Below are 72,089 nucleotides of genomic sequence, written 5' to 3'. Positions count from 1 at the left end.
AGAGATGTAGGAGTTGAGGTCTCTAGGGGACAGTCCCACAGAGCACAAACACTCAGGTAATGTCTAGTGTGCAAAAGCTAGATGGCAACAACCTTAAACACTTAAGGGATATGGGGGGCGGTCAGCTGGGTCCCCAGTGACTAGAAACCCTAGCCCGTAAGTCGCCCTGGGTGTCCGTTGATATATCCATGCTTTATCTCTCAAGCTACTTATAATGTAACTGATTTCAGTACTCAAGAATGGTGATCCTTCCCTTCCCCCCCCAGTCTGGGTGATCCAGCTTTGGGCTTAGCTCTCCAGTGTGTGTGTGCTGGACTAAGACAAGAAAGCTCCTCGGTAGACCTACCATTGCTTGGAAGCAGGCCATGGTCAACCATGCATAAGCCGCCTGGGGCTCAAAACCCAAATGTCCAATGCAAGGAACAATTCAGCCATCCATGATGTATGACCCCTAGATACAGGGTCTGTGTTCCAGAGAGAATCATAAGCTCCCGACTTCTTTCTTAGTGACAACACTTCAGAGTGCCACTGGTCACTGGTGAGGGGTAGGGATGGGGATGGGGGGATCCTTGATTGACTCTCCAGAATAAGAGGTGAGCCCGGGCAAGGGGACCCTGGGAAGGAATGAGGACTGTCCTCTAGGCATGCCTGGGGGGGGGGGTTCTACTGTCTCTCCTCATGCTCTCCACTGTTCCCACACCCTCAGCAGACTCCCTTTACCCATGTCTTGGTGCTGCCCTTCCCCCACCCACCCGCCTGGCTCCTCACCTGAGCAAGGAAGAAGTATCTGTAGATGTAGACGGAGGCAAAGACAAGGCCCATAAGCAGCACAACCATGCCCATTGATAGGTAGCACACACCACCCACAGAGCCCCCTTTCCTGGAGCGGTGGCGAGGGGGGCGTTCCTCCTGTGAACAGAAGTGCTGTGGTCAGTGAGGTGCCCAGAGGGCCCCACTCTCCTGAATTCCTCATCTCCTAAGTGGGATCACCCCTCCGTCTGGGCTGAGCGCTGGGGTGGGGGTGAGGGCAGAAGGGCAACACAGATTTCTGAAAGGCAAGGAGCCTTGACAAAGTCTCCGGACCCCCTCCCAGCTAGAAAGAAATTGAGACTTGCCTGAAAGGCCTAAGACAATCAGCCTGGACTAAACACACACACTTTGAATTGCCTGAATGCCAATCCTGTTACTGGACCAGCTTAACCACTCCAGTGGTTCTCAACCTGTGGTTCTCCACCCCTCTGGCAAGTCTCTTCCCCCCCCCCAAATATGCATTACAATTCATAACAGCAGCAAAATTACAGTTATGAAGGAGCAATGAAAATAATTTTATGGTTGGGGGGATCATCCCAACATGAGGAACAGTTAGTAGTTTATTGGAAGGTTGACAACCATTGTGTTAGTTATTCAAACATAAACTAAGGCACATCAGACGGCCTGCGCGATTGGATTAGTCCAAGGAGTTCATGGGAAGGAGAATGAATCTGGTAGGCTAGGTGCCACTGTCCTAGGTAACAGGGAGCCAAGAAAGCAGAGCTAGAGAGTGACAAGATGCAACCCAACTGGAGGCAAAGGATGGACTGGGATGAGGACAGGGGGTGATGGGGGGCATGTATTAGCTAGTTTTCTTATTGCTATGAACCCTGATAAGAAACCACCAGAGGAGAGTCTGTCTAAGTTCACGGTCCATCACGGTGTGGACTTGCACAGTATATGCTCGCATCTGGGAAATCAAGTGGCAGACAGATGAATGCTGGCACTCAACTAGCTTCCTCCACTTTCCCTTTTATTCAGCCTGAGACTTCAGCCCATAGGTTAGTGCTACCCATATTCGGGGTGGCTGGGTCTTTCCCGGCTCCATTAAATGCCTCTGGGAGAGCCTCCACACACACACATGCAAAGGTATGTATATTAATGCCCTAAGTGTGTCTTAATCTAATTGGGCTGACAAGTGAAATTAGCCAATCACAGGCGGGTGTAGACGGTTCTGAACTCTACCAAGGTGGCCACTGACTGAGAGAGGCCTAGAGGATGTGGGCAAAGGTGCTTATCTCTAACCAAGTAGCCCTTGGCTTGCAGTCCCCTGTACTAAACTGTCCCTCTGTTGTGTCAGGCAGGCTGTCATAAGCAGAGTCTACAAGACGGAACCTGAAGCTCCTGGAAGTCTCACTAGGAAAGAAACACGACTGTCTGGGAGGCCACAAGTCCCATGAAAGAAACTCCTTCAGGAGCCAGACTTGGGCTCGGCATGCAGGGCTCTCAGACCCATCTCTAGACCACACATGTCTGTGCTGGTGGGTGGTCTGTGTATGAGTATAAACTCAACAGGACTACTTGGCCTGGAACGGACTTGTGGGCCACCTCTTAACTATCTCTTTGCATGACCTTTCTCCCCCTACAGCAGCCCAGGCTGGCCCTCATTTATTCTTGGTGATGCTACAGGTATCACCAGGTTTGTTTCTGCCTCTACCACTTACCCTGTCATTTTTTTACACTGCTCAGACATGGCCAAGAGAGGTCAAAGGTCAGTATCCACAGAACTCCCTTCCCAGTCTTGGGAAGATGAAGCTGATTGGGGAATGGAGTTTCTCCATTGGCCTTAAATAAACAGGTTTTGATTGGCCCCTCCTCCACTGACCCCCTCTACACAGTGTGGGATTATGTTATTTCTCTTTTTTTTTTCTAGAGGTGTTGGGTGGGTGAAGACATGGCTCTGTCTAATTACTTAGGACAAGCCTTTATCTTAACACAGCAAAGGGGTCCTGGGATGTCCACCAGAGGGTCTGATTCCCCAGTTTGGTACTCTCCAACCCAACCTCTAGGAAAAGGACAGAAAACGTCTTGGGTTCCCACATTCACAGTGGGGACCCTCCCACAAGATCAAACCTTGGCCACCCTGCACCCTTAAGGAAACTGGTTTAGGACAGCTGCTGACCAGAGGGGCAAGGGGCTGCAATGGCTTTGCAATTGCACTTTGCAATGGTCCTATGGGGTGACATCAACATCTACACTCCCTCAGCATCTCCCATGAACAAGCCACCCGGGGTTCTTATAAACAAGACAGCCAAAGGCGCTGTACTAGCCTGCTCCTGTGATCATAAGGCGTCTAGTGGCCTGGCATGGTGGCACGAAGAATTTGGGAGGCAGAAGCAGAGGCAGGTGGATCTCTGTGATCTGAGGCCAGCCTGGTTTACAAATGATTTCCAGGCTAGCCAGAGTTGTTACACAGACAAACCCTGTCTTGAAAAACAAACAAAAATGGTGGCTAGCTTAGAGGCAGGAAGGATTGCCCTTTGGCACAATACATTCCAAGACCACACTGTATCTAGAGGGTTGGTAGGGACACAGGGTCCAGAGCAGGGGTGGCCAGGGATCGCCAATAGGACATCCATCTTGGGGTTATCTGAGGTGACCAGCCTTCAGGGATTAAGAGAGACAGTGAACCTGAAAGCTCTTTGTTGAGGATACAGTATGGGATAAAAATAGTAGATCTATGGGCCGGGCCTTTCCTTTTAGGGCCGCCACTGTGGCCAGCTGTTGAGGCTGCACAGTGGCTAATCTTTCTCCTCTTGTGTTTCTGGAAAATCGGAAAAGCTAGCTTGGGAAAGCTAGCAAGGGAAATAAAATAGGATTGGGGGAGGGGCACAGGCGAACTACAAGTGAGAGCCTGCTACCCACATAAAAATCACAGATGAGCCGAGGCTGTCCAGTCTTACATCTGTGGCCAACTTGCTAGCCTGGGAAGCTCGGGCCAGTCCAGGTCTGCATGGACTGAGGGAGGGGATGGGCGCAGAGGCTTCCTGAAGGGAGGCAGGGAAGGTCAGTGAGGATCTAGCAGGCAGGAGTTGAGGCTGCAATGGCCCCAGGTGAAGGAAGAATGGTCATGCTCTGGCCAGGACCCTTGACTGGAAAGACTGGGAATCCCCCTCACCTTTCCCAGCTGGGATGGTAACTCCACACATTCAGGAGTCAGAACAAGGAGGGAGATCAAAACATTCCACTCTAAAGATATTTCTTTGATGGATTCCCAGTTGGTTATTAGACAAAGTACAGCCCTCTGCAGATGTGGGCTGGCTCTGAAAGCTGCTCTTTTTATGAAAGGAATTGTCATCCATCTGCACCAGAGGAGTACCCAGAGGTACTTGTCCCTCAGATCCCATGCCTGTCTGGGGAAGATCTTCCGGCAACAGAGCAGCAGGGACTGACCTCAGACACACAGCTTGCCCTGCGTGGTCTTCCCACAAGTAACCGTTACCTGGGAAACATGCTCTGCAGATGTTCACCTTGCCCCATGACTTGCATGGCCACCGACAGCTGCCTCAGCAGCTATGGTCAGCTATGGTCTTTTCTTTAAGCCTTCGGTTTTGTTTATGGCTCCTATTTTGATGCATATATGAAATTTAGTTTGTTTCTCCTGTGAATCCGTTTCCTGTCTGTTTAGTTCGTTTCATGATCTAAAATTACCAAGTCCTTCAGAGGGAAAAAGGAAAGCATAAATCTTTCCTATGCTAACAATGGCCCTTGTTCACCTCTTCTGACACAAAGCTGGGGCCTCCAGCTTTGCTGCCCATCCACCACTTGGGCCTGTTGAGCCGAACCGTCGGAGACATAGGACGGAGAAGTATGGCTGGAAGTGAGGGCTGACAAGGAAACCTAGGACGTCCATGAATGAAGACAAAAACCCCCAGCACTGCTTTGGCCTGCTGGACACAATCAACGCCAAGGATTAAATTCCAACCCTGGAAGCTGAGGTTACCTCAGTCTGTGATCTCACACAAGCTGAGACCTTTGGGGTATGAGGACCATGGGGGAGCAGTGGCCAGTCAGCCTTCCTGAGGGCATAACTTCCACTCTAGCTGCTTCCCCCTCTTGTCCTGATCCCCCTCCTGCCCTAGAATAGTTATCAACAGCCAGGCATTGGGGGACTTCCCTTTAGAAAGTGGGAAGATGGTGCATACTGTTTCCAAGGCAACAAGCCCTCTGAGCAAAATGCCTCTCCCGAATATACACCCTCAAGTTAGGGATGTGACCTGAGAGGGACCTGGGCCTCAGCCTTCAGGCTTTCTTGGTCCTTTCAACAGTGCTTGTGAGATAATTAGCAAGGCCTGGGGCAAAATGGATAGGGAACCACCAACTGAAACACAAGTAGGCTGAGACACAGTTCAAAGAACTCTACCGCCCCTCAGTAACAATGCCAAAATCTAAGTGGACTATGTTACAATTGCAGGCTACTTGGTGGGAGGCAGAGGAGAGCAGATACAGACTTTGCAAGCACCAATGAAAGTCTGAGAACTTTGAAGTGGTCCCCACCCCAATTCTGTTCTTGGCATTTTTTTTTTTTTTTTTTCTTTCCTAGGCTGCAGGCTGCAGTTCACAGAGGATGCCAAAGGGTGTGTGTGAGACAGACCTACAGACAGACCAAGGCCTTGCTGGGGGGTGGGAGGGAGGCAAATGCCTATTCTCCCCGAGCAATAGTGCATAGATATCACCTGAGCATCTGCCAAGGCTCAGAGATTTTCTATTAGTGACCTCCTACCCCTACCCACTCCAGCCTGAGGCTTCTGGGGTGGTTTCAGCTATGAGAATCACTGTGCTCGGCTGGACCCAGAATTCTCTCTTCTCCTCCATCCTGACAGGCCAGGCTTCTCCAGAAAACAAAGGCCCAGAAAGGGTCTGAAGCAGAAAGACACAAGGCTGAAGGCTGGAAAAGCCTTCACTCACAAAAGAAAGAACCAGGGACTCCCAGGACAGAGGGTAAAGCCCAGCTGTGTGACTGAGCTTTTAATCATAAACATTTTTCCCCCCCTTGGGAACAGAAACTCCCCCTCACAAGCAGTCTGCTGACAGCCTTGAACAGTAGAGCCAGGGGAAAACAGAAAGGAGAGGGAGCCAGCAGAGGGAGAGGGGGGTGCAGAAAAACCCGGCAGAGCAACTCCTGGAAGTTCCCACTGTACTAACATGGGGAAGGACATCGGGCTGGGCTGCCTCTTTGAAGGTCATTACGGCCCAGCTCTCCCAGCCAGGAAGACCAGGTCTCCTAGCTGGCAAGGAACAGACAGACCTTCTCCTTACTGGTCCTCCTGCCAAAAGCCTAAAGACAGAGGCACAGGGACACTGACAGACACACGGACACACACACACACACAGTGAAATCTGACCCACAGGTATGTGGGCTGAGGGAGGGGGAGTTACTCAAGGGCCATTAATCAAAGACAAATGCCAATGAGAAAATTACAGGGCTGCGAAGATTGCTGAATTGAATGTGTTTTCTTCTTTGCAGCCCCCAGCCCTGTGGCTTGTCCATGTGCACACATGTGTGCTCAGTCAGTCGGTGGGAGAGGGATGAGAATGGACCTGGGGAGGGGGGGGAGTGGCCACTTGGGTCCATGCTGCAGTTGGGGCAGGCGGTCTCGAACACATGCTCCAATGACCAGCTTCCCACTCAGGTCCATGCCACAGCTGTAGGTTCCTCATTATTGACGTCTAACTGTCATGGGAGATGCTGGGTAGTTGTAGGCCCGGCGGGCTCCCCAACCCCACCCCTTCTCCAGCCAGCCGAGGCCCTTCCTTGTAGCCTCATGTCTGGGGACAAATCTTGCTCCAGTATTTGCTCACAAGGAGGGGCAGGCCCTGTGGGGAGGCTCCCTGCTGCAGCCTTCCCTCACCACCCTCCTCCCTCCACACACACCACGCCTGGACACAGGCTGACAGCAGCCCAAAGGCCCTGGCTCTCCCATCTGTTTCAGTGGTCTTTCTTGGGATCACAGGTTTTGAGCCAGAACACCAAGGTGGGGCTCCAGGGTCACTGACAATTAGAGAGTCCTTCTTCTAAGCTGTCTCATGTCTCGTCATCAGTATGGAACAAAATCTAAAAGCCTTGCCTTGATAAAGGGCACTCAGGCCTCTACATCCACCAACCAGTCCCTCTAGACCCACGGCTCACATCTCAGGGCCCTGCCAATGGCTCACGCTGTCTTAAACTACACATGGGCCTCTGCCTGCTCTTAACTGCCAAGCCAGTAACTGAGCAAGGGGAAACATGCCTGCTGGCATTGTAGAACAAGAAGAAGCCTGCAGGAGTGCGCTGTCTTTCAAGGTCCTAGCTGCAGCTGAGACAGACAAAGCCAACACTCAACATCAACGGCTCCATGACACCAGCTCAGAGACTGGGCAAGCCATAAGCGAGTTAACCAATAAACAGTTCTGTCTGAAAATGTAGGTATTTTAATCCCTCCTCCCTCCTGACTGTCCAGCCTGCTTCCCTACGATCCCACCAGGCCAATCGTGATAGAGGAGGCTGCTCTGCAGGCTCTAGGCCATTACTAACAGCACACAGGGCAGGGCAAGGTTGATATTTCCATTTCCCGCTGGTTGAGGGCAAGGTGGGCTGCTGAGCTTGGGGAGTCTAATAAAAGCAGGAAGCTGGACACTGGTTGTCTCTCAACAAACGTGCTGCCTATTTGGAAATGGTTACCAAGAGGGGCTGCTGAAACAGTACTGAAAATTTGTCTTCGTGGGGGAGATTTGAATCCACCAAAAAATGATATGAAGAGCAATTTCAGGGATACAGGCAAGCCTCCCCCTCCCCCAATGATAAAGAAAAGATCATTTCATAGGAAGAAGGCATTAAAGGGTGAGCACTTGGCCCACAGAGACAACCATTGGTGGTCTTTAGACAGCTGTTGCCAGGGACGTTTTGCTTGGATAAGGCCTCTTTTGTTTCTGGGACACTTTACTTCCCCTCACTTAGCCTCTGATCACTTACACTATGTAAAAACCAACTACAATGAGGCTCATATTTTCTGTACGGCTTCTTGATTATTAAGGTGTCTTTTGTGTTAATCAGTATATTGCCATGTTATTACACAGACTTATATAACTAACTCTTCCGAGGTTTATAAGAAAACTTGTAATTTCTTCACACTGGGCTCAGCCATCCTATCCAGCACCATCAGCAGGCTGCCCTAGTACATGCCCTGTGTAGAATCCTCGGGGACTTCCTTCTCAAGGGGTGATAATGACATTCTCTGGTTGCTCAACATAGTCCTCCTTCCTTAGATCTGTGGCTTTTAGGTACTTGGGTTCCAGTCCCAGGTCTTAACTGGGTACCTGAGACCAGACAATCTACCACTTACCAGTTCCTGGGGCCCCTTACCAAGGCTGGCAGGAAAGGAGGAGGGCCCCTCCCTGAAGTAATAAAAGAGGCTTAAGAGCCCCAGGGCCAACCCTTGCATTGCAAACCAGTTCAAGTATCTAAAGACTCTATCCAGTCTTCAGATGAAGGAGCTGCTCATGTGGGGGTGCCCAGGGACCCTTCAACCCCGGCCTGGGTGGCCACGGAATTCTTGTTGGTATATGAACTGCGGGATGCTGCAGTGACTAAAACAAGGGCTCCGGTACTGCCCAGGTCCCTGGCATTCTTCGGAGTCATAGTCTGCTAGACTGGCCCACTTCTGCATGACCCTCTCTTCTAGATCATTCTCTAGTATTGGCTCGCTAGGGCAAGACTGAAACAGAGCTTCCAAACTTGGTTTGCGGAGGAGGAAGTGCTGGGGCATTCTTAGTTCTGCCTGGGGTGGCCCAGGACCGCTTGGGGGCGTGTGACAAGAAAACACCCTTATTGAAGCAAAATGAAGCTCGGCTGGGTCAGCTTTTTCTTTCCCTGTACTCCCGGTCGGTGATTGCCTCCCGAGTCCTCCCCCACAAAACACTCCACACAGCACAGTTTTCCACGGCGGAAATGACTTGCTTGGGTCGCTCAGCCAGGGGAAGGCGGAGTACACCGAGGCCACTCCGCCCGCACAAAGCCAGCTGAGTGACTAGGGATGCCAGGGGCACCGGGGCAGTGGGCATCCCACGCAGCAGAAAGTAACTGCAGCTGGAGGCTGGATAAGGAAGCTGGACCCGCAGTTGTGAAATCGGAGAAGGTTCATCACTTTAAGGTCTGCCACGTCCACGCCATCCTTCACCCACCACAGCCCCCCATTTGGGGACCAAACCAATGTCACCCCCCTTTTGTTACTAAGCAGAGTTTCCCATCTAATTCCCCAACTAATCAGGCCCCATCACCCTGCTATGGGGAAACTACGTTCAACCCTCCTCCCATCCCCCACCCAGGGACTGGCTTCCCGGCCCCTCCCCCTTGATTAGAACCAGACGCAAACCCTCATCAACATTCCCCAAACTTTCATGGGCCTGCCACCTCCCTTTATCTTGGAACTGGGCACCTAGGGGTCTCCACATTTGGAAGAGACTCTGTGTGCGTCCCCACTTTAGGACAGCTTTGCTTTCGATGCCGCTTTGGGGTAGGACCCAAGACCCTTTTCTAGCTAGGGATGGACCAGCCTTTTCAGACCTCTCTCCCCGACTCCGCTCGTAGCTCCGGGGTCCCACTGGTTCTCGCTGCCACTGGGGTGTGCCTAGATCCCTCGACACCCCCACCACCCCCATCGAGAACCGGTGCCTCTCACCCTCGCCGGCGTCAGCAGGATCTCCGCGGCCGGGGCAGATGCCGAGGCCGGGCCAGAGGCTGCTGCCTTTTCGGCCTTATCGGCCTTGATGCCCACCACTGCGGGCTGGAAACTGATCTTCACCATGGCTGCGCTGACCCGCGCCTGCTCCCTGTAGCCTCTGCCTGTGCAACCTCGATCAGTGCGGCTGCTGCCTCTTACTGCGCTGCAGGCACCGGAAGTTTAGATGGCTCCGGAGTCCTAGCCTCTAACCCCGCCCCGAACGCGCCCCGCCCTCCACGGAAGGAATTGACGCCTGCGCCGAGCTGCACCTCCCAGCGCTGTAGCTGAAGGTTGAGGTTCCTTTCCACCTCTCGCTCACAGTCATTCAGGCGTCGCGCGGGAGCTCGGTCCCCTGCTTTCTCCCTGCCCATGACCTAACATGTCGTTCAACACGGCGTTGCCTGGCAACGTGCTTCTAACAAACTGCATCTCCCAGCTCCTCGACTTTGCCTCCTCTTTGGAGATACTGACACCCCCTCCCCCATCTGCTCCTGGGCTTTCCTCTTCCAACATGTTCAACATGTTTTAGGCTGGAAAGGGCTTCAAGTCCAAGAGCCTAACTGCTTGCCTCTATCCTGTATGCTGTATTCATCCCCTCCCCCTCCATTCTCCACCATGCCTCTTTATCCTTCATCCTGCGAAACCTTCAGGGAGAGGGGGGTGGGGGAACTTGTGGTGCACAGGACCAGTGATACCTTGCAGGAGCTGAGTCGTGACTGGAAGATAATGAGAATTACTGGGGCTAGATCACAGGTTTGGGGTTCCATTCACGCAAAGTATCAGCGGTACTGGGTACTGGGGAGAAGCCAAGGCTTGGGTTGCGGGTCTCTTGACAACGAAGCCCTGGATCTTTTCTCACTGTCCCTCCTCCAGGCTGTGATAGCACCCAGCATGTGGCACTTGGTGTCCGTTCTGCCGTGGTGCTGATAATGGAAGGTAGGACATTGTGCCAGCTCATTATTGAGGACAGCCTTAAGCCTTTGATGCCAGGTGCTAGACCAGTAGACCTTGGTTTAGATCTTGCATGAGCCAGGCAGTCCAGGAGACAGACAGCTCAAGAAGGTAGAACATGTAAATGATGTTAAGCTACTGGCACTGGAGGAACTGAGAGGGAGCTCTCCATACAGGAAAGGCAAACACGGAACCAGACTCAGTGTCTGCTCCAGTGAGGACTAAACATTACCCTTTCCATGAAGGAAGTGGTCCAGTGTAAACAACCTGCCACCATGGTACTGGCTGGTCACCCCGGGAATGGTTCTCAGTGTTAGCCACGGCTGCTGGCAGATCTGGCACTCAGCCACAGCTGCAGCCAGATTGCTTTGGTGAGTGGAGTCCATGTGGCCGAGTCCCCGCATAACCCCATCTCAACCACCATGGCCACTTTGTTCATGGTGGGGATGGCTGGAGAAAGAAGCTGACCTTCCACAGGATGGATCATCCTAGCTATCAGATTACTGAGCTCCTTCTCAGTTGAAGTCACACTTTGATGAGCATGATGTGGGACACGAGCATCTTCACATCCACTGCCCATCTGAGAGATCTATCCACACATTTCTTCCCCAGATGTCTCTCTCACCAATGTTCCAACCATGCTCTTTCTAAGTCCTGGCCATGTGGCCAATCCATTGGCACATCTGGCAGTTTCTCTTCCCAAACAAAATGGATGACCATGTGTACTGCCTGACATTCTGCCCACCGTGAAGGTCCCCTTCCCCCGGTGTCTTTCAGAGTTGTCCCAGAAGGAGATGGCAATGATGCCACTTTTAGTGCCTGTCTTTAGTGGAGAACAGTCAGTAAACAAGACGACACTCTCCCTTGGTCTCTGTCACAGGACACCACTGTAATTTAGCAAGTTCGCCCTCTGGAGTCCACTCCAAGATGAAATTCACTAATTCCCAGTGCCTTCCTTTTGCTCTGTGTGGCTCTGAATTGCTTAGGGCTGGTTTAATGAAATACCTGACCAAGAGACAGGAGAACATTAACAGACACACAGACCATCATCCTTCTTTCTGTCACAGCTTGAGATCCAAGAACAACCACTATGCTCATTTCCTATATGAGCCTTGATTATTAAAAACAAACACTTCATACACACGCGTCTCATGGTATGTGACTTTTGTGCGTGTTTGGATCCTGAACACTAGGATTGTGGGAGTCTTTCCTGTGGTGGGAACCAGTAGCCAGGTCGTTCATGTTGTGTAATACTCTAGTGTGTCCCACAATTTGTTTCTCAATTCCAGAATTGGGAGCTGTTTTGATGTTATCTAGATAGAAGCTACCACAAAAAAAAAAAAAAAAAAAAAAAAAAGCTATCACAGACAGCTGTCACAACTGGCCCCAGTCACTGATGAACACTCACTGTGGGGCACCTCCCTGGGAAGTGAGTCTCACTTTGTGACAGATGACTTGAGTTCCAGAAGTGCCTAGGCCTGGGTGATAGAGCAGACCACTCGCACTTTTCACCGCCATCACGCCACACACTGGATCCAGGGCTGCTCCACAGAGCTAGCGTGCCCCTGCACTAGCTGGAGGAAAGGCTTTAGGGAAGGGGATATGGTGGCTGCCTGGAGATGGAAGATCAGATCTGGGCCCCCACCACTTCCTCACACAGGGGCCTCCTCACGAAGTTTCTTAATCTCCCCAGAAGGCTGGTCTGCAGCAGTGATAGAGGACAGTTACCCCAGTTGCTCTGGCTGGCACATACCATCAGTACTAAGCTAGAAAGATCACAGGCAAACAGTTCCCTCCACAGTGGTGACTATGATGTAACATTTCTTGGAATCGTTTTCATTTTACTCTATTAATAAGTGAGTGGAGGGGCTATGTACTTGGCGCGATACACGTGGAATAAACTGTGTGAATTGCGCAGAGGCCAAAGGTTGACCCTGGGTGTCTTCCGCTATTGCTTGCCCCTATTCCCTTAAGATGGGGTCTCTCACTGAACCTGAAACTGCTGGCTAGTGAGTTTCCAGGAGTCACCTGACTCTGTCCCCTCCTCCAACCATGTGCTCTGGGGATTTTAAACTCAGCTCCTCAAGCTTTTACATAGCAAGAACTCTACCCACTGAGCCATCTTAGTTCAGTAAGAAATTTTATAACCTAAGGTTTTTGTTTGTTTATTAGGTTGGTTGGGTTGTTTTCTTTCCTCCCTTCCTTCCTTCCTTCCTTCCTTTTGTTTTTTGTTTTGTTTTGGTTTGAGTTTTCAAGACAGAGTTTCTCTGTAGCTTGGAGGCAGTCCTGGAACTCCATCTGTAGACTAGACTGGCCTCAGACTCACAGAGATCTGCCTGCCTCTACTTCCTGGGTGCTGAGATTAAATATGTGTGCCACCACCACTGGCTTGTTTTTGTTTTTTGAGACAGGGTCTCTCTGTGTAGATCTGGCTGTCCTGGAACTCTCTCTGTAGACCAGGCCACCCCTTGAACTTACAGAGAATAACCTAAGTTTTTAAAAGGCACAACATTCCACCACCGGTTTATAATACAAATGGGTGGGAAAGATACCACATTCTTGTAAGGTAAGATAATAAAATCGCTGGTTCTCCCTCAAAGTAAAGCAGATGTGATGAAAGCCCTAAAGGATTTGGGGGGACAGATAACAAGGAGAGAATGGAAATTCTGTCTTAAAAAGCCAGGCGCTACAATTGCCAGCAACTGTAAGAGAAAAGGAAGTGTGATGGCTATTCTCGGTTGTCAGATTGATCACATCTGAAATAACTAAAACCCAAGCATCTGGGATGCCTGTGAGGGATTCAGTTTTTTAATTAAATCATTGGAAGACAGAAGACCCACTTTTAACCCCGATTCTGGGCCACACTGTCTGCTGGCAGCCTATATATAAAGGGTATGGAGGAAGGAAGCTTGCTCTCTTTGCAGGCTTGTCCTCACTCTAGCTGGAAAGTCCATTCCTTTGCTGGCATTAGAGCCTATTTCTATGGGATTCTGGTGTGTGCTGAAGACCAGCTGAGACAGCCAGCCTCATGGACTGAACAACTGCTGGGTTTTCAGACCAGTAGACAGCCATTGTTGGAGTAGCTGAACCCCATTCTGTAAGTCATTCTAATCATTCCCTTTTATAAGTGTATACACACACACACACACACACACATATGTATTATACAAGTATATATGTACACACATATATTTATATCAGTTCTGTTCCCCTAGAGAACCCTGGCTAATGCAGAAGTAAGATGGCTGGAGAAGCTGACGCAACCAAAGTAACAATGTGAGAAGGAAATGTTAACGAGATAAAACACACACTGGGGACTTTCCAAGTTTACCACAACTCCTGATGGACGCTTGAAATATTTACATATTTGAATGTATCATGAATGATAGCCTTGCATTCTGTGGGAACATGGCGAATACAGTGTAGATGTATTTTAAAGGCTCATGTGCTGGGGACCTGGTCCTTATTGTGGGTATGTTAGGAGGTAGGGCCTGGTGGAGGTATTTCAGTCCTAATTGGGGTCATTGCTCTTGGAGGAACTGAGGTATTTCTTATGGGATTCTCATCCTTTCTTGTGGGAAGGCTGTTAGGGAAGCTAGAACCTAGCTCTACTCAGTCTCTCTGGATTTGGGTTTACAAGCTGCTTAGGTGTCCAGGAGCAACGTCAGCACCATGCTCTTGATCCTTTAAAAGCATGAGTTCAATATGCCTCCTTCAGTCATTGTTGGCCTGCCTGACGTATTTTGTTATAATAATAAAAGACTAATCCAATGGAAAACTGGAAGAACTCATAAGTATATTGGAGGCAGGGTACTTTTGAAAGAATCAACAAGAGAGATAGTCTCTAGAAAATATAATTAACAATGGGAGAAAATGTCAATACAAAAAGAATGATTTTAAACTATAGGTAGGGTAGATGTACAAGTTATAAGAGCCCTTTACATACAGTCCTCTCTGATAAACATTGTAAAGTGAGTGATTTTTTTTTCAGAAAACTATAAATGGCCAAAATGGACTAGAGAAGAAGCAGAAATTCAGAATGGCCTATAATCGAGAAAACTATTGAAAAATGTTCTCAGGCAATTATCTCTCCCAAAATGGCTCTGAACAGGCAAGCCATCCAGTTGGATACCTCTCTCAAATGGAAGGAACAGCAAATTCTACTGGTGTGTCAATTAATTTTAGGTAAAGATACATTCTGACACAGGAATCTTGAGAAACACAAAAGGAAACAACACAGTCCTCAGAACAGGGAGGGGCATCAGCAGATCTCCTCCAAAAAACAGCTAACGCTCCACATTTGAAAGTCTCAGTGGGGAGAATATTATGATAAAAGCCACAATGGCCCTGCTTATTATTTTCCAATTAATTTAAAATATTTGGAGACAGGTTGCATTGCACAGACTGTCTTCAAACTTGCTACATAGCACATAGAATTGCTATGAACACATGACATTTAATTTTTTTAAACTATTTTCTGTATATGCATGTTTTGCCTGCTTAAGTCTGCATACCATGTCTATGCAGTGCCTGAAGAGGCCAGAAGATGGTGTTGTATCCCCTGGAACTGGAGTTACAGACCATTAGGAGCCATTCTGTGGGTGTGGGTGCTGGGAATTGAATCCTTAACCTCTGGAAGAGCAGTCAGTGCTCTCTCCTCCTCCTTTTGTGTGTGTGTGTGTGTGTGTGTGTGTGTGAGAGAGAGAGAGAGAGAGAGAGAGAGAGAGAGGTGGATGTCTGTGAGTTCGAGGCCAGCCTGATCAACAGAGCCAGTGCTCTTAACCATTGACTTCTCCAGCCCAAACCCTGAACTTTTGCTCCTCTTGCCTCTCTACCACTTGAACTTCAGGATGTCAGGCATGTGCTACAACACCCTACAGTGTCATGCTAGGGATCAAACTCAGGACTCCTGCATATTAGGCAAACACTACCATATGAGTCCTCCTCAGCCCTCTCCAACAGTGTTAACTCTCTCCCCATCAGCGTGTGCTTGTACACTGTTTTTAATGGAATTGGGTCTGTGTGTGTGTGTGTGTATGTGGTGTCTGTGTCTCTGTGTGAGTGTGTGTCTGTGTGTGGGGGGTTATTTTGATCTCAGCCAAAAGAGGGCACTTAGCAATATTTAGACATTTACAGTTGTACCATTGATGGGTAGAGGCCAAGGACATTGCTGAGCATTCCATAATGTGCAGGACAGTCCCCAGAGCAAAGAGTCATAGAGTCTAAAATGTCAATAGCTCCAAGGCCAAGGTACCTGGGTCAATATCTTGGTCCTTTCCTCTGTAAGATGTCTCAGCATCGGCTGCATCTCTGCCCTACCCGGCTCGGTGCTTGGCAGGCACCTCTTCCCCTGCTGCACACTCTGGAGCCTGAGAACTGGTTACCTAACACAGTGGAAAACTGGATGTCACTCACTCATGAAATTTAACAGGGAGAGAATAACCTACTGTAGCCCAGTGGGTTCACTTTTACCATATACACCCCTGAAGGCAGAGAAGCTTCTGTGGCCACAGTAAGGGAAAAGGCAGAAGACAGAGTGGAGAAGCCTGAGGGCTGTCTCCATGCTGCATAGCTGCCCATGTGAAGATGGATCCAGCAGGTGAGGGGTGGAGACACAGTTGTCCAAGTGTGGCCAGAGGCTATTCACTGACTCCTGAGAAACTGGGGAGACCGTCACAGGCTTTTAAATAAATATTCCATGTCCACCTTCAGAAATCTTTCTCCTGCATGCTTTCTCCTGCACGCTTTTTGAGCATGACTGTAATTTAAGATGTGCACTTGTTAGTCATGGTGAGGTACCTGTAGTTCCATCACTCCAGAGACTGAGGCAGGAGGATTATTTGACCTGGGGCTCAGGTATGAGCTCTAAATCTGCATCTATGTAGTGGGGCCTCCCAGGAGCAGGGACCCCAGGTCCCTAAGGAGGGGTATTAAATTGAAAGATCAGAAACAGAGCAGCTCAAAGCATGCCCTTCGGTTTGACAAATTAAACCGTGCTTTGTTGTAATCCTAGATAGTTGGGAGACTGAGGCAGAAGGATGAAGAGTTCAAGGCCTGCCTGTCTTACAGGGTAAGTCCAAAGCTAGCCTGGAAAATTAGTGAGAGCCTATCATGCACAAGCCTCAGGTGTCACAAAACAAACAAACACCCCTATCTGTGATATTACTTTTTTTTTTCTTTTAAAGACAGGGTTTCTCTGTATAACAAACAACCTTAGCTGTCCTGATTTACTTTGTAGACCAGACTGGCCTAGCCCTGAACTCACACAAATCTTCTTTCCTCTACCTCCTGAGTGCTGGGATTAAAAAAAAAAAAATGTGCCCCACCATGCCCAACTGCAGTTTGCTATTTTTTTAATTAAAAAATATTTGAAGTACCAAATATTTACAGATTATATGTATTTACTTACTTAAAAACAATTTTGGGATTTATTGATTTTTTTTTCTGTATTCTACAATTATTTCAGTTCTTTCTAAAAATCTAATTTTCTCTTTCTTTGTTCTATTCCATTTTCCTAACTTAAAAAGTTGCTTGGGGTAGGGGGAGTGAATTAAAAAAATATATACACACACACACACAGAAAAACCATGTTCACCAGGTCTCTGTTTACAGTCTGAAGAAAACATTTCGTATTTCACAAAGTAGTAGTATTAGCATTAAACAAAATAATAAAGACCATTTAGAGATGGATCAGTAGGTAAAAGTCCCTGCTGCCAAGCCCACTGACCAGAGTTCAATCCCCAGAACCCACAATAGTGGAGGGAGAGAATCGACTGCCACTAGTTGTCACTCTGTGCCCTCCTCATAACAAACAAACAAACTTAGACTATTTTACAAGGAAAGGAGCATTGAGAAGTAAACAGCATAGAACCTGGAGGCTTAAATAACTTTCTCTGTTGATGTCTGGGCAGCTACCAGTTTTCATTAATGTAAACAATGTTGCTATGACCTCCTTAGCCTTCACTCGGGGGCAAACCTTCCTATGCCCTCCACTCCACTCCTGTAGTGCTGTTAATTATTTTCTATTTAAAACATTAAAAAAAAAACCCTGCAATTTTTAGATATTGCTCAAAAGACAAAATTATCACCCACAAGTATGGAAATTTAAAATTTTGAGGCAAGTGGTGGTTTTGTTTTTTGTTTCTTATTTTGTTTTGTTTGTCTCCTTAATTGAAGCCAGAGGATTCAGTTTTAAACTAAAAATAATACTTAAAATGGAGACAATTTCTTTTTCTGTGGATCAATTAAATAAATGCACAGAAACAGACTTTTCTGACTGTGTGGAAAGTCAGCTTAAATTGCTAAAGGTTGATGGGAGGAAGAGTCCACAAATGGGCACACAAGAGTCTGGCCCCCCCCCCTGGAGTGTGGTCTAAGCAGGGCAGCCCCCTCCTCTTGCCTCTGGGGGCGCCACTCTCCCAGGCCTTTCTGCTGCTGCTGCCACACTGTGGGTCCTCAGTGCTGATGTGAAGTACGCACCCCTCGCCTCCTCCTTCATCATCCTCCCGTGTGTCTGCTTAAGAACCTCAGGTTGGGCCCTTTGAGAGCACCCTTGGAGCTCTGATACACCCCCCACCCATCCCAACCTCCAGCCTACCCCCCCCACCCTGTGCCCTACCCCACCTACGGTCCTGCCGCGCTGGTTGAGCACTGGGACAGAGGGTGGAGCCAACAGTCCACCCTACTTCGGAGACCTCTCTGGAGCAACTCCGAACAAAGGAGACCTGACTATCCACGTGGGACCACCTGTAATTTCCACCGGCTTGGTCCCTGACCCCGCCTCCAGTCCTCTGCTGGAGTCCCAGGCCCCTCCCAGAGATCCGCCTATCTCAGCGGGTCCACTTGGAGTTCCTGCAGGCAAGATCCTTGACCCCCAAATCCGGGCCCCTGCAAAAGAACGAGGTCTCAGCTGGAGAGCGCCAGTTTCCAGTGAGATCCCACTACCCTGCAAAACCTTCTCAAGTTCCAGCCCAGCCCTCGTCCTCTTCTGCCGGCTATTGGCCAGAGGTGAGTCTGGGCCCAATCGGGGCTGCCTGTCCCCTTCAACCTCTTTACCCCCCTCCCCCGCCTGAACTCCCTGGATTGGCCCCTGATCCTGCTGCTCCTGTCTCCGGTCCCCTTTGAGAGCACCCTTGGAGCTCTGATACACCCCCACCCATCCCAACCTCCAGCCTACCCCCCACCCTGTGCCCTACCCCACCTACGGTCCTGCCGCTCTGGTTGAGCACTGGGACAGAGGGTGGAGCCAACAGTCCACCCTACTTCGGAGACCTCTCTGGAGCAACTCCGAACAAAGGAGACCTGACTATCCACGTGGGACCACCTGTAATTTCCACCGGCTTGGTCCCTGACCCCGCCTCCAGTCCTCTGCTGGAGTCCCAGGCCCCTCCCAGAGATCCGCCTATCTCTGCGGGTCCACTTGGAGTTCCTGCAGGCAAGATCCTTGACCCCCAAATCCGGGCCCTGCCAAAGAACGAGGTCTCAGCTGGAGAGCGCCAGTTTCCAGTGAGATCCCACTACCCTGCAAAACCTTCTCAAGTTCCAGTCCAGCCCTCGTTCTCTTCTCCCGGCTATTGGCCAGAGAGACCCCCCCACCCAAAAAAAACCACACACACAACAAAAAAACAAAAACCCAAAAAACAACCAAACAAACCCAAAAAGAAAAAACAAAAAAAGAGAAGGAAAAAACACCACCACCACAAAAAAAAAAAAAAAAAAAAAAAAAAAACAAAAAAACACACCACAAAAAAAAAAAAAAAACAACACCCCCAACAACAAAAAAAAACCAAAACAACAAAAAAAAAAACAAACAACAAAAAAAAAGAAAAAAAAAAAATTTAACAAAAAAAACCCCAAAAAAAAAAAAAGAAGGCCCCCAAAAAAAAAAAAAAAAAATTCCCTAAAAAAAAAGAGAAAAAAACAAACAAAAAAGTGGAAGAAATGAACAAATTCCTTAAGGAAAGTACAGAAAGCCAAGAAAAAACAATTAACCAGGTGAAGGAAACGGTTCAAGATTTGAAAACCGAAATTGAGAAAATAAAGGCAACACAAATGGAAGGAAAGCTGGAAATTGAAAAGCTGGGCAAAAAATCGGAAACCACGGACACAAGCATAACCAATAGAATTCAAGAGATGGAAGAGAGAGATCTCAGGCGCAGAAGATAAACTAGAAGAAATAGATTCATCGACCAAAGAAAACCATAAATCCAACAAATCCTTAACACACAATATCCAGGAAATGTGGGACACCATGAAAAGGCCAAACCTAAGAATAATAGGCATAGAGGAAGGTGAGGAAGCCCAGCTCAAAGGTGCTGAAAACATATTCAACAAAATCATCGAGGAAAACTTTCCAAATCTGAAGAAGGACATGCCCATGAAAGTACAAGAAGCATACCGAACCCCAAATAGGCTGGACCAAAGAAAAAAGACCCCTCGACATATAATAATCAAAACACCTAGCATACAGAATAAAGAAAAAATATTAAGAGCAGCGAAGGAAAAAGGACAGGTAACATATAAAGGCAGACCTATCAAAATTACACCTGACTTCTCCATGGAAACCCCTCAAGGCCAGAAGGTCCTGGATAGATGTTCTAAAAGTATTAAGAGAACACGGATGCCAGCCTAGGCTACTATATCCAGCAAAACTCTCAGTCAATATAGATGGAGAGAACAAGATATTCAATGACAAAACCAGATTTTCCCAATATGTATCTACAAATCCAGCCCTACAGAAAGTATTGGAAGGAAAATTCCAACCCAAGGAAGGTAACTACGCCCACAAAAATGTAGGCAACAGATAATCCAACTACACCAGAAACCTAGGGTGAAGCAGAACAAATATATTCACAATACCACTGCCAACAACAAACCTAAATCAAACAACCATCAACAATCAATGGTCCTTACTCACCCTCAACATTAATGGTCTTAACTCACCTATAAAAAGACACAGATTAACAGAATGGATACGAAGACAGAATCCATCCTTCTGCTGCATACAAGAAACACATCTTAGCTCCAAAGATAGACATTACCTCAGGGTAAAGGGTTGGGAAAAGATTTTCCAATCAAATGGAAATAAGAAGCAAGCAGGCGTAGCTATCCTAATATCTAACAAGCTAGACTTCAAACCAAAACTAGTCAAAAGAGATGAAGATGGTCATTTCATATTCATCTCAGGAGAAATCCATCAACACAAAGTCTCAATTCTGAACATCTATGCCCCTAATACAAAGCCACCCACATTCGTAAAAGAAACACTACTAAAACTCAAAGCTCATATAAAACCTCACACACTTATAGTGGGAGACTTCAATACACCACTCTCAACACTAGACAGGACCACAAATCAGAAACTCAACAAAGAAACAAAAGAATTAACAGAAGTTATGTCTCAACTGGGGCTAACAGACATCTATAGAACATTCCATCCAAAGACAAAAGAATATACCTTCTTCTCTGCTCCACATGGAACCTTCTCTAAAATCGACCACATACTAGGAGACATAACAAACCTCAACAGATACAAGAGAATAGAAATAGTCCCCTGTATCTTATCGGACCACCATGCTTTAAAATTGGAATTCAACAACAATACAAATAGCAGAAAACCTGCAAACTCATGGAAACTGAACAATGTGCAATTGCACCACTCCTGGGTCAAAGAAGAAATAAAGAAAGAAATTAAAGACTTTCTAATATTCAACGAGAATGAGGATACAACATACCCGAACTTATGGGACACCTTGAAAGCAGTGCTACGAGGGAAGTTCATTGCACTAAGTGCCCATATGAAGAAAACAGAGGATAGTCACATAAATGAATTAACAGCGCAACTGAAAACCTTAGAACAGAGAGAAGCGAATTCACCCGCAGGAGCAGACGCCAGGAAATAATCAACTTGAGGGCTGAAATCAACAAAATAGAAACCAGGAAAACAATACAAAAAATCAATGCAACAAAGAGTTGGTTTTTTGAGAAAATCAACAAGATTGATAAACCTTTATCCAAATTAACGAAAAAGCAGAGACAGAACATGCAAATTAACAAAATCAGAAATGAAATGGGGAACATAACAACAGACACAGAGGAAATCCAGACAATTTTCAGGTCATACTTCGAAAATCTGTATTCCACAAAAATTGAAAATTCAAAGGAAATGGACAAGTTTCTGGATAACTATCACTTACCAAAATTAAATCAAGAACAGACAAACAACTTAAATAGACCTATAACCCGAAATGAAATAGAAGCAGTCATCGAAAGCCTTCCAACGAAAAAAAGTCCAGGGCCAGATGGATTCAGTGCAGAATTCTACCAGACATTCAAGGAAGAACTAATACCACTACTCCTCAAACTGTTCCACAAGATAGAAACAGAAGGTTTATTGCCAATCTCTTTTTATGAGGCCACAATAACTTTGGTACCCAAACCTCACAAAGACACAACTAAGAAAGAAAACTACAGACCAATATCCCTGATGAACATCGATGCAAAAATACTCAATAAAATAATGGCAAACCGAATTCAAAAATACATCAGAGAAATCATCCACCATGATCAAGTAGGCTTCATACCTGGATTGCAGGGATGGTTTAACATACGAAAATCTATCAACGTGATCCACCATATAAACAAACTGAAAAAGAAAAACCATATGATTATCTCCCCTAGATGCAGAAAAAGCCTTCGATAAAATTCAACACCCTTTCATGATAAAGGTATTAGAGAGGTCAGGGATAACAGGAACATACCTAAACATAATAAGAGCAATATACAGCAAACCAACTGCCAACATCAAACTGAATGGAGAGAAACTTAAGCCAATTCCTCTAAAATCAGGAACAAGACAAGGCTGTCCTCTCTCTCCATATCTCTTCAATATCGTACTAGAAGTTCTAGCTAATGCTATAAGACAACAAAAGGAGATCAAGGGCATCCAAATTGGAAAGGAAGAAGTCAAACTGTCTCTATTTGCAGATGATATGATAGTTTACATAAGCGACCCAATAAACTCTACCAGGGAACTCCTACAGCTGATAAACACCTTCAGCAAACTAGCAGGATACAAGATAAACTCAAAAAAATCAGTAGCCCTATTTTTTTCAGACGACAAAGAGGCAGAGAAAGAAATCAGAGAAACATCACCCTTTACAATAGCCACAAGCAACATAAAGTATCTTGGTGTAACGCTTACCAAACAAGTAAAAGATCTATATAATAAGAACTTTGTGACTCTAAAGAAAGAAATTAAAGAAGATACCAGAAAATGGAAAGACCTCCCATGCTCTTGGATAGGTAGGATAAACATAGTAAAAATGGCAATCTTACCAAAAGCAATCTACAGATTCAATGCAATCCCCATTAAAATCCCACCACAATTCTTCACCGACCTTGAAAGGATAATAATTAACTTTATATGGAAAAACAAAAGACCCAGGATAGCCAAAACAACCCTATACAATAAAAGAACATCAGGAGGCATCACCATTCCTGACTTTAAGCTCTACTACAGAGCTATAGTTCTGAAAACAGCCTGGTATTGGCATAAAAATAGACAGGTAGACCAATGGAATCGAATTGAAAATCCTGATATTAATCCATGCACCTATGAACACCTGATTTTCGACAAAACAGCTAAAATGATACAATGGGGCAAAGACAGCATCTTCAACAAATGGTGCTGGCACAATTGGATGAGGGTGTGTAGAAGACTGCAGATAGACCCATGTCTGTCGCCATGCACAAAACTCAAGTCCAAATGGATCAAAGACCTCAACATCAATCCAGCCACATTGAACCTCTTAGAAGAGAAAGTAGGAGGTACCCTTGAACAAATTGGTATAGGAGACCGCTTCTTGAACATAACTCCAGGGGCACAGACACTGAAAGAAACAATTAATAAATGGGACCTCTTCAAACTTAGAAGCTTCTGTAAGGCAAAGGACACAGTTGACAAGACCAAACGGCAGCCCACTGACTGGGAAAAGATTTTCACTAATCCTATATCCGACAAAGGGCTGATCTCCAAAATATACAAAGAACTCAAGAAACTAGTCAACAAAACACCAAATAACCCTATTAAAAAATGGGGTACAGAACTGAAGAAAGAATTCTCAATGGAGGAAATCAAAAAGGCTGAAAGACACTTAAGAAAATGCTCCACATCCTTAGCTATCAGGGAAATGCAAATCAAAACAACTTTGAGATACCATCTTACCCCTGCCAGAATGGCTAAAAATAGAAACACCAGTGATGACTTATGTTGGAGAGGATGTGGAGAAAGTGGAACACTCCTCCACTGCTGGTGGGAGTGCAAACTCATACAGCCACTTTGGAGATCAGTATGGCGGTTCCTCAGGAAAATGGGAATTAGTTTACCACAGGACCCGGCAATCCCCCTCTTAGGCATATACCCAAAGGATTCACATCAATGCAACAAAGACATCTGTTCAACTATGTTCATAGCAGCACTATTTGTAATAGCAAGAACCTGGAAGCAACCTAGATGCCCTTCAATTGAAGAATGGTTAATGAAGATGTGGCACATCTACACAATGGAATACTACTCTGCAGAAAAAAATAATGGTATCTTGAAATTCGCAGGCAAGTGGATGGCACTTGAAGAAACCATCCTGAATGAGGTAACCCAGTCACAAAAAGAGGAACACAGTATGTACTCACTCATATATGGATTTTAGACCTAGATCAAATGATCACCAGCCTATAATTCACATCACCAGAGGAACTAGGATACAAGTTGTATTCTAAGAGATTCATATAAAGTCCCTCACAGAACTGGGAAGGGACAAGTCCCCCAGACCTCAGGTATAGTGGGGGAGGACAGCTAATGGAGAGAGAAGTAGGAGAAAATGAGAGGGAGGAGAGGAAGGCATGTGTGACTAGGAGGATTGAGCCTGGTTAGGAATGGAAAATAGGAAAGAGAGAGAGAGACAGAGACAGAGAGAGAGAACATAAAAGAGGGAGCCAATATTGGTTTGAAGATAAAGTTGAACACAAAGAAAGGTCGAGGGAACTACAAGACTGCTCCCAACTAACAATCTCAGCTTCCGTGGAAAGGCTATCATAAATGCCCTTCCCGGAGAGTGAGATCAACAACTAACTTCTCCATGGAGTCCTCAACTAATGCCTGTTGAAAACAGGAGCAAACACCCATACATAAACACTGAGTCAAACTAGAACCCAGAAGCAGATGGAGAGGACAAGACCATGCGGTAGAAGTACATAGAGACAGCTTACCTGAACAAGGAGGAGCTAAGGGCCACTAGACTGATAGCTGGGAAGCCAACAGAGGTCTGACTCGGACTCCCCTGAATATGGGTCTCAGCCAGAAGGTCTGAGCAGTCTAAGAGACCTCAGACAGTGGAGCCAGGATGTATCCCTGGTGCACAAAAGGACTTTGCAAACATATCCCCCATGGAGGGATAACTGCCTTATTCTAGAGATAGGAGAGAAGCCCTAGTCCCTACTTCACAGGACCTGTCAGATCTACATGACCCCAACTGGATGGCATTCCCCTACATATTGTATTGTGGTGGGGGGTTGGGAGGGGAGGGTGTTTAGAGTGCATGGGAGAGGGTAGAGAGGGCAAAAGGGAGGGAAGGAGGGAGGGGAGGGCTTGGGGGAGGGAGGGAGGGAGGGAGAGGGAACTGGGATCGACATGTAAAATAATAATAAAAAAAAAAAAAAAAAAAAAACTCCAAAATTTAAGTTGAAGAACAAGTTACTGGGGAAAAGTATTTCTATTTTTGTTTCCACAGAAAATGAAAAGATGTGGATTCCTTCCAGACTAATGTGGTTTGATCACACCAGACCGCCTGAAACAGAGTACAAGCTGATCCTACATTCCAAACAGCTGGACAAAACAGCCCTACAGACTACAGCTAGGATATCTGAATCTTCTTCGAATCCCCCAAGACAGCGCCCCTTACCAGCAGGAAAAAAAAAAAAAACAACCCCAAAACACCAAAAATTGTATAAAAAATTTAAAAAAAAATTAAAAAAAAAATATAAAATAAAAATTAAAAATTAAATAAAAAATATAAAAAAAAAAAAAAAAATAAAATAAAAGAATTGGATATTTAAAAAAAAAAAAAAAAAAAATTTAAAAAAAAAAAAAAAAAAAAAAAAGAACCTCAGGTTGGGTTCAGGCTTTCTCTACGACCACATTTTAAGTAGGGACATCTGTCATAACCCTTTTCTAGGACATTCAGAGGTCCTGGGCATTAGGGCATCAGTGTAGGATGGAAAGAGAGAACTGCCCAGTGAAGACATTGCGTCACTCCCAAGGATAACTTCTGTCAGCAGCCACTCTTCACAGCTGCCGGGCTTTCTTTACATGCCCATGCCCACTAAGTTAAAATAAACTGTGTGTGTGGGGGGGTAAACTACAAGTTTTTCTCCCTCCCCTCATTTCTTCCTTTTCCAAGCCTTCCTGGCTTTTTGTTTTGTTTGTTTTGTTTTGTGACACAGAATCAGACTATGTAACCCAGGCTACCTCAAACCCACAATCTTCCTGTCTCATCCTGTTGAGCACTGGGAATCCAGGGCCGGGCTGTTTCTTGATCTGCTTTGCTCACATAACAAAATGTTCTGAACACTTTCTGTGTCATCAAACACAGATCCTATCTTAATGATCACTCAAGCTTCCGTCTTTTGATATGCTGTGTTTTACTGACTTGAAGAGTGCCTCTGTTCTCCCAAATTCTTTCTCTGACAAGCAGAGCAGCAGTGGCAATATCTATGAACATGCCACAGTCTTTTCTTCCTAGTCCGCTGTTTTCCTAAGGTTTGAATCCCAGCCCGCTGTTTTCCTAAGGTTTGAATCCTAGCCTGCTGTTTTCCTAAGGTTTGGATCCTAGCCTGCTGTTTCCCTATGGTTTGAATTGCTGTTCATGGGCCAACTGCTTTTGAAGGGTGGGTTTTAAATTAGTGAAAGGGGAAAGGCCCAACCAAAGAAACACACCCCGTGCACCGCCAAAGAAACACACTTTGGCCCTGCAACCAGAACCAAAGAAATGCACCCTAACCCCGAAACTAGTGCCAAAGAAACATACTTTGCCCCTGGAATCAGAGCCAGTAAGAGAAGTACACCCTGGCCCTAAAATTAGAGCCAAAAGGCTAAGAAGGACCAGTGAAAGAGACACACTTTGGCCCTGGAAACCAGAGCCAAATCTGATCCTAAACCTGTGCAGAAAACCAACCAATCCCCCGAGCATGAGATCTAGCCAGTCTGAGCTGAGGGACTGAAATCTGACCAATCCCTGCCCTGGGAATCTCCCTGGGAAAACTCCACCGCCTAAGAAGCTCTATATAAACCCTGTGGCTGTTCAGCTTGTGGCTGTTTGGGCCTGCCACTCTTCTGGTTCCTTCTCTTGCAATAGAGCTCTTGAATGAGGTTTGAGTGAAACTTTCTTTGGCTTTTGCCGGAAAAAAGATGCAGAGACGACCCTGAGCTGAGCGGACAAAGCAAAGTTGTTACACTCCACTCTCGGGACTGGAGCCGAACTGTAACAGCTTCGCCAGGGAAACCCTCTCCTCCTGCCTGAGCAGAGCTGATAGACTGGAGAAGCTTTTCCCTGAAGCAGGGCTGTAAGCTGCTGCTATGCTTACTGTGACCTGTGGTATTCCTTGGCTCCTGAGTGCCAGAAGCCCTGTCCATCCCATCCAATCTGTCAAAATACCTTCAATTAGCATCTCCAAGATGGAGAAGCGTCCTTTTCATGATAAGGAGTGTCACAAGATGGAAATTAAAGTTTTATTATATAGGTCCTGGGGTGTCCCATGCCCATCCAGATGCCAAATGTGTATACACAGAATGAGGCCAGAGGGTACATGGGAGAGGTAGCCTAGACTTTCCCAGGCTCCAGGAGAGCCACTGGGTAGTTTGAAGCAAGCTGACAGAAAACCCTGTCCTGCCAGTGCTGATATCTTGAAATCTGGCTGGCCTTGAGGCTGAGCATGTGAGTTCAGGGTGAGAAAGAGAGAGGTGGAAAAAAAAAAAATAAGATGATGGCTAATCAGAAAGCAGATGGCAATGTAGCGAATGTTTCAGAGATGCTTGATACAGGACACATCTTGCAAAATATCTGAGTGGTGTTGATGGCATGTTCTTCAGAAGCATTGTCTTGCCACCCTCGCCTCCACTAAAGTGTTCCCCTCCTCCACACTTGCTCCTGTCTCCACCTTCCATATTTCAGGGAGCTGATGCTGATCTAGCAGTTGAGACCCAAACCTTGACATCATCATTCTTGCTGCCTCTGTCTCACTCTCCACTGTTTCCTGGACTCTGCTCTTACATCTATCACATCTTGGTCTTACTACATCACCTCTTTTGGACCATCTCTGCCCTTGTAAAACAACCCCACACCCAAAGCCCATCGGGGATTTTGGTCACTGACACAAAAATAATTAATACAGTCTATTAAGCTTTATAGCTCTTGGTAAATCTTTGTGGTTGTATTTATTATATCATCATTACTATGGTCTTTTGTAATTTCCCAGGGCACCTGGACAGTGCAGACACACTTGTGGACAAGGGACTTGGAGGCAGGGCGGCAGCAAGAGACCTGCCTGACAGCCTCTTAGAGCTTCTGGGCAGCACTCGGGTACCCATGAGATTTGCCTGAGATTATTGGGGATCACCCCCCTTGTGGCTCTTCTGGGACCTGGCTTCTGCTACACTTAAATTCCACTTTGTTTCCCTTCTCCTTGCTTAGATGCTTGACTCATATTCTTCAAGGGAAGGGAGATGATTCTCAAGGCTTTGTATTCAGAAAAATGCAAACACAACTTGAAAGATGAATGTTAAAATGGCCACTTTGAAGCCAAATCTCCTCTTAAATATGTGGAAATTTCTTCATGCAATCCATCCATCCATCCATCCATCCACAGGCCTGGTGCATCTAGCCGAACAGGGTTGTGCCATTCTTATGTGAACAGTCAAAAGCACCTTAGCCTAAGTACTGATATTTTGACTTCAGACTCCATTTTACCTGCAGGGTGAAATAAAATTCATGTTCCCAAGCCCTAGGGGAGCTGAGAACTTTGCAAAGGCTGATCAACCTCCTCCTTAAGCCATAGAAATAGTCGTTATGCATCTTTAGTTCTCTAGAAACATCATGGCTGTTCCTAACTGCAGAAAGACAAATGAATCTGATTGGCTGGAGTGAAAGGCTTGCATTGTATATCAATCAACAATGATGGAACACTCCAAGGAAGCCCCTAATCTCCAACCTGATTGGTGAAAATTGTAACTTAACTTGGCAACAAATGCTTGTGAATTTTATGCTTATCAACCCTACTTCTGCCCCTGCTTGGGGCTGTCCAGGAGAAACAAGGCTCCAGAGTCCTTGTCGTGCAGTCCTGATGGGGTCAACGCTTTCCCCAGGGGTCCCACTCCCTGATGAGACCCCCTACAGAGACCAGCTAACTCCTCTCCCTGTGTTGCTCCTAAGGAGCAGTAGAAGAACCCCTCCCAATCCTCACACCATTGTATGTGCACTCTCTCTCTCTCTCTGTCTCTCTCTCTCTCTCTCTCTCTCTCTCTGTGTGCGCGCGTGTGCGCCCGCACACACACACACACACACACACACACACACACACACACACACATGCATCCTTTTTTCATTCCCTTTCTGTCCCTAGTGAAGTGTTCCGGAACCCCACCCACAATTAAGATGGGGCTTCTCACATCAGCTAAGGTATGCCAGATGACCTCTCACAGGCATGGCCAGAGGACCCAAGAGCTCAGGCACTCCCTGAGATAATCATGGAGAAATTTGTATTTCAGATATAAAAAAATAATTTATAGTATAAAAGTCTTTTTGTTGTTTGCTTAGTTTGTTCTTTGAGACAGGGTTTCCTCTGTGTAACAGCCCTGGCTGTTCTGGAACTCACTTTGTAGACCATGCTGGCCTTGAATTCACAGAACTCTGTCTGCCTCTGTTCCCAAGTGCGAATACATCGTTTTGAACTGGACACCAGTATTAAACCTGGCTTCTGCCCAGAGACTATTTGGAGCATCAGGGATGCTGGTGCTCTTAATTTCTTCCTTCTCTCCTCCTCTTCCCCTCCCCCTTCTTCCTGTGTGTATGTGAAGGTCAGAGGTCAACCTTTGGTATTGTTTTGTGACAGTTTTTCACTTGGCCTGGGACTTGCCAATTGGATTGGGCTGCCCATTCAAGCTCAGGGATCCTGTCTCTGCCTCCCTAGCCATTACACTTGGCTTTATGTGTGGATTATGCTGATTGGATTAATGTCTTCATGCTTGCATAGCCAGCATTTTCCTAACTCTATCTCTACAGTGTTGATCTTCCTGGGTGAGAATGCGGCCACTATCACAATTTTTGAGCCAAATTCGAAGCAAGCATTATTAAATACTGGCCAGGACAATGGACATTTGCCAGGTCTACACCCAGAATTCCCAGGAAATGGTTGCCAAATACATTAGTCAGGTGCTAACAAAGGCAAAATCCACAAGATTGCCTTCATCCAATTGAGGACAAGCATACATCCTGACGTGCTTCCTGCCTACATGTGACCAAGCACATCCTGTGTAGTTGGGACAACCAAACATGTGTACAGAATTGAAAAACACAGGGCTTGTCATCTTAAAGGAACTACAGCCCCCAGCATTCTAGGTGTTATTTGTCCTTGGGCAAGCAGGACTTACAAGTTAACAGACTTTTTTTTTTTTTTTTCCCTAGATCTCTTAAGTGTGGTAATTGAAACCTAAAACATAATTATCTTTGGCCCTCACACCAGCCCTTCTTTTAAATTTTAAATTATTTTATTTAACTAGTCTATGCTGTAACTTTCCTTAAATGACCAAGGTTTTCTGAAGCCCACAGGGTTTTCAATCTTGAGCTTTCTTCCCTCACAAGCAGGCTTGCTTTGGTAACAGCCCACATGTCAGCTGAGTTTTCCTAACAGAATGTTGGCTTGTGCTCTCCTGGTGTCCAGCATTGTTAATCTTACCATCTGCTTTGGAACTAGTCTCCTTCAGCAGTAAAGGGTAAATTCTCCATTGGGGATCTAGTGAGCATTCAATGATTTTGGTTTTTTTTTTTTTTTTTTTAATCCAGAAAGGACTTGACGTTCCTGCTGGAACCTACGCCCACCAAAGACATAAGAAAGCATCCGTTATTTCAGCTAATTTCATGTACCTCTGGTGCCTTTCAAACTGTTTTAGAGGATCTCTTTGCTTTGCATGTTCCTTCAAGTGCCCCCCGGAGGCATCCTTTTTTGATCTGGCCAGTTACAGCTGGTTCTAAGCTACTACCATCCACACTGTCTGTCTCCTTTCTGGAAGGCCTCCCAGTCACACCCTGTCCCCCAGGGGCCTCCCACAAGCTTGACATTTCCTGCTAGTTTCTATCGTGCTCACTCTCTCCTGCCTTGTTTTAGTTGCATCCCTGGAGGTCACCTTTACACACCAACCCTCAGTCCTAAGGGTCCTCTCCCCTGTCCCATACATCACAAAGGCTGTTCCAGATGCATTTTCTAAAGGTTGCTTTTTGTAAACTCAGTTTGGTGGTGGTGATGGTGGGGTCTCTAGCCCTCTAATAATTTAATCTGGAATCTGATTTCCATTAAAGTTTTTGTTACTGTTTGCATCTTCAGACAGGGTTGTTGCTTGTTTCTGTCAACTTGACACAAATGTAGAGGTGCCTGGCATTGTGCTTTAAATAACAGTGTCCCCCATTGGCTCAGATATTTGATCACTTGATCCCCAGTTGGTGGTAGGTTTAGGAGTGTGTAGTCTTACTGGAGGAAGTTCATCGCTGCCAGTGGGCTTTGAGGTTTCAAAGTCATGTACTGTTTCCAGTTCACCGTCTCTGCCCCGTGTTCCTGGTTGGAGGTGTAAGCTCTCAGCTTGCTGGTTCAGCCGCCATGCCTATCTGCTGCCAGCATGCTTCTCTGCTGTGATGGTGACTCTTAGCCCTCTGGAACTGTAAAATAAATCCTTTCTTCTGTAAGTGGCCTTGGTCATTATGTTTTATCACAGCAATAGAAAAATTGACACCCTAGGAAGAAGACATCCTAGTTGAGGGATTGCCTCCATCAGACTGGCCTCGATCATGTCTGCAGGGCTTCTTAACTGATAATTGTTAATTGGTGGAAGAGTGACATCATTGGGTGCTTGGATCTAGGCTGTTGAAGAAAGGTGGCTGAGCAAGCCAGGGGAAGCAAGCCAGTGAATTCCTCCAGGCTCTCAGTTTCTGCTGATTCAGTGAGCCCCTGCTCTGATTTCCATTGATGAGGATTGTAAGATGAAATAGCCTTTCTTCTCCAAGTTGTTTTGGTCAGTGTTGTATCACACAACAAAAGCCAAGTGGGACAGCCACTATGTAGCTGAGGATGTCCTTGAACTTCTGATCCTCCTGTCTCCATCTTTGCCCTCGTATGTTGTTTCTTTATATTTAGAAGGCAACTGTTGCACACAGAATAGAACTGAGTATGGCTTTACTGCCTAGACAGGGAGTCTTAACCTGCTTTTTATTTGAGTAAATATAGCTGTGGCGGAGTATTCGGCTAGCATCTTGCTGGCTGATTTATATGCTGCCATCCATCTTTACCTCCTATTTATGAGCTATACTGTGGCCTTTGATCTTATGTTGTCTCTGGTGTTTTTTGTTTTGTTTTTTTGTTTGTTTGTTTTGTTTTTTTGGGTTTTTGAGTGGTCAATTCAGGGAGTCAGTGAAGTTAAGCACCTTCTGATAACACAAGGATTTTACCATGGTATGACAGATGCCTTTCCTTATCTGTTATAAATTGCTTCCTAGAATGTTATGACTCTCACAATATATTATGATTATTGATTTGAACAGCCAATTGCCTGCAAGAGAATTAATGAAAGATAAAATAGCCTTTGATGTTTGCCATCCATTTGTCTTCTGGCTCTCTTGGTTCCTTCCTGTTTCCATCTGGGTCTTCTCTGGCTCCTGAGCTTCTGTGGCAGCCACCCTGAGCCAACTACAGGCTACCAATTCATTCAGCTGAGGTTTATCCAGAAATGTCTTTATTTTTCCTTCATTTAAAAACTGGTGTGTTAGGAGTAAGTATTATTTCTAGTGGGGATATGTAGATGCTTGTGAGGATGTGTGAGCATATGCGTGTGCATGCATGTAGAAGTAGAAAACAACTGTGGAACTCGTGTGTGTGTGTGTGTGTGTGTGTGTGTGTGTGTGTGTGTGTGTGTGGTGCCTGCAGAGGCTACAAGAGGGTATTGAGATCCTTGGAGCTAGAGTAACAGGTAGCTTTGAGTCATACATTGTGGGTGTGGGGAACTGAATCCAGGTCCTCTGGAAGAACAGCCAGTGTTGGTCATTTTTTGGAGACAAGAGTCTCCCACTACCATGGAAATCACCTAGTAGGCTGGACTGGGTGGTCATGAGCCCCAGCGTCTGTCTGTTTCTGCCTCCCTAGCATTGAGATTACATGTGTGTACTGCCATACCCAGCTTTTTTATTATGTGGGCCCTGGGGATTGAACTCAGGTTCTCATGGTTGCAAGGAAAGCTTTTTACCCACTGAACCACCCTCCAAGCCCCAGAATTCTTATTTCTACCTCAATTATAATTTAGCAGCATTATGCTAAGGGAATACTTTATCATTGTTCATTTCTCAATGAATTATATTTAGTCAATAAAAAGTGCAAACTTCCTTTTAAAATTCATTTATTTTTTTATTTTACATGTTGATCCCCTCCCTCCTTCCCTCCCTCTTACCCTCTCCCTGCTCACATGCACCCTGACCACCCTCCCCTTTCATCCCCCCCAACTCCACATGTAGGGCTATGCCATCCAGGTGGGGTCATGTAAATCTGACAAGTCATTTGAAGTAGGGACTAGGACTTCTCTCCTGTCTCTAGGTTGAGTATCCCTACATGGGGGATGTGTCCACAAAGTCCTTCTGTGCACCAGGGATACATCATGGTTCCCTTAGACTGCTCAGGCCTTCTAGCTGAGACCCATGTTCAGGGTACCTGAGTCAGTCCCATGCTGGATTCCCAGCTATCAGTCTGGGGGCCATGAGCTCACCCTTGTTCAGGTCAGCTGTCTCTATGTGTTTCTGCAACCTGGTCTTGTCCTCTCTCTCTCTGCATCTGGATTCTAGTTCCACTCAGTGTTTAGTTATGGGTGTTTGCTTCTGTTTCCAACAGGTATTAGATGAGGGCTCCATGATGGTGGATAAGTTAGTTGTTGATCTCATTATCAGGGAAGGGCATTTATGGTAGCCTTTCCACGGTTGCTCAAATTGTTAGTTGGGAGTCAGTCTTGTAGGTCTCTAGACATTTCTTTAGGTTCAGTTTTCTTTTCAAACCAATAATGGCTCCCTCTTGCATGTCTCTCTCTCTCTCTCCTAGTCCCACATGCTTTCCTCTCCTTCCCTTCTCTTTCTCCTAGTTCCCTCTCCATTCACTGCCCCCCCACTTCCCATGATTTTTACGCTAAAGCACCACCAGACTAAGACAGATGGATAAAAGCAAATGGTTGTTAAATCTTTTAAAAAGTTTCAACTTGATGCTTTTTAGTGAATTTGTAGAATTGAGAAAGTACTTTAAAAATTCACAGTCAGAACATCTTACTCGCTCCAAAATATCTTCTCACACCATTTGCAGCCAATTCCAGGTTCTGCCATCCAAACACAGGCCATGTCACATGGGTGGCTGAGATACACCGTCTCTGACACCAAGATTCTCCCTTAGTGCAATGTGCAATGTTTTTCAGGTCCCTGCATGTGACAGCAGGCATCACACAGTGTTCCCTGTAGGGGCTGGGCACACTTGAGTCATGTGACCATTAGCTGTCTTCAAAGCTGTGGTTCTGAAGATGGTTGCTGTAGACACTTGGCACATGGCATTTGGGGACTGGTGCTTCCATTTCCTTCAGAAGTTCTCCTGGAATCTGGCTCTCCTAATCAATTGCCAATTAAGACGACGCTCCACAGACATAATCATGAGCCAATCTGAGGGAGGCAATTCCTCAACAGAGAGCCTTCTTCCCAGGTGTTTTAGTTACTTTTCTATTACAGGCAACGATGGGTTCATGTTTTACTATGTCCATGTTTTCCTTCCTCTGTCCTTTCATCTTCAACCTGCTTTGTCTTTTTGTTAAAATTATTACTATTTTTTCCTGATATAAGATTTCATTCTATAGGCCAGGTGGTCTGACACTATGTCAGCCAGAGTGGCCATACACTCCCTCATTTGTGTCTTTGAATCTGAGGAATGACTCTTATGGACAGAGTATCATCACCACACCTGCTTTACTTGTCACGCCTTTCAGTTGGGGTAGACTTTAATACTGTTACTGACATTTGTAGTTGGTTGTTTTTACTCGTTGGTCTGTACTTTTGGGGGACCTGTCACTCAGCTCCCAAATAACACACAGAGACTTATTGTTGCTTATAAATGCCCAGCCTTAGCTTGGCTTGTTTCTTGCCAGCTTTTCTTAAATTATCCCATCTATCTTTTGCCCCTTTCCTTCTTATCGTGGCTGGCCCCTTCTTTTCTCCTCCTCCTCCTCTCGCTCCTTGATTCTTTTCTTCCCAGATTTTTCCTCCCATTTATTCTCTCTGCTTGCCAGCCCCACCCATCATTTTCTGCCTTGCTTTTGGCCATTCAGCTTTTTATTAGACCAATCAAGTCTAGAGAACCACAGCTTCACAGAGTTAAACAAATGCAACATACAAGAATGCAACACATCTTTGCAACATTACACGAATGTTCCACAGCATAAATAAATGTAACACTTCTTAAAATAATACCCTGTAACAGACATTTGTTATTCAGGAACTGCCTAGCTCTTCTCTCTCCTCCAGCCCCCTTCTCATTAGAAGTGTCTTCCGTTTTCAATGCTTTTAGTGCCATTTTAACTATTGTTGATTTTTAAACAGCTTTTTATTTAAAGTGGTTATTCTACATATCAGTATGCATTTTAGTTTATTGAAGTTTAATGCTAACTCTATTGGATCGAAATATGAAACTTTGCTCCACCATAAGGCAGCTCTGCCCCCTCTTTCCCGTGTACTATAATGTCACAGGCACGAAACCTGTATGTTAACGAAACACTCCAGTACTGCACTTGTCTCATATAAACTTATGTTTTGGGAGTTAGAGGAAACGCATATTTATTTGTTCAAAGCCTACATATTTGATGTGTGATGATGCACACCTTTGATCTTAGCACATGGGAGGCAGAGGTGGGCGGAGCTCTGTGAGCTTGAGGCCAGCCTGGTCTACAGAGCAAGCTCTAGGATAGTCTGGGCTACACAGAGAAACCTGTCTCCCAAAACAAAACCAACAAAAACTAGAAACCCCTATTACCTATATATCCACTGTGTCTGGGACTCTTTTCCAGTACGTTTATTTAATTAAATCTGCTTCTCATTCTTCAACCTAAAATTCCTCCCTAGTATCTCTTTCTTCTGAGACGGGTCTGGAAGCAATCGTTCCTATTTACTGGAAGATGCCCTCATTTCACCTGTACTTCCGAAGGTCAGCTTTGCTAGATTTAACTTTTCAGTCATTTTTGATTGCATTTATTAGCCTGTACACACTTGTGATTAGTTGTTCCTTCCACCATGTGTGTACCAAGGACCAAACTCAGGTGCCTTTACTAGCTGAGCCATCTCACTGGTTCCTGGGTATAAAAAATTCTTGGCTGTTGGTTGTTTTGTTTTGTGTTTTATCACTCTAGGCACGTAATCATCATTATTACCCTCTCTAGAAAAAACGATTATATTATTGTTGCCAGAAAGTTTTTTTTTTTTTCCCTTTGAGACAGTGTCTCACTATTTAGTCCATCAGTCAGACCTGAAATCTCCATCCTCCTGCCTCAGCTTCCTGAGTGTTGAGATCACAGGCAGGTGCCTCTGGCTCTCGTTTTAAAGCTCTTCTTTGTAGCTTTGTCACAGTTGCAGGCCTCCTTTGGGGACCTGTGCACTGATCTTATGTGGGAGTTCATTGAGTGTCTTGGATGTGCTGAATAATGGTGGTGTGTGTGTGTGTGTGTGTGTCTGTACACTAACTGTGAATTAGAGTGAGATCATCTTGACTGAGTGGAGGCTGTAACTGTCTACTGCCTGATATGCAGTCTGCAGAGCTCCAGCCTTGTGTTATAGTTCATCTTGTTAGCTCAAGACCAGAACCTTAAACCTTCTGAACAGTGCTTGGAAGAGGCAGAATCCAGAGCTTCGTCATTCTGGTATGGTGCCGTCTGCGTTTACCTGCCTGCCCATCTGACTGCTGGGCCCCGGTGAGATGGGATACGCCAATGTACACAGTCTTCGTGCATTGATGCAGAGTGGCAGCTGTCAGCCTTCAGTCACCAGCGCAGGCCACAGTGATAACAAAGCACCTGGGCAAATTCTAGCATCACAAATGCCAGCAAAGGGACTGGCCTTTTTGTTTTGTTGCTTGAGACAGGGTCTCAAGATGTAGCCCTGGCTTTCCAGGAACTCACTCTGTAGCCTAGGCTGGCCTTGATTTATCTGCCTCTGCCTCCAGAGTGCTGTGATTAAAGGCCAGTGTCACCAGACTCAGCAGGACTTACTTTTAATCTCTATAACCAGAAGATGATTCTGAGCTGGGGAGTATCCTGAAAGGCACTGGGGAAGATGAGACCCCACTGGCTTCCCAAGCCATCATGTACTGATGACCTACTGTGTGCTGGGCACTCTCCCTCAGCCCCTCTAGAGAGCCCAAGAGTTAGCTCTTCCTCTTCTCCCCATCAGAGGTGTGACAAGGCTGGCAGGGGAGAGCAGAAATGAAGCAAGGCATGCTGATTAGAGCAGGAAGCCCTGTTCTGCCATGGTCCTTCACTTTTGCTCCCAGGCGACCTTGACATTTTGCTTCATCTGTTTTCAAAACCACAACTAGGTCTGAACTGAGAGATCCTCTCAGTGAGAAGGCTCTCAAAATCTGGTTCTTCACAGGTCTGGGCCACAATTTCACATCCTCCATGGGGAACAGAGGGCGTGAGTTGGAGGGACACCCTTTCATGTCCATTGGCTCATGAGGAGCAAACTGCCACACAGATATCCCACTCACACACCTATGCTTGCCTCCTCTACGATGCCAGGGACTCTGGGGACTATTACGTAGACGCACATAAGAGAAACCATGTTGCAGTGGATTTAGAAGCCTCCTAGAGTATCAATGCCTGGGATGTTTCCCTGATATTCTTCAGTTCCTAGAACTTCATTGGCTAGGATCAGGGAGTAGGACAAAGGAGTAGCCTGTCTCTAAACGAGCAGGCCCTGGTCCGTGGGGACCCAACAGAATCACTAGCAGCTCAAGCCAACCTCTCAGTGTGGGTGCCATGGGACATTCAAAGGAGAGCATGCCCAGCCTCAGATGTTGTCACCTTGCCCTCAGTGACTAGAATGCTGAACAGGAGCATGTCCACATGTTCTGTAGCCCTCAGGAATGAATGCTAGCTGTTGGTTCCCCTGCACTGTCCCAATACGCCAATATGTTGGAAAAGAGGAGGGCAGCCACTCATGTCCACCTGCTTGGTGTAGGAGGCTGAACCATCACTGTGAAGCCCATATCAACAACACACACACTCAGGTCTACCTCAAACTCCCCCCCCCCCCCATACCTGTCTCTTTAATCCCCTGGCTGCTCTCTTGGTTGAAAATGCTGTTCAACCAGGAAGCTCCAGGCTGCTGGGTCCTTTCAGAGTCAATGCCAAGATAAAGCTGCTGCCCTAAACCAAGGAGCTACACTGCCCTCCAGTGGGCTAAGTGTGAAAGCAGCTCAGTGCAGAAGCCTAGAGGCCAGATTGCTACAGGTGAGGCAGGAAGGGAGCTATCTTGCTAGTCTTGTCACTATCATCTATTTGGGACCAGGTCCTGGGTCAGGGTGGACCAAAGCTGGCTACCATAGTGGATGTTGGGACTCAACCCTGCTTCAGACTCCAGAGGCAGATGAAATTTCTGACTGAGGTTCAAGAGCACTGGGTCTTTCTTTTTCTACCAGCCACAGTTGTCATCTGCTGGGTAGGTAGGGCAGCTGCTGGGTATTGTCACTCCTATACTTGGGTCCAGGAGGGTCCTATGGCCATCACAATACAAAACACTGATGGTCCTGGACAGGTTGGTATCCAACCCTATCCACTGACTACACCAAGCAAAAAAACTGCTGGAAACAGCTTGCCACCCATTCAGGCCACCGTTCACCCTTGCATCTCAACTGAAAGGAAACCCCAGCCACTACCAAGTACATCCAATTCCCTTCCTACCCCGTGTGTCAGTCCCGAGGACCACCGAGATGCAGGTGGTAACAAGTTATTGTTGCTAAGTTTTCATTTTGATCAGCTAAAATGACAAAACATGCCATATATGTGGAAATGTGTAAGTGCATGTGTAAGACACTGACAAGAAAATATAGAGGATATAATCTGTCTAGGAACCTGGGGTGGGGTGTTACTGACCTCTCCAGGACAAGCACAGAGAAAAACCAGACATTTAGGTTCTGTGGTCAACTCTTGAGCTTTGTGCGATCACAGGGAGCCTCCAGGCAGCGTGAATGCAGGGAGGTAGACCGTGGAGGCGGTACCTTCCAGGCCTTAGCAAGACAGTCTCCACCTCTAAGTGCTGAGTGGAAGGAGGCATGTGGGGAAGAAAAAGAATCTTACCATGAGAAAAAACTGATGGCCACACATGGTAGAGAGCAGAATGTGAGTACAATGTGTCCAGACCACTCCAGAGGTCTTTCTAGGAGTTAAATTTAGATGAAGCAGCTGGGCTTTGGAAGTAATGTCTCCTGGGAGACTCTTACTTACCTTGTTCCCAATGGTCAGGAAAGGGCAGCAGCTAAGAGAGATGGTTTGCAGAGGGAGGCAGGAGCAATGCAAAGGCAGTATCATCCTGTCCTCTTCCTCTATGGGATCTCATTGGCATCTGTGGGATCCCTAGGACTTGGGATGACTGCAGCCCTTGGGGTTTCCATGATCATGAGATCTTCTAGTCCTTGCAGGCTAGGATGGAAGTAGCATGGGGTCAACCTGCACCTGGAAGACTGCAAAGATTTGATGGACTACGAGCTTCAGCTGACCTTTTGTAGGCATAATTGCCCTGCAGATGAGGGCAGTGTGATGCTGTTATTCTAAAAAGTGTCTCTGGTAAGAGCAGGTCCCTTGCACCACTGCCTGAGAATGGAGAGTTACTGACAAGGCTAAATTGTTGGCAGGGTTGTACACACAGGCGAGAAGTCATCTCTGGTGCCACTAAGTACTAGGCCTCACAGGTCTCACCTTCACCAGTGGCTGGCGTTTGGATCTTCCTGCCAAGCAGCTCATCTTTAAGTGCTGATGATAAAGGAACAAAACCAAAGACATATCTACACCTCAAATGTTAGGGATAGTGCAATGACACTGAACATGGAAAGGAAGGATGATGGGACATGATCATCAGCTGCAGAGGGGCAAGGCATGGGGAAGCTGGATGGCTGGTGCATCACCTCGAGGACGGAAAGAGTGTGACTTAACTGTTTCCTGTCCAGTCTTCAACAAAACGTGTGCTTGTGTCTCTCGATGGGACTCCCCAGTGACATAATGTGATTGCCTAAAGGACATCACAAGGCAGTTTCTCAAAAATTTTATTTTAATTTAAATTACAGGGCCAGCCAGATATCTGATAAGAAATTCACTTTTCCTTAGGAGAAAGGAAACACTTCCATGTCATTAACAATTGTATACATCTCCCACTTTTTTTAAAGGGTTAAAAAAAAAATCACATTGAGTAACTGCCTTAAGCAAAATTAAACCTTTATAACATCAAAGAAACCACACCCAGGATAATCGTTTTGGTAGTAGGAACCTAGTAAATGATCACACATCAAATGCAACTTTCCAATTTTGAATGTTTTCACATTGTTCTGTTTAGAAACAGCCGAGAAGTCCTCTGTGCCTCCAGCTCCTGATGCATTGGTAACACACATTTCTCTTCCACTTCCTCATGTTTGCCCAGATGGAAGCTGTTTGCTGTCTGAGGCTCTAAGAGCAAGCTTGGCAAGGAGACCCAGCCAGGTGTAATGACTGCTGTCCACTAAATCCTGCCTGATTCACAGCATTGGACAAGGGCTGGGTCTGCTCAGCTGAGCCTGCCTCCCTGCTGAGGATTTCCTCCTTCAGGAGACTGAATGCTTTCCCTACTTCTAGGGAACATGAATTCTCCCTCTCCCCCCCACCCCATCTCACATAACCCCCAGCGGAAAGGGCCTTGGAAACTCTTCATTTAAATGAAATAGAACACACCTGTATCTTCTGGAGTGGTTTTTCTGGCTTGTGTTTCTTGGAAGGAAACCTTAAAACCCACTCAAAACACCAGATGGGAGGCTCCTTTTACTGGCCAATGAATCATTCAGTTAGTAAGAGAGGCTAGCAAAGAATAATTATGTCATGTTTTAGTCAGCTACAGCCATGCTGAGTTGGATGGGGCAAACTCTGATTTTTTTGTTAGCTGTGATCTGTGTCACTGAGACAAACAGACACCATTCTAGTAACTTTATGTAGATACAGTTTAGGAGATATTGTTCTGCTGTGGTCACAGTCACAAAAAGTGGTGCAAAATCAGTTGCTTTATAAATACTGATAACTTGCAGCATAAGGAAAAGGACATTAAAAACAATCAATTTCCCCAGGGGACATCTAGGACTAGGGCTCTTCTTTTCCTAAGAGAAGCCAAAGTTTTAATTACTCAGTTTCCTGACTACTGTACTGGGTATCAACTTACTCTAAGAAAGGTGCTCTACAGAGGCCCCAACCCACAAAGAATCAAGAATCAGCATTATTAGCATAATCTGTGTCATTCATAGATATGGCAATCTTAGGACTCATTTTAAATGAGTAAGGCCAATATTCTGCAAGTCCATGTGGCGGCGGACTGAGTTCCGCCTACCAACGGCACCCCATTGGGTACTGAACCCAATGAATTGGTTCTTTTTGTTTTAGTGCTGTGATCCTTAATGTTAAAATCAGCATTTTCATGTGATCTCAAGTATTTCAATTACATATGAGCATTTTTTTTTTTTTTTTTTTGCAAAACTCAGGTAATAGTTACATACTACTACAATAACATTCCTCTGCTGTACAAATTAAACGATTTAAAAGAAATGAGCATTCTAAGAATTATATACAAAAGAAACCTGTGAGCAGTGTTGAAATGAAACGTAAGGTGTCTGCTAGCTCTACTGTTTTAAAATACCTTCAAAAGTAAAATTAACAAATACCCTTCAACACATCCAGGTTCACAAGTCTCAAGAAAATCAAATGTCAAAAAGTTCTAGAAAGCTGTGAAAAGCATATATACACTTTCCTTATGACCTCACGAAGCGCCACACTTGAGAAGTTGCTAAGTTTCAGTATCAATTTATTTGCACGTCAACTTTATCCTCCCCCAAAGCTCACTCTGGATACAGTTCCCCTCTGATCTCCAAAATAATCCCTGTATACGCCACGTTCCTTTGGTGACGGTGGATGATCTGGCTCTGGGATGTCAAGTGTACCCGTGCCATACTGCAGAGATCTGCAAAGAGCAGTGCCAATGTACAGGTATCAGCTGATGTCGTCAACATCTTTTCCCTAGTCCACTCTCATCGTACATTTGCCTTCGAGAATCCAGCCACATTCAGAACTCATGCAGCAAATGGGGTCTGTGAGTTCTGAAATGACACAGATCAAGGGAAAGACCCACGTGCGCTCTAATGTGCAAGCAGCAGCTACGTTCTCCAACCTGGACTGAAAAACAAAAGGTAAAATGAAAACCGTTCACTTAACAGCAGATTAGCAGTAATGTTCCTCATGAATCATAAGAGTGCCTGATGCTGAGTAGCTAACAGCAAGTGCTGAAGTTGGATGGGATATCGTAGGTGTTTATTGGAAATTAGGCTTCTTGCTGAGCTGGTCTCTTCAAATCCCTGATCTGTTTGACTAAATAGGTCTTCTCATCATTGAACTGCTCGTCCTCCGTCCTGTCGTTTTGAAACTTGCTGAGGAACTCAATGAGTTTGGTCTGGTTCTTGAGGAGGATATCTAGGATGGGCTGTGTCTTGTTGGGGTTGGCCACAAACACCTGCATAAAAGGAAACCACGTAGGTCAGAAAAGCAGTCAATGTCAATGTCCACCCAACAAGCTCCTGGGCAGACAGGACCTTTACCTGGGCAGGTAACTGGCTTTTTTTTTTTTTTTTTGCTTTACAAGAGCTTACTTTTACATGATAGGGAGAAATAATAATGATTACAAGCTTTAGCACAAAGCCTGCCAAGCTCATTCTACCAACTCTGGAACAGAGTAGTTAGGACTAAATACTGATTTTAGAATCAAATGACTGATTCCTGGGCACAGAAGGTCAGATTAGGTCTTAAGAAGATACCCCACCCGACCCCACACCTCTGCTAAGCATTACAAAGTACTTCTGACCTTCACGTTCTCACTTAAGCAGCTGCAGATAGCCTAGATGGGGTGAGCCGGGGAGGAGGATAGCAAGGGAGCTGCTGCCCCTGAGTAACCCTGTGTGCACACTGAAGATAATGAGGCTCATCTCTGACTGTGCTTTCTTATTCTCAGGTCCAAATGTCCCACCCATTTCCAGGTCCCCACTTCCGTTCAAACACTCTGACTGAACTGAGCACCATGTGGGTTACGGGGACCAGGCAGTAATAGTAACTGAAACAAACGGTTCTGGAGGAAAGCACTATCAGTGCAGCCCACCTTGAACACGTGAAAGGCCTCAAACTGGATGTTTCGGCTCTTGTCTCGGAGAAGGTTCATCATTAACTTGAGGTTCTCAGGTTTACTGATGTACTTCGTCATAATCGTGAAGTTGTGTCTATCTAACAGCAGTTCACCGAGAAGCTGAGAACACATTTAGAACATGACATTATTAAGACTTCAAGCCAAGAACAAATAAACAACAAACCCATTTTATAGTCATTGTGAGACTAGAAACTGGTTTGAAAAAAACAGTAACAAAAATGAAAATGAACAACAATAAATAACCACTACCCAAGAAAGTGGTCAGAAGAAAAGGTACTAGGAATTTCTGTTCACTAATCTCAACTAAGTTCCCCCCACGTGTTTTAAATTATACTTAGCAGGACTTTCCAAGATGAAGCACTCTCACACCTGGGTCACAAAGCTGTACGTTCAAGACAATCCTGACTGTTAGGGAGCCACAGCAGGGAGCTGAAACCACTTCTGCCTGTCTTATATTCTGCTTCCTGATATCCCATAGAAACTCACAATGTGCAAATGGCTAGCTACTGCTCAGTTCAGATTTTCCTCCAAGTTGCTCTCGTACTGAGCTCTAGCTGAGGTCCAGTGTGTTCAGTGTGTCAGCGATGTATCTACTAGGAGCAGGCATCCATCAGCAGCATCCTTGTGGATAGCAAGGCAGACAGTCAGGGCATGTCCTGTGCCAGTCTGCCTGTGTTCAGATATGTAACCTTGAGTGTTACTTGCCTTCTCTGTGAGAAACTCAAGTGTGAGCATATGGAAATATAAGCAGGTGCTGGGTCCCAGCGGAGCTCTAGTATTTGACATTTCTAAACAACTGACCTCTAGGCAAATAGCTTCTCATCATACAAAAACAAACACCAAAAGCAAGACTCAAAACCTGTGGGGCTTCAGGCCTGGCTCAGTGGTTATGTAAGAACACTTGCTGTTCTTGCGGAGGTTCCTCTCACCCGGATGGGCTGCTCATGTCTGTAACCAAAGCTCCAGAAGGATTTCACATGCTCTCTTGGCCTCCTCCAGCACCCCCACTCATATCTCACCACCCCAATCTATGCTACCTGGGATTCATGAAGAATTTATAAAATATGTTTCAGGCCAGCAAGATGGCTCAATGGATTAAGTCTGACAGCCTGAATTCAGTCCTCAAGACCCACGTGGTGGAAAGAGACCTGACTCCCTAACTTGTCCTCTAACCTCTCCATGTGCCCCACATAAAGTAAGTGCAATGTAATAATTCTTTTCTTTTTTTCCCAAGAGAGGATTTCTCTGTGTAACAGTCCTGAACCCCACTCTGTAGAGCAGGCTGGCCTTGGACATTTCCTGCCTCTGCCTCCTTAGTTCTGGGATTGAAGGCATGTACTAGCAATGTAGTAACTTTCATGATTAAAAACTAACTTCAGGCCTCATGTCACTCTGAAGCATATAACTACTACTTTTTAAGAAAAGAAGTGGCCTGCTTGCATTCTAGGAAGACTCAAAAGTGGGTGCGCTATGGGGTGCACCTCTCACTGTGTCCATCCTCTACTGCAGAACTAAAGGCATTCTGAAGAAAGACTGGCTTCAGCCAAGTCACCCAAAAGATGACTGTGAACTCAAAGTATCTGGACAATGAAAATTAAGTTCTACTCAGGGACATAAAGTTGCTGCCAGCAGGGAAGGAATGGTATCTCATCAATACAAGATCAGATATTTTTGAGGAATTCTGAGCAAAGTGGAATTTTAAAATATATCCAGTAAAACATTTAAACAAGATTCTAAATCCTTGCAATCCTACCCCAATTCCTGTAGAGCTACTTCCTGAAAGAATTTAATGTGTTGCTCCATATTTAATAACCACTGTAAGAACACACAGAGGCCAGACAAGGTCAGACAACACACATTTTAAACTTTGTAGGCCATATGGCCTCTGTGACAACCACTCAAATCAGCTGGTACAGCTTCAAACAGGCAAAGATGAGGTATAAAAGTCTTGCAATCCTATAAAACTTTACTTATAAAACCAATCAGTTGGCTGAGTTTGGATTCTAGGCTGCAGTTTGCCAGCTGCATGTGTGGTTTACATGCATGCTCATGTATGTATATAGGCATATGGATGGATAGGTGTGTGTGTGGGTGCTCATGTGTTTAGGCTGAAGATCAATACTTATCTCTTCCTTAGTCACTTTCCCACTTGCAATATTGAGGCAGAATGTCTTTCTTGAACCTTGAGTTTGTTGGTTTAGTGTAGCAAGCCAGCTTGATCCTAGGATCCTGTCTCTACCACCCAAGCACAGGTTGACTGCCACAGCTGCCCAGCGTTCATGTGGGTGCTGGGGATCTGACTCCAATCCTCATGTATGCATAGCAAGTACTTGGTCCACTGAGCTACATCACCAACTCCTTAGTTTGCCAAAGTTTGCTCTAGACTTTCAATCTCATATTTAGCATGTCTAAGGTTCAAGTGGGGTTGTTCATACTCTGTGTTGATAAAAGCGGGCAGAGCTGTGCAGTTCAGTTTCAGGGCTCACATGCTGGTCCCCAACCCTTCTGCCAATCTGGACATGGGATATTTTATCTAGTTGGCTTGAATCCATTATGTTTCTGCAAGGCATGATGGTTTGTGTTTGTCATTTCACTGGGAAATTCAGACAGGATGATTCAAGCCCAACTTTAGCTAGATAGCAAGATCCTGTCTCAAAACCAAAACTGAAACCAAAACCAACAAAAATTTCTTTTCTTTGGGGGTTTTTCAAGGCAGGGTTTCATTATGTAGCCTTGGTTGTCCTGGAATTCAGAGAGAGATCCACCTGACTCTAACTCTGAAGTGTAAAGGCACATGCCACCAATGGCCAGCCCAATAAAAATTTCAATCCTTATAAAAATATTTCAGAATTAAAATATTGCACTGTTAGGAAATGAAGCATCATTCCATCTCCCGTTATATTCTCTTTTGATGTCTCTACCTTACATATGGGAATTTGCCCCAAACAAACCACTAATGGACCCCAAACTCGTGGGTATTTACCCTATACAGGTCACTAGTAAACTCCAAACTCTGAAAATGCCTGACTACCTCAAATCGCAAATGTATTTTCTCCTAAAGTTCTACAACCAACATCGGCATGTACCCACCCGATTCTCCAAATTCAAGTTGCAAATGTACGATGAAGAGAAGAAATGACATATGAAAGATAATTTGCCATACCTTCAGTGACTGTCTCTTTGTCACATAATTTTCTGAATGAAGTAACTTCTCATATTCACTGAAAAACTGAGAACAGAAAACATATATTAGGGTTAAGGAAAAGGAGGCTAGATAACATTATAAAGTTCAGGGGCAGACTTTGAACACCAACAAAGGCCTGTGCTCTTTGCCACCTCAATGCAGGAAGCTCCTGGGACTGGTCCCCTCCAGGCTCCAGCCAGATCCAGAGACAAAGCCCCTCTCTGTACCCTAAATCATCTGCCTAAAGCATTAGCACCTTCTCACAGTTTCCACACTAATTTCTTGGTGTTAGACTACAAAATCCCTACTTATTTTATATACAGGAACTCAATTCGGTCTAAACAACAAAGATAAAAATGAACCCATCTTTCAAGGTGTATCAAGCAAGGAGAGAAAATAAAGTTGAGGAGAAACCCAGTAGTGCTATGCAGAGAGAGAACTGGATTCCAAGTGTGAAGGGGAGAGAGCAACATTAGATATGGGGAGGTGAAAAGATATTCCTGAAAGAAATATAAGGAAGTCATCACTTGAGAAACTTGGATAGTGCAAAGCTGCAAATCAGAGCTGATAAGTGGCAACACTAACAAGAACATGTCACCAGCCAACACATGAAAGCCAGGCAATCTGACTCCCCTTCAAGAATGTCAATAGATGATTCTGAGCAACTAGTACACATCTTTTGGATTTTTAATTAATTGTTCCCATGCTTTAGTCATTAAAAGAAATCATGTACTTTTTCATTAGGACTTCCCTCAGATCTGACCATACTTTACACATTCCTGTTAGTTGTCTCATCAACATCTTTCTAAAATCTTGTTAGGTGATGTCACATCCACAAAGAATATGTAGGAAACTATTTTACTTGTACATTAAAACAGACTTTATTGCCTATAGTAAATTTCTTTAAATAAGGTAGTCTGTGTGGGGAGGCTTTAAATTAAGATAGTAACATTAGAAAGTTTGAGGCCTTGTGGCAATAAAATAGGTAACAATTACTACTAACTGCTTGCTATGCTTTAGCACTAGCTCTGTGAGCTTTAGCATCAGAAGGCCACACACTCCACACCTCTTATTGGTAGGTGCAGGCTACTCCTGAGGTTAAAGAAGTCACAAAGAGTGAAGAAAGCAGTTGCTTTTTGTCTTATTAGCACTTGAAACTAGATCCAGGCAGTTTCATGTTACAGCACTGTCTTCAGCCTTCTTGATGCTGCAGCCCTTTAATACAGTTCCTCATGCTGTGGTGACCTCTAACCACATAATTATTTTGTTGCGATTTCGTAACTGTAATTTTCCCACTGTTATCAATCATAATGTAAATATCTGACATGCAAGATATGTGGAAACCTACAGGTTGAGGACCTCCGTGTTAAGCCTGTGAGGCCTTCAAACCAAACACACACAAAAGGAAATACCCATGTCCAAATACTCACTGCAGAATTAAAGTGCTGTCAATGTTTAAGCCATTTATGAGGCTGCTCACTTAGCCTATAGTCTATGATGATGGTGGGAGACAGGGAAGACAAGCACAAAGGACACATGAGGAAGCACAGATTCTGTCTCTAAAAACTGTATAATGCACAACAGGCAAGCAAACGATAAACGATCAACGATATTTAAGACAATGAGTTAAACTACCAGTAGGACATTTATTCTAAGTTCTCTAAATGTGCCTATCAGGTCTTGGGCAGTGTGTGGGAACTACCGTGGCACAGTGATGAGCAGGTGTCAACACAGGCTCCGAAGCCCTGGAGAAGCGGCGTGGCTGAGGGCAGTGGGCCTTCCAAGCACCTGGGACCACTGACAGCTCTCTGAGGTCACAGGGCTGGGCTTGACCAACACTGGCAGAGCTGGAAGCAATGTCCTCATCTTATGAACAGGAGGGTCTCTAAGCCCCGGGCAGTAAGTGCCTTGGCCATGGCTATAAAGAGTAAGCAGAGGCAGGAGCAAAGCTGCAGTCCTGCCTACTCCAGGCCAGTGCTGCTCACAGCCCATCAGCTGCTGTGTCTGTCAGTATACAGCAACTGATGAAAAAGGAAGAAAAAGGGGGAGGGACAGACTAAATTCTCTTCGCATCTTAATTAGATTGTCATTCAGGAAAAACCCGACCATTTCCCTCTTCTAAAATAAGAAAACATGCAAGGGGCAACTATTAATCAAGATCAAATTTTGCTTGAGACTAGTACTCTATGTTGTTTCAGTAAAGAAGTAATCATAGTACCATTTACAAATACCATAAAGTCAAATATTCTGATACAAAACCTACCTTAAACCTCCATTTAAGTTAATTTCATTTCTGTTAAAAGAACGTGACAAATGTTCCTTAAAATATTTCACATACTTACTCTATCATAATGCTGTTCCAAAAATTCTGCACTGAGCAATTTATGCCTTGTGAGTAAATCCTAGGAAAAGAAAAAGATGTATTGTTATGGTGGTTCTCCATTAAATCTTAGGAAAAGAGAATTCAAAATATTCTGTGCCAAACAAAATGCCTGATAAGCTGCTGTTAAATATCAGCAGACAGTACTTAATATTTCATTATGAATTTTACTCAGGACCATAATAAAGCTAGCCTCCCTGGGTCAGAACTTCCGTCAGGGAATAAGGTAGCTTGGATCTGTCTGGTATTTAGCCAGTCTGACTAAGTACCAGACATATATCCTTGAACATATATAGTCTTGCCTATGGGTCACGTTCTATTCACTATTCGGAGCCTCTCATGAGTTCTCCCTTTCTGTGTATCCAGGAACACTGGGATCTAGAGCTACACTGGCTCAGAGCTGTCTTCTGGAGCGATTCATCCTCTGAATACTGAGTAGTTTTTGAAATGCATTTTTTCTTCAAGGAGAGATCACCTGCCTGGCTCTCCCAGATCCTCCCCTTTCTTGCTACCATAACCTGACAGGATCATGTTACCCACAGTGGCTCCAACACCACCATCTTCTCCTTGGGGAGAGTTAAATGGAAGAAGCACCCCTAGCTGAGATGAAATTACCAGCAAGGCCACACAAGACCATCAGATATCACATTCCTGGCATGTAGCCAGCACATATCTCTCACCTTGGTGCCAGTTTGGCCATTTGTGCCAGGAGCATGTTATCCATGTCCTCCACGTGGTCAGGGGGCTCCCACACCATTGCTGCTCCTCAATACTCTTCCCTCACCCTCCTGTGCCCAGAGTGCTGACACTATCTGAGTCCTGGCTGTCTTTGCACACAGGGTACTCTCCTTGACATAAGCGCTACTACAGCTCCCTTCATGCCAGGTTGCTGTTCCTGAATGGAGCATTCCCTCCCATCGATGCATTCCAATCACAAGCCCTATCCCACCACTTCAGTGACAGCTAAGACATCACAGCGGTCACTCTATGTTATGATCGCAAATTCATTTCACTTTGCTTTGTACATGACAGTTACATATATGCATGTGAGGTCTCACCTAAAGCTTCTGTGGAACTTGTATTGATTCTGGGATATAAATCCTTGGCACTGCTCACACTGTGACATTCTTCTCAGGCAGGGTGAAAACGTACTGGCCAGTCCCCAGGTCCTCATCCTGTCCTAATATATTCAGCACCCTCACATATGTACTTTACCCAAAGACCAAGTCCTTACCCCAGAGGCTCCTTAGTAAAAGCTAAGCTCTTACAAGGAAAGAAAGCTCTTCTCACAGTGTAAGTGTTCACTGCTTCTGAGTGTGAGTGAGCTACATGTAAGTATTAAGGTCATTTAAGGGAATGTAAATCAAGACTTAGTCTCACTGGAGAAAAAAATACAAGACTGCTGCTTCGTTTATATATCATAAACAGAAGCTTACAACTAAAGAAACTAGTGGTCATACATGCACTCAGTATATACAACTCCACAGGGAGGTAAGTTAGGAGAGGGGGAGGGGACGCAGGAGGGATGATCCCGTTTCTCTGCAGTGACTCAGTTATGCCCATGCCTGGGGCATGTCAACAAGTTTCTTCATACTGAATGTGGTTCTTGCATTTAATAATATATATTCCAAAAATATATATTCCAAAAATTGAGCAGAGGCCAATTACATCTCCATGTCTAGTGCTAACCAAAGGAATGCTGCAGAATACCCCATCACAAGAGAAAGCCTGGTTGTTAGGTATTCTGAATGTTATCGTTGCCATACTTAGAGAATAATTTAACAGGAAAGCACAATTTTGACCTAAGAGGACTTTTGCCTTTCTGATAAGATATGAGAATTTAATTCTCCCACGCTTTTAGGGTGTGTGTTTGGGGGCGGGGGAGTTTACTACAGATACCTAAAACATACCAAAGCATATAAAATGCATCTTTTTTATTCCCACTAGAGGGCAGTCATGTATAGAGTTGCAGAGGAGACACATGGGGAAACTGCAAACCTGGTCTGATTTGCAGAGTGTATTTAAAATTCAAGTCTTTAAATGTTACCTTGAACGTAGCAAATGCATCTGAAGCTATGTCAAATGTTGACATTTCAACATATCTGAAGAAATCATAAAACTGTTCCGACCATAATATGATTTTTGCAAGTGGTTCATGTCTGATGCACTCTCTTAACATTATTCCACAATTAAGAGCTATTTCTGGAGATTCATACCTGTAAAAACAAAACAAAACAAATAAAAGCCATGTATGATTGCTCTTTCAAAACAGCAAAAATGAGCACTTCAAACTTTCTCAACAGAAGTTTCACACACTCCTAAGTGACCACAGCAGGTTACAAAAGGTACTTCTCTCAAGAGTACATAGCAAAGTCACTACATGTGGCACCTACAGCTGTTCGCAGAGATGGACAGCTACCTGCAATTAAGAAAATCAGTTATGGCAGGGACCACAAGAACAGAAGTTGTGTTTGAAAAAGAAGTGCTAGGGTCATAGGTCAGCTATCCATGAGCTTTTTTTTTTTTTTTTAACCCACTGTGTTCACAACAACCAGAACAACAACAACAACAACAACAAAAACAAAAAACAAAACAGAAGAGTAATAGAGAATTTAGAGAATTCCCTTTCCAAATTCAGGAATTCAGTAGAAACAGTATAAACACAGGTCTATCAAAGATACAGCATTTTATGCATCACTGTTTCAACACTCACAACAGTACTTCCAGACTCTTGGAAACATGTAAATCCCATAAAACTGTAAGCCTCATTCTAAGGATTTTACAGAGCATCTCCACCACAGAGAACCTGGGCCCCTGAGGCCCTGGAGCCTTCTCACCAACTCTCCAAACACAGCCTTTTCCTCTGTTCTCAGCACCACATCAGCATCTCTTCCCTTGTGATCAGAAAGAAAACCTCACAGTGAGTAGAGTAGGGGCCATCCCCTTCTCAAAGCACACTGCCTTTCACAGGCTGACACCTGCTACACACATTGGCTCTATTTCTTTCCCACAGGGTTTTTTTTTTTTTTTTTTTTTTGGTAGTCAAACAACATTTTCCAATACTCTAGTGACTTCCTCTTGGCTAAAACAGAACTAACCAATATCCATCTAAGTAATGTTCTGATGGTGCTGACTTTTGCTAGTCTATCTTTTGTCTTTCTCTTTTTGGTTCTGGTGATCAAATCCAAATGCTGGGTAAGTATTCCATCACTGGGCTACACCCTACCCAGTACTATCCCTTTCTTAAAAAATAGGGAAGAGAAAACTCCTCCCAGTTCTCCTTTTTATCTCCCTGGTGGTTCCCCTTTCTTCCTTCTGAGGTCTTCACCTGCTAAGGAGAGCCCACAATCTCACGGCCCCCACCACTGTGACTGAGTTTCCTTCCCTCCTTCCACTCTGAGTGGTGGTTGGGTATTTTCCAATGTCTCTGAGAGCCTCAAGTAAAGGTCTACATAAGCCAAACATATCTAACATGATCTCTCATCCCTCCACTCCAAAGCCAGACCCAGTGCCCCTGCCTACTCAGGTCTGCATTTTAGCAGCACTGCTTAGTCTTCGATGTCAGGTCTAACAGACCTTCCATGACGGTGGGATGTTTTGTACACATGCTGCCCATTATGTCGGTTTCTAAGCCACTGGTGGTTATTGAACATTTGAAATGTGACTAGTGCAAATGAGGGATGGGATAGCCATAATTTAAAATTAAGTCACTATATATGGTTAGTAATTATTAGACAATACAGCTCAAAAATTCCTTCTTCCTATCCTAGCTCCAAATCTTCAACTTTCTATGTTTGGAATCATCTGGGCCTTTTCCTATTTCTTTTGAAGTCTTAGTTTTTTGACTTCTTTCTATCTATTCCCACTGCTGTTAACTCATTAAGAACTGCAAATGTGTTATATTAGCACATTTGCTTAAGCTCTGTCTTAAAACATCTACCCAACAAACAAATTTACCACCAGCATTTATTTCTGAGTTAGCAGTCTAAAACTACAGCTAAACAAACAGACTTATGTCTGATTTTTCCCTTATTAGATCTACTTACTGCTCTGGGACAAACCATCTCCTAGCCTGGCATAAAATGGCTGCTGATCACATGGTATTCATTCCTGCCCTGGACCTTTACACCAGTGACATGCCATCAGGATGCTTTCTTCTTCTGTCTACATAAGTTCTCAGTTCTCTGTAACTCCTATTGTAAGATCCTTTCCTTTTACCGACCCTTGCAAACCCACTTACCCTCTGAAATCCTGTAGTCTTAACATGTTGCCTAGCAGCACTAACCTTGTCCTTTCATTGTACATATGCTCAACAGAGCAGGACTACACTCCTCTGCCTCCCTGAGGGCATGGCACTCAGCATGCAGACTGGCTTATTTGATTAAAATTTCTGTTTACAAGGTAGCTGATCACACTATTAATCTTTCTTATCTCTGGTAAACAGGAGACTAGCAGGGCAAGTGTTAAGGCAGTCTGGTACAAGTTTGGCAGGTCTTAATGGGAGTTTGTCAAGCTTTTCTCAATGATTAAACCATAAGCCAGTGAGTACAAGGCAAACAGTTACACCTGTACAACCTACTCACACTAGGTTAATGGAGATCACATTAGATCCAGTAAAATTCTACTGTTTTCCAAATCCAGGCCAATGCCAGTACTTCCCATATGCACACTAGAATTAGCAGCACAACCAGCCAATGACAGACTATCTTAAAAGGTGGCTTACATACAGTGCTTCTTAAAGCATGCTACAGGTCAGACAGGAATCATATAAAATGAGTGAGGTATCAGAAAGAAAAGAAGCCATCACAGGACAATTGGGTTGTGCCAAAAGAACAAAGGAGCCAACCAAAGGCACAAAGTGGCCTAAGATGGGACAACTTAAATTTAAAAAAGTAATGTTTACATGTCTGTGATGGTTAATATACTGAACATCAACTCAAAAAGAATAAGAATCCGCTAAGAGGCCAGCCTCTCAGCACGCCTGTGAGGAATAATGTAGACTAGGTTAGCCTCTGGGCATGCTTGTGAGGGAGTATCTTGAGTATGTGAGATGGGAAGACTGCCACTGCACGAGCTAGGCATTCAGTCTTGGACAAAATAAAAGGTGAAAGTGAGCTGTGCACCAGCATTCATCACTTTCTGGCTGTGGTGCAATGTGACCACTGCTCCAAGCTCCTTCCACTGTGGCTTCCCACTATACTCAACTGCGATTACAAAGTCAAACCCTTCCTTTAGTTGCTTCTGTTGGGATTATTTTACTATAGCAACAGGAAAAGTAACTAATACAACACCCAATATCTGAGTTAATAACAATGCTTAAACAATATATTCAATGCTTATCCAAGTTACTGGCTAGAGCACCAACAAATTAAAATAATGGCACTGGCTTTCCCCATACAGATTCTATCTGGAAACATCAAAGTTCGTCAGCTTTATGGAAGAAAAAACATTTAATTAGAAGCAATACCAAAATCTAAGTGAACTCTCATTTATTTATTTATTTACTTATTAATTGACTGATTGGAGGCAGGGACTAGCTATATAGCACTGAATAGCATCAAACTCATGAAGATCTACCTTCCTCTGCCTCCCACATGCTATGATTAAAGTCTGTGACACCACACTGATATTTTAAACTAAGATAATATCCCTGGTATATATAAAAATAGGTGAAAGTATGATAGCAAACTTCAAAATGTACAGACAGATAAGACCTGTACCTAATGATTACCTCTCAACTTCATTTCAGTGGGACAATGGCTAGAAGTAAAACAGGTAGCAGGCACCTTGTTACTGAGTTCATCCCAAGGAACTCATGCATTTCTCATCCAAGGGATGAGAGAGATGGTAAACATGCTAAATAAAACCATAGTAATGTAAATTTAAAATACATAACTAAAATAATTTTCAGAGACACTCAGTCTCACTACAGAGCTCAGGCTAGCCTATTAAACTTTCTATGCAGCAGAACAAAATGACTGTGGTCTTGGAGGGGTTTCCTGCTTTTGCCTCCTAAGTGACAGTATAGTCATGTGTCATCACGCCCTACTAAAGTAAGTAGCTTTCTACAGAACAATTACATACATTTTTAACATGCTTAAAAATTACATACATTTTTAGAAAATGAGGGGATTAACTATTATAGATTAGTAGAAAGCTAAAAGTTTTATCTATAAAATTCAGTTTGTAGACCTTGTTAAAAAATTTTTACACAAACTAATTTTGTTAAAGAAATACAAAAAGCTGGGCACTGGATTGTACCAGGTGTGTAGAAGGTACTGTGGTTGTTATAGCTTGCATGGGTACGCACACTGTATATGCAGGACAGACATGGGCAAACAATGCAGTCAAATTGTGTGTAAGAAAGAAAGAAAGAAAGAATGGCATAAGGTTAATGACTGTGATGAGGGGTGTTGGGTAGGGAAGTTTTGCAGTCTTTTCTTTATGGTGTGCTTAGTTCCCTAATAGACTGTAGTGGAAGGGATATGGGAGAGGATACCAAGTCAAGCTCCAGCCTCAGGCTTTTCCTTCTTGCCTCTGGCTGAGCATTCTGTTCTGACAAGCTCAGATGAGAGCTTTAAATATTAAACTATCCTTCAAAAATCTTATTTTAGACTAGAGTGTCAGCTCACTTTTAATCTTATCATTCAGAAAGAAAACAGAGGTAGCAAGGGTTACAATGAGATCCTAATAGTTTTTTTTTTTTAAATACACTGTCTAAAAAAAATTGACATCAAAGCTGTCGTGAAATAACAAAGTATTAACTAATTTATAGGTTTTAATAAACCTCTGGTTTCATTAATACAGTTCTAAGAACACCCAAATTTCAGGCTATTCACACAGCACGTTTCTAAAGGGACACAGGACTGATATAACAAAAGTTCTGTTCAGCAACACATGAAGAAGCAACACGGATGGGTAGAAACAGAAAGGAGGAAGCAGGATGTTGGCATGTGACATGTCACTGACTCATGCTTTGTCTAAGCAAGTCTGAACTTGGGGAAGTGTTAGACCACAGAGATACAACAAGTCCACATGAGGTAAGCTGTAAACCTATGGGGAGGGGGGAGCAAGCTGCTGGCCCACTGTTGAGCACAACGCTGCCCGTGCTGGGATGACCCGGTGAGCCGGCAAGCATTGCTGATTACCTTGCCAGCCAGGTAGATCATTTCATTTTGTTAAACTTAGATCTTAAGTTTTAAAAATTTTGTTTCTGAAATGGACAACCACATCATGAATGCCTGCTAGCCCAGGAGTAACTTCAGGAAATGCACTGTGCTGACCCCACAGTGCATGCTCTGCTGAATGGAGGTGAGGAGCACGCATGCCCCACTAGGAGGTTCCCACTGCTGTGAGGTGTGCAGGTCAGGTGCAGAGGAGGTATCCTTACACTCACAACTTGGCTGGGATTTCAATGGACTTCAACTGTTTCAATCTTACAGACAAAAATAAGACTCTATTTCTTTCCTAAGGGGTCACAATTCACCCCATTTTAAGTTTACATCTACAGGGCATGTTTGTGTTAGTGTAGCTTACAGGTCAAAACATTAAAAGGGCAGTATGTTTAAGAGCTACAGAAAAGTAAGATTAAAAAAAAAAAACTATAGAGAAAATCTTCCCATATTCACCAGCCTGTTTATCTTTCCCCACCCAAGCAATTTTTCCTTTTTATTTTCAACTAAGAATATAAACTTTATCACATTGTACATACCCTTTCAATAACATGAACAAAATATTCTGTTGGGTGCAGATGTATTCAACAGTAGGAGTTCTTGTACCAATTTGTCTTCTGAGAATATTGTTGAAAATTTGAGCCACGTCTTTTTTGCCCTATTAGGAATACAATCATTAAAATATTTACCTGTCTAAATATTAAAATGTCCATCCACCCTTCAATATAAAGTCAAAGAGCCATTGTGTATTAGTCAAGACTGAGTATCTGACTTTACAACATTTGTAGACATGAAAATTCTTATTTTATCTAGTTATAAACCCAAATTTTTGGTTTTAATAGTGTATACTTTTTAAACACAACTTTATCAACGAAGTGAAATCTCATCACAATCCAAAAAGTGTTTCAACCACCACTAATACTCAGAAGCACACTCAGTATGGAAAGCAGATGTGGACAGCACACTTACCACCTATAGAGGTATGAACCTACATAAGTGGATATTTCTGTTGTGAATAATAGCGTGTATACTTTCTTTTACAGAAAAGGGAAGAGATTGTATTCTGGGTGTAATGATGTCAGAGAATTCTATAAAAAGCTGAGCTTTAATAGCAGGCAGATAAACTCTTCTATTAAACTATGTCACATAGGAAAAACTTAAAATATATTAATAACAAAAGCACTAAGTGTCACGATACAGTAGTTCAGAGATGAGAACTTTACAAACACCACTGCACAAAACAGACAGACTATCTACTGAACCTTAACAAATCAGGAAGCTGCCTAAGAAATTAATAAAGGAGAACTGACTGGCCCCCAAGAAATATTTCAGAACAGCCACTGTCACAAGGCTAAGGAAGCCCAGAGAGCATTGAAGCCCATAGACAGATCATCCGGGAGCCTGTGTTAGCTCAGGTGCAGTAATCAAATCCAAATCAGCCCCATGGCACACACTTAAAAAAAAAAAACCAAACCAAACCAAACAAAAAACCCCTGATGCCTCTAAAGTCTCAAATGAATATTAAATATTCAGTGTTCAGTTTAGGGAACAAAATGGGTAGAGATGAAGGAGAAGGATTAGATATCCCAAATGCACCCCTCAAGTTAGCAGAGAAAAATACAGTTAGAATTTGATAAACTATTAAATATAAAGTCAGACGTGTATCTTAGTTCTATCTTCTCTAGAGCAGGACAAAAATGTTTATTTTTTGTTTATTATGTCCTTTCCACCAAATCTGCACAAATCTGCACTCATGACAGCCAGAGTGGCTGCTTTGTGACCAAGTAGAGTTCATTGTATATATGCTTTTCAGGCTGGAATCAAGGACCATTATCTTCATGAACTCACTATACACCTAACATGTCATGATCCAATTGCATAACTTGAGGTAACAAAATGAGGGGTGAGGGTGAGTGGGTCCCTAAAGAAAGCAGGCTATGGCGACCAAGAGTAAAAGGCTTGGTGGTTATTTTGCTCCAGCAGATGGGTCAATAAGTACAGACCCCAATTACCAGAGACAAATTTTACACAAGTCCAAAATGCAGAATTGGGAACAAAATCTGCTATTTTAACATTACATTAAATAAAAAATTTAAAAGCAGTGTTGAATAAGCACAAAACACAAAATACACGATCGCTTCACTAATGAACGTTTTTTTAGGATTTTCTAACATTTGCTCATTCCTTAACCCAGAGAATAGCTGTTTATGAAATACAACCTAAATGAAAGGGCATCACAAACACCCAAGAAACTTCACATACACTGTGGTGAAATATGTGTACAAAGGTCAGGAGGCCCTGGATCCCCAGGGATCTTAAAATGTTCCAAAGGATAGAATGTATGAAAGAGGACCATAAAGAAAGGTTTCTGAAGACCGAGAAACACATTTCTTACCTCAAAGTCAATGAGCTGTAAATCAGCTACCAGAGTGCTAAGGAGTCCACTATTGTACAGCTCTTGAGCCAGCTGAGCTACGGCTTCTGTCTGAGGTTCTTTTTCATTTGTGCCGTACAGAATTTCTTTCATGGCAACCAAATTTTTGGAAACTTCTTCTGTAGCCTGATTTTGGGAGGAAGGTGTAGAAGAGAAAAACAACTCATTTTAACAAACACATATATATCACATCTGTGTTAGCCAAAATCCATTTTCTGTATTATTTACTCTCAGACCTGTGTGTAAGCTCCATCTCTGTCCTCAGGAGCTGGATACTGTACATGTGTATACGAGAGAGAGAGAGAGAGAGAGAGAGAGAGAGAGAGAGAGAGAGAGTACACTCCCCAAGAAAGGGAGACTTGCACAGATTATAAAATGGAACCCCAGCTAACATACAGTAGAAAAGGAATGATAAGACTAGTTTCCTCCTCAAGCTCAGAAAAGCACTATGGAAGAGGCGTGTGTGTGTGTGTGTGTGTGTGTGTGTGTGTGTGTGTGTGTGTGTGTGTGTGTGTGTGTATCTCTAACCATCAAGTGTCAGGGATCTAGAACAGTACAAAGCAGAGATAAGGGAAAAGTACAGGGTCTGTATTGTATTATAGTTTGAATCTGAAGTACCCACAAAAGACTCATAGATGGAAAGCTTGGTTGTAGTTGATAGACTTTGGGGAAATGACTGGATCGGAAGGGCTCTAATCCACTGATGAATTAATAAGCTGATGGCATTGTTGAGAAATTAAGGACTAGTTGGGGGAAGAAGGTTACTGGGAATGTGCCCTTCCCCTAGACCCATCTTCTCTTACTGTTTGATTCCTGGCTGCCACAAGGTAGGCAGTTTTCCATCAAGGTCATGTTTCTGGCTTGTCTCCATGACTAAAAGCAATGGACTTCTGAAACTGTAAACCTGAACTGGTTAATTTTTTGTCAACCTTACACAAGCAAGAATCATCTGGGAAGAAAGAATCTTAATTGAGAAAATGTTTCCATTTCACAGGTCCTTGATATTTTTTTTTGATTAATAATAGATGTAGGCAGCCCACTGTGGGTGTGGTATAAGAGTAAACTGAGCAAACCATGAGAAGCAAGCCAGTAGCAACATTGCCCCATGGCCTCTGCTTGAGTTTCTGCTCTGATTTCCTTCATGATGAACTGTAAGCTGCAAGATGAAATAGTCTTTCCTCTCCAAGTCACAGGGCATCAAGCAGAACACTCAATGTGGTTTATACCTCAATAGTTACACAAAGAAGCCTAGCCTACATTCTGATTTCATCTTACCCAACAAAGCTTAACATGAAGCTCAGATAGATATCAAAAATACAAGCAACCAAAAGAAATGACACTGATTAACAGAATGTTAAAAAAAATCTCTAACTATATGCTACACATTTAAGAAAAACCAAGGATATTAAATAGAGCAACTGAAGATATGAAGACTTAGAAATAGAAGCTATAATATTTGAGGCCAAAACTAGAGTGGATATCAACAGCAAAGAAAAACTTTGCAAAGATGAGTAGTAATAACTATCCAAAAACCATGGAGGGTCAAATAGAGTAGGATACCACATTTGTGAGCTTTAGAGTGACTTAGAGTAATATATAACTATAGGCAGGGCAAAGGGCAGGCAAAATATTGGGAAATGTGATGAATGAAAACAATTCTGAATTTGCCAGGTACTCCTTTAATCCTAGTACTTGGGAGGGTAGAGCCAAGAAGACGTCTATGAGTTGGAGACCAGGCGTCTCTACATAGTTCCAGGATAGTGAGGGACCGTCTCAAAAAAACAAACAAAACAAAACAAAACAAAAAAACAAAAACAAACAAACAAAAAACCACCCAAAATCAAAAAATATAAATTTTATTAAAATTGCCAAGACAAATACCGATAAAAGGCAAATAAACTCAAGAATAAGAAAAACAGGGATAAGGTGGCTGGAGAGATGGCTCAGTAGTTAAGAGCACTGCACTGGCTGCTCTTCCAGGCGACCAAGGTTTGAGTTCCAGCCCACACATGTATTCAAAACAGTCTGGCAACTCCAGTTATAGGGAACATTATGCCCTCTTCCAACCTCCTGGGCACCAGGCATGTATGTGGTGTACAAACATACATGTAGGCAAAATACTCACACAAATTTGAAAAAGCAAAAAAAAAAAAAAAAAAAATTTATTTTTTTAAAAAGACTATATGGAGATTAAGAGCTAAAGAGATGGCTGTGGTTAAATACATTTGTTGTGCAATAATGAGTTCAGATCCTACCACCTACATTATGCCTCTAACTCCAACTTAGAGGATTTCAACATCCTCTTCAGGGTTCCACATGTTCACATGAGTTGTGGGATATGTGTACACTGTGTGAAGATGTATTTGCTGTGACTGGTGTAATAAAAAACTGAATGGCCAATAAATAACTAGGTGGGAGGTATAGGTAAGATTTCCTGGGAGAGAAAGAGGTGATGAATCTAGAGACTTCTTGACAGAAACTACTAAGTCAAAAGATACTGGAGACTTGTTTGAACTATTGAGAAAACATACAACCAAGCTATCATCCTAGAATTTTATACTCCAATGAAAATGTTTCATAAATAAAGATAATTCTACATAGTGAGACCCTGTTTCAAAATAAAACAACAAAAAACAAAACAAAGAAAGTGAACCTTTGAGATGCATTAAAACTAAAAGATTCAAATGAGAAGAAAAACGTGAGTAAATACGAAGTTTTCCTTCACTATCAATTTAAAGAAAATTTGGTTATTTAAAGCAAAAATAATATAGTCTAAGGTTTTGAATGTAGAACTAAAAATACATGACAGAAGTAACTCGAGAAGTAATGGAAATAGAGTGTTGTAAGGGGCAACCAATGCAATATCCTATTTCCCAAAGAGAGACTATTAGAAGCTAAAGATGCTATTAACATATGCCTTACAGCAAATACCTAGAAAAACCCCACACAGATGAAGGTGGTAGCAAATGCTTATGATCTATGACTTGGGAATCCATGGCAGCAGGATTCAGAGGTTTAAGACCAGCATGAGCTATACAGTAAATTCAGTGCTAGCTTATATTATTACATGGTGTGAATCTATCTCATTAAAAACAAGCAAGCAATCAAAAACCAAACCCATCAAAATATTGTAGAGCTTACTATAGATCAGCAAAGGTGAATTGAATGGAATGAAGAGTAAAACAGGAAAAGGCAGTAAAAATCTACCTAAAGAAAGAAATAAGAAATAAACCTGGGGTCTGAAATAACTCAGATTTATAGGACACCTACCTATATGACAGTATTAGGAAGAATTATCCAGTCCACGAAATCCCTTTACAACCAACAATGAACATCTTACCAAATGATCACACAACATCACCTTGAGTATTCCCTCTGGCAATGCTGTATTAGCAGATCTCAGAATCAGACAAACATGGACTCACTGCTATTGTCTGATGCCCCACCCAGTAACTTCTCTCCTATTTAAAGAGTTATTTGCAGGTAGTACCCACCTTCCTTTAAATAATCATCTCCAGAAATCTCTTCTCAACTTTGTGAATTACTTTTCTAAGAAAGGGAGGGTAATAAATATACCAGCCCTGCCTAGATGGAATGATACTGAAGATCCTGCACATAGCACTGCACTGCTTTCCTGACAGATGCTGACACAGCTTAAGAATCTGGGCAATCACAAAATGAAGGGAGAAGAAGTTAGCACAGAGTGAATCTCTTTGACAAAAAAGTGAAAAATGGGTAAAATATCTGAATGGCTGGGGATGTGGATCACTTGGTAGATGCCTGCCTACTGTGCATGAAGCCCTGGGGTCCATACCCAGCCCCGTGTAAACCCATAGAGGTATCCATATGAGGTGCTCCTTATTAAGGCCAACTGAGTGCATGAGAGTGCACTGTAAGGCTTTCACTCTCCCCACATCACCATGCAATTGTAGTATCAGCCCAACACCTGGCTGTATAGACAACTCTGTGTTCTGAAGGATACCCAGTAAATTGCCTATTACATTACTCTCACAGTTGAATTATGTCTAGTTATACCCCTGTGACCTGCCTAAATTGCTAACCAAAATGATTAACAGGAAAGAACCACAATTGGGCCTACCATCATATCTTTGAATTACCCCTCTTTTCAGTAATGATGTAATAATTTTTGGGTGTAGCTACTCAGCACTATTTGCACATTATATTTGTAAAGATTTTTGTGTGATATCTTGATAAAATGGCATTTCTTTCACATTTTCTGACTATAAAAAAATAAAGTGAAGTTAACTTAGTAAAATCTTTTCACTAAAGCGTTTTGACTAAGAGCAGTGGTGCATGCCTTTAATCTTGGCAGAGGGAGGCAGATCTCTTTGAGTCTCAGGCCAGCCAGGGTTATATAATGTGACTCTGACTTAAAAAATAATAATCAAACATATTCTGATTTCTAAGGCTTTCCCTCCTAAATGGTTACAAACTGCCCTTTATCAATCCTACTATGAAATCTTAAGTATCTATGTTCAGCAGAGTTTACCTTTTCTGGCTCAGTATCTACCTTATTATCTATAGTACTTAGATTATGAGTAGTTCAACATCTCATATGCAGTAAGGAACCCACAAATGTAATTTTTCTGGACCAAGGGGAAATCATTTAACAGCAGGACTGATTCTATCATAATCTGTTTATATGCACTGTCTTTTCAGATCCATCTTATTAACCTTTATTCCAAATGATTCTCACTGTCAGGAAAAAAAAATTCTGATACTTCACTAGGGTTTTTTAGTGTGTCACCTGGTGGTTTTATGCCCATGATTCTAAATGGCAGGTCTCCTTTGGGTTCTGGTTAGGCTCGAGTTTTGACCCTCTTAGGAACTCTTAGTTTATCCATTTTGAAATTGTTAGGATTTTAAAATATGAATTCAGGTCAGATAACCTTTCTTCTGACAGTAACAGGTGTCTAAGAGAGGAGTAATGGCTAAAGGGCAAGGGTTTCATTTTGAGGTGATGAAATGCTCTAGAACTAATTGTAGTTATGGTCACATATATCCATGATTAAATTAAAAGGACGTGGAATTTTAACTTTGAAAATGTGAACTGCACAGCATGGAAATTCTACTGCAATAAAGCTATCTTTACACAAGGGAGGGAGGAACAAACCAGAAAGTTTCCTTTTCAGAAGATGCACACTGTGGTGGGGAGCCAGTGATAATGGACCTACACTCACCTGCCTCTCAATTCCCAGTGTTTACATATGACCAGGGCTCCCTTAACAGAACCAAGTAAGGTTGTCTTGGACACCACAAACACCTCCCAACTACACTTCACCCATAATTCTCTCAAACATTTGTCCATGTTTACCACAATCTACCTCTCTTTCTTTATTCACTGATCATCCCAATCCCACATGGCTCCTACACCTAATTCTTTATTGCTTTTGGCTAACCCATCAGTGACTTGCATGCCACAAAAAGCAATTACCCATCTTTATTATGCCTGGGGTCCTGCAGTATTTATACTTGTCATTTACTGCACCCTTCCCTATCCTATTTTTTACCTTTCCCACCTCTCTAGTTGCTTCTTGGTCTCCTTTTCAGTTTGTCCTCCTTAACTAAACCTTTAAATATCAAGCCTTCCACCAGGCCAAGTATAAGGCCTTCTTTCCTTCCTTCCTTCTGCCATTCTGTAGTTTCTAAGTGATCTCATCCACCCACTGCTTTAATTAACTCCTAGAGGCAGATGTCTCACAGATTCCTATCTTCTCCAGCTCTCCCAGGCTTTGCCATTTGGCAGTCTACACAAATGTCTCTATTTAGATGTCTTATGGTACAGTACTTACCTCAAACCCAATGTATCTAAAACAGAACTCATGTTGCTGCCCACTGTCTAATATTCTTCCCTTGTCCTCAATCAGGTACCAATACAGGTGCTTCTGCACATGTCAGGAACTCAGGGGTCGTCATCAACTCTTCCTTCTTCTGAACCAGCCCAATGGCTAAGTCTCCAACTCTCCCAGATCCAGCCATCTGTTGTCTCCTCTGTCATCACCAAAATCAAGGTTCTATGATCCCTGCCAAAACTACTACATAGCCTACCCACTGATTTCCTTGCAGACTTCCTGTTAGACGCCTACATTCTTTTCTATATCCTAACACAATTGACAAAGATATTCTGTTTAAAATATTCCAACAATTACTCTGTCCTTGAGGGTCTGTATCTACTGCATGTGTAGAGCACCCACAAGCTCTTAATGTAGCAAAAGGGAACAGTAACTGGGAAATGACAAGGAATAGAAGACTCATGCAGCCGTGAGAAACAATGTATGGGAAAACTGGTAGTAGGTGAGTATGTGACAGAATTTACCTGGGAAGACTTCTGAAAAAGTGATCCCATACAGTACTGAGCTAAGCACTGCAGGTCCTTAACACGACCTATAATCCCTACAAAGCCTGGGCCCTACCGTGTAACTTAGACTTGCACTCCAATTTCTCCCCACTCTATCCACGATGTTCTGGACATACATGTCTTTCCTCAGAGTTCTTGTACCTCTAGGAACAAATCAAACAGAAGGCCTCAACCTTCTGGATTATGTAGAAGATATGGCAAAGGCTGACACCAGACCAATGAATGTAGATTGGCCAGAGACAAGCAAGGACAGCCTTTACCTAATCGGGAAACTCCTTGGCCCCCCCATGTCAAAAGTGGTCTGGACATTCCCCCGTCACTGCAGAGGACAATCTTCCCAGGAAGATTAGAAAATCCGGTGCCCATTGTAAAAAAAAATCCTTACCACTATGGATGACAAATTAGCTATGGAAGATGAATCAAATGTAAATGGAGGAACAAAAAAACATATTTTGGCAAACTTCTATAAATGATCAAAAGGCCTAAAAATAAGAATACAATTGAATAACAGGGGGTGATTGAAGGGATCCTTGACACAGGTGCTGATGTAACCATAATAACTCAAAAATCTTGGCCTCCAAGATGACCTCTGGAAGAGATAAATAAAATGTCCAATTCTTAGGGATTGGAACCCTACCTCAGGGGTAAAACAGAGCATGAGATAGGTTGAATGTATAGGACCAGAAGGACAGAGGAAGGTTGAGACCATATGTGGCTGATATAGCAATGAATTTATGGGGGCTGTGATCTACTGCAGCAATGGAATACCCAGATTAACATTCTCCCAGATCTAGTCCCCACTTGTCCCCACGCCCCCCAATGGCCATGGTCAGTGCAACAGGTAAGTGGAGTGGGTATCTCACTACACTTGTATATGTGGTTTTACCCCTATGCCCACATGTCCTTTGCACTCACCCCTAGGTCAAATGCCTTTCTCCCTGCAGTGCTTAGCTCAGTACTGTATGGGATCACTTTTTCAGAAGTCTTCCCAGGTAAATTCTGTCACATACTCACCTACTACCAGTTTTCCCATACATTGTTTCTCACGGCTGCATGAGTCTTCTATTCCTTGTCATTTCCAGTTACTGTTCCCTTTTACTACATTAAGAGCTTGTGGGTGCTCTACACATGCAGTAGATACAGACCCTCAAGGACAGAGCAACCCTGTAAAATACCACTGAAGGCAGAAGGAAGAGGACTTAAAAGAGCCCAGAAGCAGCCTAGATTGTTTGGTTTACTTCTAGAAAGAATCCACTAAATTCAGACTTCCCCTTTCTCTCTCCCAGCACAATTGTTTCACCAAACAGGCAAAGCAAGATAACAACCAAGCTAATCTTTCAAGAAGAAAGAAAGGTGTCCACTAGAATTATGAATCAAATGCTCTCTGGATTGGATAAGACTTGACTTTAACGATGAGTAAAGAAACAAATCATCTGAGATGGGGGTGGAGGGGAGAAGTACTGTCATCAATGGAAGGGAGTCAACAATTAATTTTAGCAGTGTCTGCCTGACCAAGGTTACAGTGTGAGCAAGGGACAGACCAGCCAACTAATTCAACAAGGCTGCCATTTTACTTAAGGAACAAATACTTAGCCTGGTGGTGGTGGCATATGCCTTTCATCTCAGCAGAGGCAGGGACAGGTGGATCTCTGTGAATTTTAGGCCAGTCTGGTTTACAAAGTGAGTTCTAGAACAGCCAAGGTTACACAGAGAAACCCTGGCTCAAAAACAAAACAACAACAAAAGGTCCCAAGTACTCTAAACTTGGATCCTGGTGGGCATATAGTCAGTGTGGACAACTCCCCAAGCTAACCCCAAGGAAAGCCAATTTCTGCATTTGGTACTCAATTAACTAAAGAAAGAACAGTTTGTTTCGATGTTGGCTGTGTTGGAAATCTTGAGTCACAGCACATTCACACTTTATTAATACTCTTTATTGGAAACTAGTAAGTTCAAAGGTAAATGTGTCTTTTGCTCAATTTACAACCTAATTCCTATAATTTGTACAGTCTAAAACAATGGTTCTTAACCTTTGGGCTGCCACTCTTTGGAGGTCAAACATTTCCATTGGGGTGGAGTATTAGATATCTTGCATATCAGACACAACTTATAACAGTAGCAAAATTACAGTTATGAGTAGCAATGAAATAATTTTATGGTTGGGGCCACCATAACATCAACTGTATTAAAGGGTCACAACATTAGGAAGGTTGAGAACCACTGGTATAAAAGGGCACACATCAAATTGAGAGTAACTTCTGCCTCTTCTTTAACCCACCCACCCACCCACCCACTCACTCACTTTCAGACTTGTTTGAATGATCTGCCCATTTATCTAGCTATTGTTTATTAATTTATTATTGTTTATTAATTTATGTAGTGAGAGAATCAAGGCCAGGGTCTTTTAATTTTGATCCCTGTTACTTGAACAATTTCCAATGGATTAAACAAAAAACAAGCAAACTGACCCCCACACACACTTAATGGGATGGGGGTGTTTATAAGGCTAAGTAATTTAGCAAGTATTAACTGACTTAAGATGCCAATGAAGCTGGGCAGTGGTGTCACACACCTTTAATTCCAGTACTCAGGAAGCAGAGGAAGTTCCAGGATAGCCAGGGCTACACAGAGAAGGGGGGGGGGAGAGATAGGGTGATTTACAGAGAGGAACTGGTTGGTCATGGTCTATGTAACTGCTTTTCTTCAGTGTTCTTCTCTGGAGGGTTTCCACTAGTCAGTGTGTGTTCTGTTTCCTTCACTCCATCTTTCTTGCTTGTGTCCTCACACCTACTGAGCAGCTAGTCCCGTGAACCAGTAGCACCTGTAAACATTCCCCCTTTCAAGCTACTGAAATCGACTGGTGCCTTACTAACCCAACTCCTGGGAGCTAAGGTTGTGTTTCTGTGCTGCCCCCAACAAGAGATCAATACCTCTGGATTCCTTACTCTCCTGGATAATTACCCACAACTTTTCTAACCCAGCACTCAGGTTGAGCTGTTGTAAAGGTGATGGGACTACTTGGTTTACTAATGATTTGTGCTGCTTGTCTGACTTCCAGCCACGCCTCAGGCATTCCTGTCAGCTGGACTGATTTCCAAGTAGTTAACTCCTAGAAGAAGCCATTTCAAACTGGCCACTTTCCTCCTGAGTTTTATTTGGTATCCTACTCTGGACATGCATTTACCTAGTTCTACCCTCTCTGATGAGACCTTCCTATGGAAACTTTCTCAACTCTGTTCCATATGGATACACTTCTCTTTACTCAAGTCCTAACTACCTACACATCGTGTCAGACAGGTTTACATGGAGTGACCTCGTGGTTTGTGCTTCTCTGACACTCTTCAGGTGTTCATCAGGTGGACATGGTGTTCCAGGGCTCCAGATGCTACTCTTGCATGCCTGGGGATCTCATATTAGGTTTTCCCAGGCAGATAGCTTCATTACAGTAGCCAGCCATTTATAAATACTTAATCAAGAGTCTCTCAAATGACAAATTACCTCATTTGACTGGAAAATGAAGTCACATCTCTCCTGCTACTCTGTGGGGTGAGAAGGGAAAATTTTATTTGAGATCTTAGTTGTTTCCTTAGGACTTTTGAGAAATGGCCTATGAAATGGTGCTGCATACAACAGGGGCTGGAGGGTGCCCACGTTGAACAGTGTGTGCCTGGGAATTTCTTAAAATGTGGGGCTCTAAGGTGAAGAACAGGGCATAAGTCCCTTGGGAGAGTGAGCAAGTGACTCCTGAAGTAGGAAGGTTTTCAACATTTACAGACAACCAAATAATAACTTGTTTTGCTTTAGGATTTAAAATATTTAAGTTATTAGATCAATATAAACAGAACCAGTACTGCCAAATTCATACCTAATGCTTCTATGAGCACTAATTCTTGCCTTGTAGCAACAATATTAGAAGAAGACACCCTTTCTACCCAGGGTAGAGAGGTGAGATGGGTGTTCTGCAGCCTTAGGGTAGTGCTCTAGTACTAGTTCTCATGGATGGTAGCACCCATGCTGTGAGACTACTTATAATGAAGTTGGGAGGCCAAGGCAAAAGCAGAGGAATTAAAGGCTGGCCCTAGGTAACAAGTGATGTCCAAGAACATTATGGGGTACATAAGGTGGAGAGTAAGTCCTCAGGAAACTAAGCTCTGGTAGCAACTAGCTATCTCAGGACCTCCCCAAAGCAGAAAGCACTCTCTGCCTTAACCTGACATACATCCTCCTAACACTCATCTCGGTGCACAGAGCTATGGCCACACCAGCACCAAGCAGAGGGAAGATGGGAAAGGCCACACTGTCCACTGGGCAAAAGCAGGAAGTGCACCTCATTTTAATGAATTAGCAATTTCAAATTAAATATTTAAAACAAAATGGAGTAGGGTGTGGGGGTAGTAAATGTCTTTAGTCCGTCCTTGGGAGGTAGAGGGTTTGCATTGACAGAGCTTTTATATGTTTGAAACCAGTCTTGTCTCACAGCAAGTTCCAGGACAGCTAGGCGCACATAGTTAGACTCTAATACAAAACAGAGTGCAGGAAAAATCAAAGTTCTTATATAGAAAGATATGAAGATGAACCAAAGATGTGAGATGGAATTTAAAAGTAAACTAAGTAAGGTAGCAAAATGGCTCATCGGGTAGAAAAGCTTGTTCACAGGTTGGAAAACCTGAACTGGAGCCCTGGGTCCAAATATTGGTAAAGAAGAACTGACTTTGGGGCTTGTGATCTCTAGTTAGTGGACTGTTCCAGAAGATTAAGAATGTGTGCCCTTGTTGGAGGAGAGGGTTTTAAGGTTTCAAAAAACTTAAGCTGTTCTCAGTGTTCTCTCTGCTCTTGCTTGGGGATCAAGGCATGAGCTCTTAGCTGCTAAACCAGCCACCTGTCACACGCTTTCATTCTGCTATTATAAACTAACCCTCTAGAACCATGAGCCCAATTAAACATGGTCTTTTGTAGAACATGACTTGACTGTGGTGCTTTGTCACAGCAACTTGTGGTTGAGCAATCAAGACAGATCTATAACTCAGCAATGATTCTAGCACAGGACAGAGCTCTGGGTGGCAGGAAATATGCTCCAGCTCATCCTCACTTCAAGTTCAGCCGTCAATGGTTATAGCTCTGCATTGTTAATTACATACTAAATGGGATCATTTTTATCACACTCAGCAGTCACTAAAAAGTTAGAGGAGAGCTGGTGGCAGCAGGTTGTATCCACTCTGCTTTCTATTTCATCTCCAATAAACACAAGTACTTACTGAGGTATGTCTCTGGAAGGTTTACATTCCACCAGGAAAGCCAAACTAACTAGATAAAGAAGGCACAGAAACAGGAGCAGGGTTTCATTTTTTAAATGGGGAAAGGTGGCACAAGACTTGAAAAAAGATTGGGAAGGGAAGAGTCCCAGGTAAAGGTTTAGGGCAGGCTGAGGGGAACAGCAGGCAAAACAAGGCAATGTGTGTCAGTGTTGGGCCACTAAGCTCAAGACTTCAGTTTAACAGGTCAGGGTCAACATTATTTTTCTGTAAATGTAAAGAGTGCTGATGTTTGAGTTTGCAGGACACATACAAATTCTATCTCATGTATTTGGTTTTGTTTGTTTATTTGAGACAAGGTTCTCATATGGCTCTGGCTCATCCTCAGAGCCCTGGGCTGGCTGCAAGCTCACACCGTCTCGACTACCTCCAGAGTGCTGGGAAACAGGCTGGAATGCCAATCCCCTTAAAATTGTAAAAACACTACCCTTTGTTCAAAAGATTTACAAAAACAGACCTAGACAAGTTTTGGCTGCTATGAAAGCAATTTAGGACTTAATTTAAAATAAGTATTATATGACTTTCTTTGACAAGATCATAATGGTTATAACTACTGTAGAAATCCTAAACAGTCACGAAGGATGAGCTCAGACTAGAGTGAGGATTAGATAAGTTTAAAAATTATTTTTACTTTGGGTCTGCAGAAGGTGATTCATTTGCTTAAGAGCACTGGCTGTCTTCTAAGGGACCCAGCTTCAAATCCCAGCACCCACATTGGCAGCTCACACCTCTCTGTAACTACAATTCTAGGGGATATGACAACTCACACAGACAGACATACAGGCAAAACACCAAATAGACATAAATAAATCACTAAAAAATTAAAACTAACTCTTTGAAAAGTCTTTTCTTTAAACATTTAGTTTAGGAAGAATCATGGGTGCTTTTTGACCTGTGCCTACAGGAATGGAGTCATGCATGAGGATGAAGATCAGCAGAAGTGGGTTAGGAGTATGCTTTCTTTCAGAGTGAGTCTCATCTAAATAAATTCCCCAAACATTCTAATATGATCTGAATAAGACTATTTTGAACTTAAAGACATAGGGGAAGAAATGACATCTGAAGCATCTCACCTCCTTATTTGTATAACATGGGTCCAATACATGCATAATGCACTTCTAAAAAGAGAGTTCAGCACTCTTCCTCATTAAGTATTCCTGGACAATTAGTACTTTCTGTTACAGTGACTGAGACAGACAGATGACACCAATAGTTTGACACACACTCTTTTCTGGCCTAAAGCATTTAAAAGCAGGCTGGATAGTCTACTCATTAGCAGTCCTAACTTTTCCTACTGTTGTTACATTTTGTTTGTTTGAGACAGGGTCTCTCTATGTAACCCTGGAACTCACTAGGTAGATCAGGCTGGCCCTCCAAACACAGAGAGTCCTCTCCCAAGTGCAGGAATTAAAGAGTTTTCATCTGCCTGCTGCTTCTTCTAGCTCTTCACCTTTATCAATATTTATTCAATAGCTTATTATTGTTAAACTCTCATCTTTATTTAATAACAACAACCAAGATTTTGATTTCTTGTGTACTGCCACAATCTCTAGTATAATGCTATGAGTTATATCTAGTTCCCTATTTAATAGCTCAGCACTGTACTAACAATGTGTCTCACAGTTTTAATACTCAGAAACTTCGTCTTTCCTCTGCTTTCACTGTCTCAGTTCAAACTCTTTCGCCATGTTCCTGAGTCACCATTTCCTTTAGGTATTGACAGTCAGTTGGCAATCTCAGGTGTTTACTCCTCTATTTCTTTATCTGTTTCAGAATAAGTAATTCACATGGGTTATTCTTCAGAAGTTCCATGTTTATTCTATTCTCAGCAGGTCTATTCTTGTGTAATGCTGGCTTAGAGTGGGAGTTCAAAAACCTCAACACTAATGACATTTTTACTGGGTAATTCTTTATTTAACATTTCTAATTTTAGCATCCCCAGCTTTACTAACTGAATGCCAGTAGCAGCCTTCCCC

At 43.8% G+C, this 72,089-nt stretch overlaps 2 protein-coding genes across 2 annotated transcripts in view; both read right to left on the bottom strand.

Annotated features, from left to right (window-relative positions):
* LOC127226317 (integral membrane protein 2C-like) overlaps window positions 1-9,710 on the bottom strand; it is a 13,205-nt gene extending 3,495 nt beyond the window's left edge. Inside the window, 2 exon segments of the mRNA XM_051190234.1 lie at window positions 769-909; window positions 9,468-9,710. Coding sequence (XP_051046191.1) covers window positions 769-909; window positions 9,468-9,593 — 267 coding nt within the window. The 5' untranslated portion in view covers window positions 9,594-9,710.
* Window positions 9,711-41,849: 32,139 nt separating this feature from the next.
* On the bottom strand, window positions 41,850-58,590 carry LOC127226335 (calcium-binding protein 39; the record flags this gene model as incomplete). Its single annotated transcript, XM_051190270.1, has 7 exons — window positions 41,850-42,568; window positions 43,208-43,351; window positions 46,416-46,481; window positions 48,779-48,838; window positions 50,864-51,032; window positions 56,528-56,646; window positions 58,384-58,590. Coding segments are annotated over 7 exons (954 nt in total), but the record flags the coding sequence as incomplete, so codon positions are not given.
* Between the last annotated feature and the right edge of the window lie 13,499 nt (window positions 58,591-72,089).

This window comes from Phodopus roborovskii, unplaced genomic scaffold, assembly GCF_943737965.1.
Source record: "Phodopus roborovskii unplaced genomic scaffold, PHOROB, whole genome shotgun sequence".
In the NCBI taxonomy this organism is placed as follows: Eukaryota; Metazoa; Chordata; class Mammalia; order Rodentia; family Cricetidae; genus Phodopus; species Phodopus roborovskii.
Note: the sequence above shows the minus strand (reverse complement) of the source record. Positions and strands in the feature narration are given on the sequence as shown.